The sequence below is a fragment of the Onychomys torridus genome, chromosome 8, assembly GCF_903995425.1.
Source record: "Onychomys torridus chromosome 8, mOncTor1.1, whole genome shotgun sequence".
NCBI lineage: Eukaryota > Metazoa > Chordata > Mammalia > Rodentia > Cricetidae > Onychomys > Onychomys torridus.
The window spans coordinates 90,230,101-90,297,693 of record NC_050450.1 but is presented as its reverse complement, the minus strand read 5'-3'; the positions used below and the strand labels follow the sequence as shown (position 1 = coordinate 90,297,693).

At 51.9% G+C, this 67,593-nt stretch overlaps 4 protein-coding genes across 16 annotated transcripts; 2 read left to right on the top strand and 2 right to left on the bottom strand.

The window, feature by feature from the left end:
* The first annotated feature begins 14,876 nt into the window (after positions 1-14,876).
* Positions 14,877-28,941, top strand: Ubtf (upstream binding transcription factor). Of its 7 annotated transcripts, none has more exons than XM_036195610.1 (21): positions 14,877-15,290; positions 18,157-18,281; positions 19,762-19,937; positions 20,420-20,503; positions 20,581-20,736; positions 22,865-22,929; positions 23,183-23,303; positions 23,647-23,757; positions 24,117-24,250; positions 24,388-24,529; positions 24,731-24,772; positions 24,866-24,979; positions 25,071-25,226; positions 25,591-25,746; positions 25,833-25,943; positions 26,378-26,466; positions 26,565-26,754; positions 27,627-27,674; positions 27,772-27,843; positions 27,934-28,077; positions 28,165-28,941. In XM_036195610.1, the coding sequence occupies exons 2-21, from the start codon at positions 18,224-18,226 to the stop codon at positions 28,288-28,290; spliced, it is 2,295 nt and encodes a 764-aa protein (XP_036051503.1). In that variant the 5' UTR covers positions 14,877-15,290; positions 18,157-18,223; the 3' UTR covers positions 28,291-28,941. The 7 variants fall into 7 exon arrangements, with proteins under 7 accessions (XP_036051503.1, XP_036051502.1, XP_036051506.1 ...); XM_036195609.1 differs by lacking the exon at positions 14,877-15,290 and adding an exon at positions 15,520-15,758; XM_036195608.1 differs by lacking the exon at positions 14,877-15,290 and adding an exon at positions 16,575-17,057.
* Positions 28,942-38,509: 9,568 nt separating this feature from the next.
* Atxn7l3 (ataxin 7 like 3) lies at positions 38,510-45,920 on the top strand. Of its 6 annotated transcripts, none has more exons than XM_036195539.1 (13): positions 38,510-38,895; positions 40,220-40,330; positions 40,628-40,760; positions 40,973-41,144; positions 41,316-41,413; positions 41,582-41,604; positions 41,952-41,997; positions 42,176-42,204; positions 42,446-42,514; positions 42,732-42,775; positions 43,015-43,086; positions 43,167-43,324; positions 43,426-45,920. In XM_036195539.1, the coding sequence occupies exons 2-13, from the start codon at positions 40,280-40,282 to the stop codon at positions 43,572-43,574; spliced, it is 1,044 nt and encodes a 347-aa protein (XP_036051432.1). In that variant the 5' UTR covers positions 38,510-38,895; positions 40,220-40,279; the 3' UTR covers positions 43,575-45,920. The 6 variants fall into 6 exon arrangements, with proteins under 6 accessions (XP_036051432.1, XP_036051430.1, XP_036051431.1 ...); XM_036195537.1 differs by having other exon boundaries at positions 42,119-42,204; XM_036195538.1 differs by having other exon boundaries at positions 41,931-41,997.
* On the bottom strand, positions 45,799-50,219 carry Tmub2 (transmembrane and ubiquitin like domain containing 2). 2 transcript variants are annotated; one of them, XM_036195541.1, is made up of 3 exons: positions 50,064-50,219; positions 47,389-47,952; positions 45,799-47,157 (listed from the first exon to the last, which is right to left on the bottom strand). In XM_036195541.1, exons 1-3 carry the CDS (start codon positions 50,204-50,206, stop codon positions 46,794-46,796), a joined length of 1,071 nt encoding a protein of 356 aa, XP_036051434.1. In that variant the 5' UTR covers positions 50,207-50,219; the 3' UTR covers positions 45,799-46,793. The 2 variants fall into 2 exon arrangements, with proteins under 2 accessions (XP_036051434.1, XP_036051435.1); XM_036195542.1 differs by having other exon boundaries at positions 49,468-50,199.
* A 3,784-nt stretch (positions 50,220-54,003) lies between these two features.
* Asb16 (ankyrin repeat and SOCS box containing 16) lies at positions 54,004-64,257 on the bottom strand. The gene is made up of 5 exons (XM_036196801.1): positions 63,957-64,257; positions 59,228-59,495; positions 55,947-56,433; positions 55,590-55,703; positions 54,004-54,824 (listed from the first exon to the last, which is right to left on the bottom strand). The coding sequence occupies exons 1-5, from the start codon at positions 64,255-64,257 to the stop codon at positions 54,639-54,641; spliced, it is 1,356 nt and encodes a 451-aa protein (XP_036052694.1). The 3' UTR covers positions 54,004-54,638.
* Between the last annotated feature and the right edge of the window lie 3,336 nt (positions 64,258-67,593).

Genomic DNA, 67,593 nt, shown 5'->3' with positions numbered 1-67,593 from the left:
GAGTGCCGGGATTAAAAGCATGTGCTAGAAATTTGAGAACAAACCAGTCTACATAGTGAATTGCAAGCTAGTCAGAGTGACGCAGTGAGACTTTGTCTCAAACAAACACATGTACGTGTACACACACACACACACACACACACACACACACACACACACGAAAAACAAAACAAAACAAAACAACAACAACAAAAACTAGGAGAAAACAGCCCTGGCTTGGTGACTCAGGCCTGCAACCCCAGACTGAGACAGGAAGATGCAAAGCTGAAGACCTGCCTGGGCAAATTGGGGAGATCCTGTCCTAAATTTAAAATAGTAAAAAGAAGGGACTGGAGAGATGGCTCAGTGGCTAAGAGCACAGACTGCTCTTCCAGAGGACCCAGGTTCAATTCCCAGCACCCAGAAGGTGGCTCACAACTGTCCATAACTGCTGTTCCAGGAGACCCAACACCCTTCCACAGGCAAAATAAAACACCACTGCACATAAAAATAAATAAATAATTTAAAAATAGTAAGTGAGAGTTGGGGATATAGCTCAACAGAACACTTGCCTACTGTGCTTTAACAACAATGGCACAGTGTCACACAGGGACTGGAGAGGTGGCTCAGAGGCTAAGAGCACATTTGGGTAAATGTCTGGTTGTTCCCAGAAATGCCCCAAACTAACCACTAACCAACCCCCCCAACTTTCCTACCTTTTATCTGTCGTGTGTGTGTGTGTGTGTGTGTGTGTGTGTGTGTGTGTGAGCGAGCGCGCGCGCGTATGTGTGTGTATGTGAGTGAGAGAGAGAGAGAGAGAGAGAGAGAGAGGGTTAGAGGGTTTCTCTGTGTAGCCTTGGCTGTCCTGGAACTCACTCTGTAGACTAGGGTGGTCTTGAACTCAGAGATCTGCTTGTCTCTGCCTCCTGAGTGCTGGAGTGCTGGGATTAAAGGTGTGTGCCGCCGCCGCCGCCGCCGCCGCCGCCACCGCCGCCACCACCACCACCACCACCAGCAGCAGCAGACTATCACCTTCCTCACCCTCCTTGGTTGAGAAATGGATTTGAGTGCCGCGACCACCTCGACCTTTGGGACACCAGGCTCTTCTTTCACCAGTTTATTCAGGAACCTTGAACAATCTTCTGACCCCGGGGAAACCTGCTCAAAGCCTTAAGTAATCACTGGGTAAGCCAACCCTGATACGATACGTGGGCACTACCAATAAGTCCAGGTACGTGGAAGCAAGCCAGATTCTCAGCCTTAGCCAAATAAGGAGTTGTTTGTCACTGAGAGCGCTCACCGTCGGGAAGGTGAGGGCGGAAGCTGGCACCATCTTTGAGGTGCAGCTGTACGCAGCTCTCTACATTTGAGTTCATTTCTTACTTCTACTTTTGGCCAAGAATGAAATGTTCCTCCCGGCTCAGCTGTCCTGTTCTTCATTGTCTCCACAGTTCTTAGTGTGTGTGTGGGGGGACCCAGTTGGCAAGAACTGGAAACAGAGCCCATGTGACGGCTGCTGTCGCCTGTGGTCATCAGACTCCAGCTTCCTCACTCAGCTGTGGGGACTCACACTAGTTCATCTCCAGGGAGTTCCCCAGCATCCAGCCTCAGAGTGGAGATGAATCATTGCTTCTCCTGGTCCTGAGGTTTCCAGCTTCTTGGCTGAGCAATTACTTAGTATTCTCTGCCTCTCCAGTGTGCAGATGGGACCATTCTAGCCTCATTTAAATAGTTTATCTTGGATACTTGTCACACTAAGAAAACATCTAGCCAGGTGGTGGTGGCACAGGCCTTTAATCCCAGCACTCAGGAGGCAGAGGCAGGCGGGTCTCTGAGTTCCAGGCCAGCCTGGGCTACAGAGTGAGTTCCAGGACAGCCAAAGCTACACAGAGAAACCCTGTCTAGAACAAACAATAACAGATGTCTAACACAGGTGGACATGATCGCGATACATTGTATAAATGTGCAAAACTGTCCAAGACTAAATAAACTATCTTAAAATTTAAAAGTTACTTTGTGTCTAAGTGTTTTACCTGCACTCCGTATCTGCACCCACTCACAAACCCGGTGCCTGTAGAGGCCACAAGAGGGTCTTTGATCCCCTGGAACCAGAATTACAGATGGTTGTGAGGCATCATGTGGGTGCTGGGAATTGAACCTGAGCCCTCTAAAAGAGCAGCCAGTACTGTTACTCCAGCCCCAGGAAACATACTTTTTTAAAAAAGTCTAACATAGAAAATTGGTACAAGAAGTGTACCATTCTGTATCAGTACTGTAACTAAGCCTCACTGTGTGTTCTAGAAGCCACTTGTTGGGTGGGCAGGAAGATGGCTCAGTCGGTAAAATCACTTTCTGGACTTGTCTGAATTTGATTCCCAGAACCCACATAAAAACCTAGATTCCATCCGTCATTCCAGCACTCCTATGGTGAGATGCAAGGCAGAGACAGGAGAATTGCCGTGGAGGCTGGAGAGCCAGCTAGCCTGGAATATTTTGTACATCACAGACACAGGAGAGACCCTGCCCTGCCTCAACAAGGTGAGAGGCAAGAACAGACCCTCCCAGGAGTTGTCCTCTGACCCCCATGGACACACTGGGGCATGCACATGTTTGCATTTACAAGCACATCCACATAGAGAAATATGTAGAGGAAGAGGAGGAGGAGGAAGAAGAAGCTGCAGCTGGAAAAGCAGCTACCATTCTTGGGATGATAGTCATGTCCTACAAAGCCAAGTTTTCGGAAGTCTTTGGAACTGACGTGAGGGAGAATTTTGGAGATTTGGATTAGAGAAGTTCTAGACAGCAATTCTCAACCTGTGGGTCAAGACCCCTTTGGGGGGGTCACATATCAGACATCCTGCATATCAGATATTTACATTGTGATTTATAATTGCAGTTATGAAGTAGCAATGAAAATAATTTTATGGTTGGGGATCACCACAACACGAGGAACTGTATTAAAGGGTCACAGCGTTAGGAAGGTTGAGAACCACTGCTCTAGAATGATATAAGCAGAGCTTAGTGGTCAATTCTGGTGGAGTCCAGAAGACCAGAATGCCAACAGAAAGGCAGACAGCAATGATAGTACTCACATAGTTTCAGATGAGAATGAAGATTCTATTGAGGATTGACTAGGGGATGTTCATGCCACATGGTGGCAAAGAACTTGTCTAAACACACACACACACACACACACACACACACACACACACACACACTTTAATTTTATGTATATAGGTGACTTCCCTGGATGATGAACTTCTTAGCAAACAGATAGAATAAACCCTTTCCTCCCCATGGTGCTTTTGCTCATGGCCTTTTATCTCAACAATAGAAACCCTGACTAACCCAGCCTCCAGAGACTCATATGTTTGAATACTTTGGCCACAGTTGGCAGAACTGTTTGGGAAGGATTAGGAGGTGTGGCCTTGTTGGAGAAGGTGTGGCTTTGAGGCTTCAACAGCTTCCCACCATCCTCAGTGTGCTCTTGTCTCTCACTTTTGATTTGAGATGTGGGCTCTCAGCGGACATGCCTTCACTCTGCTGTCACAGATCCTCATCCTCTAGGAAATACAAGCCCAGCTAAATGCTTTCTTTTAGAAATCACCTTGGTCACAGTGTTTTATCACAGCAACAGAAAAGTCACTGATATAGGGGATTGATGCCTCTGGCCTGCAAAGACCATTGCACCGTGTGTACACACCCAGACACATACACATACTTAAGAAAATGATGGAGAAGTTTTTTAATTTAAAATTTTCTTTTTATTTTATATAACTCCCATTTTCCCTCCCTCCCCTTCTCCCACTCCCCCCAATCCCACTCTCATCCTCTCTTCATGTGGATAAGGCCTCCCTTGGGTAGTCAACACAGGCTGGCATACCAAGTTGGGGCAGGACCAAGACCCATGCAGGCTCCTCAGCCATCAGTCTAGAGTCCAAGAGCTCCCACTAGCTTGGGTCAGCTGTTGCTATGTTTTCCCCATCTTTATCCTAACCCCCTTTGCTCTTATAAGCCCTCCTCCCTCTCTTCAACTGAACTTAGGAGCTTGGCCAAGTGCTTGGCTGTGGGTCTCTGCATCTGCCCCCATCAGTCATTGGACATAGGTTCTAAGATGACAATTAGGGTAGACACCAATCTAAGCACAGGGGAAGGCTAGTTCAAGCACCCTCTCCACCATTGTTGTGAGTCTTAGCTGGGTCATCCTTGTGAGTTCCTGGGGATTTCCCTAGCTCCAGATTTCTCCCTAACCCCGTAATGGTTCACTCTGTCAAGATATCTCTTTCATTGCTCTCTCTCTCCGTCCCTCCCCCAACTCAGCCGTCTTGAACCCTCTTATTCCCACTTCCCATCTCCTCCCCTCTATTTCCCCTTCCCAGTTTACCCAGGAGATCTTGACCCTTTCCCCTTCCTGGGGCGATCCATGGATGTCCCTCTTAGTGTCCTCCTCTTCACCTAGCTTCTCCAGGGTTATGGATTGTAGCCTGGTTATTTTTTGCTTTGCATCTAATATTCATCCTTAGCCATCAGGGAAATGCAAATCAAAATGACTCTGAGATAACATCTTACACCTGTCAGAATGCTAAGATCAAAAACACCTATGACAGCTTATGTTGGAGAGGATGTGGAGAAAGGGGAACACTCCACTGCTGGTGGGAATGCAATCTTGTACAGCCACTCTGGAAATCAGTATGGTGGTATCACAGAAAACTGGGAATCAAGACCCAGCAATATCACTCTTGGGCACATACCCAAAGGATGCTCAATCATACCACAAGGACACTTGCTCAACAATGTTCATAGCAGCACTATTCATAATAGCCAGAACCTGGAAACAACCTAGATGCCTCTCAACCAAAGAATGGACAAAGAAAATGTGGAACGTTTACACAATGGAGTGTTATGAGGTGGTTAAAAAAAATGTCATCATGAAATTTGTAGGAAAATAGATGGAATTAGAAAATATCATCCTGAGTCAGGTAACCCAGACCCTGACTACAAACACAGTATGTACTCACTCATAGATGGAGGGAATTTCAAGGCAGCCCTCTGATTTGGTCTATGGCATGGATATTGTTGGCTGCTTATAGCCAAGTTTACGGTGAGTATCAGGAGCTAAAGCATATAGACAAAGATATGATAATTTGTAGTTTGTCTGGAAAAAGCATAAAGCTGAAGCCAAGAAAGGCATACTTCATTGAAGAAGGGTTTGGGGATATTACAAAGAAGTGGAATAGTGGGGCATGGTGATTCCTGCCTGTAATCCTAGCACTTGGGATGCCTGATAAGAGAATCACCATGGATTTAAGGCCAGCCTGGGTTACACAGCGAGGTCCTGTCCAGGCTGGGTTACAATGCGATGCTCTCTCCATCAAAACAAAAGAGAAAAGGGTAGGTCTGATGTTGGGAGAATGAGGGAGAGGGAGAGACATAGACAGAGATACATAGAGACAGAGATAAAGAGAAACAGACAGAGACTCTAAGGGAATTTGCTAGATACAGCAAGCTCAAGAGTATAATACCTTTAACTAATTTCTTTTTTCCTTTTTTCTTTTGTTGACTTTATTATTTATTTTATGTGTATAGGTGTTTTGTTTTGTTTTGTTTTTGCCTGAATGTGTGTTTATGCACCAGATGTACACAGTGTCCTCAGAGGCCAGAAGAGTGTCAGGGGCCATGACAGAGAAGCAGCAAGCAGCTTTCGAATTCATGAAAAACAGTTCACTGTTCAGCAAAACCATAGTGTGTGTGCCCTGCAGAGGCAGAGCCCCAGGACTAAGTGTCCTGAGGACCTCATGCTGCTATTGAGCATGGCTCTGTTTATCGTCCTCAAGGTCACCATGTCCCTCATAACCTATGAGTTGTCTGAAAACTCTCAGGAGGTTTCCAGCTCCTCCCTGGGCAGTGTTAATGGTACTTACAATAATAGAGATTGACTTTTCCAAGCATTGCTGCTGGAGCAGATTAATGATTCAACCACCATTCTTAGAAAGGATTTAGAGATGTAGATTGTTAGTAAAGTTAGGTTAAGATGTTTTTGTTAAAGGCTTTGATGCCAAAAATTTGTAGGAACAGCCATGCGGTGGTGGTGCACAGCTTTAATCCCAGCACTCCGGAGGCAGAAGCAGGTGGATCTCTGTGAGTTCAAGGCCAGCCTGGGCTACCAAGTGAGTTGCAAAGATACACAAAGAAACCCTGTCTCAACCCCCCCCCCCAAAATTTGGAGGAACAATTTAAAGTTTGGAAAGCACACAGAGCCATTCTGGCTCTTACTAGCTGACAGGCCTTTCCTGGAAAAGATGAGGTGGTAACCAAAGGTGATGATTAATTTCTTGTACCCATTTCTGCCCTTGGCTTCCTGATATGATTTAATAAAAAAAAATGTTGATGAGTGAGTGTACACTGTGAGGAATTAAAGTAGTAATGACTGATTGTTTAGATCTGTGACTCTTTTAAGATCTTTTGTGGGAATGGAAAGAGGGCTCACGGTTAAGAGCAGCGGCTGCTCTTCCAGAGGACCTGGGTTCAATTCCCAGTACCCATATGGCAGCTCACAGCTATCTGTGGCTTTAATTCCAGGGGATCTGACACCTTCACACCAATACACACAAAATAAAGTTAAATAAATTACTTTAAAAAATCTTTTGTAAAGTTACCTTTTGAAATAAAGAATAAAATGATTGGTCCTTGCTTTGTAATCGAACACAGCTGTCTGCCAGTACAAAGGACCTGGCTGAAACAGACAGGGCTTGCTAACTTTGTTGATAAATTATAAAAGAATCATTGCTTTGGGGTGAAGATGTTATGGTGGGAAAATTAATACAAAGAAAAATGTTCAACTACTTGTTGTGATCATAATGTGATTTCTTCCTGTGCAAAGATTTTAATTTGTCTTTGGAAAGTATGGAACTTGTGGTTGTGAGTAATCTTTCCTTTCATAGAAATTTTTGTCTTAGGAGGTATAAAAAGGATAAAAGGGGCTGGAGAGACAGGTCAGAGGTTAAGAGCACTGACTGCTCTTCCAGAGGTCCTGAGTTCAATTCCCAGCAACCACACGGTGGCTCACAACCACTTGTAATGAGATCTGGTGCCTTCTTCTGGCCTGCAGGGAAACATGCAAACACTGTATACATAATAAATAAATAAATCTTTTTAAAAAAGGGCAAAAGAAAAATAAGAAATATATGAGGATTATAACCAGGAAGAAGGAAAGCAGCAGGGTGAGCCAGGACAGAAGGAACACAGCAGGGGCAGAAAGAACAATAAAATGAAGAACTAAGTTTTGTTGTTGTTGTTGTTGTTAGTTTTGTTTTCTGTTTGTTTGTTTGTTTGTTTGTTTGTTTTTTGAGACAGGGTTTCTCTGTGTGCCTGTCCTGGAACTCACTCTGTAGATCAGGCTGGCCTCGAGCTCACAGAGATCCACCTGCCTCTGCCTCTCAAGTACTGGGATTAAAGGTGTGCGCCACCACTGCCCGGTGAATTCAGTTTTTAAAAAACAAATTTATATATTGATTTATTTTACATCCCAGTTGCAGTTTCCCCGCCTTCCTCTCCTCCAAGGTCCCCCCACCTCCCCTTGCCTGTCTTCCTCCCCCCATTCACTCCTCCCCAATTTCTAGTCGGAAAAGGGTGGACTGTCTCCGACTCTTTTACTGGCTTTTGGAACCCTGTCCTCATACTGGGTTGCCTTGCTGAGCCTTAATACAGGGGGAAGTTCTTAGTCTTATTGCAACTTGGTAAGAATTAAGTTTTGACCCCTTAGATCTAGTCTCCTGTGTGCAATTTCGCCAACGCCACACCTCCTCTCCAGGTTCTGATCTGCTGAGAGCTGGTTCTCTCAGCAGCCGAAGAGGGAGTCAGATCCTCTGAAAATGAAATTACAGAAGGTTATTAGCCACCACATGGGTTCTGGGGAGCCATTTCTCCAGCTCCTGCAGTTTCTTTAGAAAGTTAAACATGCCTTTTTTTTTTCTTTTTTGTAATATCAACTGGACTTGGCGATGCATATTGCAATTCCATAGCTTAGGAGACAGAGGCAGGAAGAACAGTAGTTAGAGGTTAGCCTTAGCTAACAAGCTCAGGACTAGCCTGAGATTCATTAGTCTAAAACAAAACAAAACAAAACTGTTAGGGCTGTGGAGGTGGCTCAGCAGTTAACAGTATGTATTGCTCTTCCAGGGGACCTGAGCTCAGTTCCCAGCACCCTCACTGGCAGCTCACAACTATAATAATCTCCAGCTCCAAGGGATTTTACACCCTCTCCTGGAATGCCCTGGGCACTCACACACACACACACACACACACACACACACACACACCCCAGCAGCAGTAGCACCACCACCACCATCGCCTACCCTGGACATATACAGACAATTTTTTTAAAAACTTTCACACTTGTGCACATGACACCCCCCAATATACATACATAATTTTTTAAAACTTCAAAATGTGCATTTATCATATATGATGCTGAATTTTATGTCTCAACTTAATAGACCACGAAGCGTCCACTGATTTGACCAAACATTCTGGTTGTGCCTGTAAGGAGGTATCTGGGTAAGATTAACATAGCTGACCAAGACAAATTGTGCTCCGCAGTGTTGACTCTCATATAATCATCAATTGGGCACCCATAAGTAGAACAAAAACGTGGAAGGAAGGAAGGAAGGAAGGAAGGAAGGAAGGAAGGAAGGAAGGAAGGAAGGAAAGAAAGGAAGGAAGGAAGGAAAGAAGGAAAGAAGGAAGGAAGGAAGGAAGGAAGGAAGGAAAGAAGGAAAGAAGGAAGGAGAGAGATAAAGCAAGTGTGGAAGCTGAAAAGCTAGAGATCCAATGAGAACAGATGTTTCAGTGTGGGTCACAAGGCTGGGAAAGTCCAATATCTGTCCTTCCTTCCCTCCCTCCCTCCCTCCCTCCCTCCTTCCTTCCTTTTCCTAGTACTTGGAATCAAACTTAAGACCTTAGGCTTGCTGAGCCAATGCTCCACCACTGAGCTACACCAGTCCATCATTGTCTCTCCTGATTCTCAGGCCTTTGGATCTGGACTAGAACTACACTATTAGTTCTCTTGGGTCACTATAGACCTTGAGATTTCCTAACTTCCATATCTGTATGATCCAACTATTATCTGTCTAGTCTCTAATCCATCCTCGTCTGTTTTCTATTATTAGCAATGAATACCACAGTTTGGGTAACTTTATGAAGAAAAAAGGGTTATTTGGGGGTTTGGGTTCTTCCTCCTACCCCACCCCCCACCTCACAGTCCTGAAAGTTAAAAATCACCTAAGGCCACGTTGGTGTCGCAGGACCACGCTCCCACCAGGGCCATACTGATCTGAATGGCTTACGCTGCCACCCAGGGCCACAGTGACATCTGGGCCTGAGCTTTGGCCAAGGGCCATGTCTGGGTCCATGGTGGCCCCACCACAGCTGGGATCTGTATTGATATCTATAGCCCATGTCACCACCAAAAGCCATAGGGATGTCCATGCTCTGGGGCTCCATCTAAGGCCATGTTGATGTCTGAGGGCCATGCTACCAGCAGGAGCCATACTCATCTGAGTGGCCTGCATTGCCACCTTAGGCCATGGTGACATTCAGGCCCTAGCTGCAGCTGAGGGGTATGCCTGAGTCTGTTGCCCTACTGAAGCGGCCAGGGGCTGTGATGATGTCTATGACTCACGTTACCATCGGGGGCCGTGGAAGAGCTGACCCCAGTGGTGTGGGCACTGGAGAGCTGGTCCTGCTACCTGATGACCACCTCAGCAGGAGAGCTGCCCCCACTCCTGAGAGAAATGGCATGGCCCTAGTGTTGTGGGCTCAGGAGCGCTGTCCTCACCTGGATGGCTGCCACAACAGGAGAGCTGTCCCTGCACCTGGGAAAGCTGGCCCCATCCCCTCATCATCTGTGTGGGAGAGCTGGCCCTGACCCTTTCCTGAGGGGGTGGTCCTAGTAGAGGCCCAGACTGACCAACTCAGCTACCACCCAGGCCCACATCCACCCCAACATCTGCCCCATCTATGACCTCCTGGAGAACAAGAAGGGACCTCTGGTTCTGTGGAACTATCACTACAGGAGCTCCATGACTGGAGCAACAGTGGAAAGCCCAGAGAAGTTTCACCAAGGGTCCAGGATTGATGGTGTGCCAGAAGCAGAGGCCTCGAACCAGACCAACAACTCATTGCACGGAATGTTTGCAGTAAAGCTGTTTGGACAAAAAGGTAAACTTTGTAACACAGGGCAGCTACCAAGGCCGCTGGGACAAATGAATATGTGGAGGGGCGGGAAGGACGGAGGAATGGAAGTGGTTTTTTTGTTTTGTTTTGTTTTTTAAAAATTATTTTTCTTTTTTAAAATTTTCTTTTGTGGAGGAGGCTACAAGGGTGGAGGGCAGACATGGAGGAACTGAGCAATGAGTAGGGTTGGAGTACATGATGTGAAATTCCCAAAGAACCAATAAAAATTATGTTAATTAGGAAAAATGACAGCCGGGCAGTGGTGGTGTACGCCTTTAATCCCAGCACTCAGGAGACAGAGGCGGGTGGATCTCTGTGAGTTCAAGGCTAGCCTAGTCTACAGAGTGAGTTCCAGGTCAGCAAGACTACACAGTGAAACCCTGTCTTGAAAAACCAACCCCCCTCCAAAAAAAAGTGAATAAGTGGGCCAGCACAATGTCCCAGCTAGAAAAGGAGCCGTTTGTCATGTCAAGCCTGACGGCGGCCTGAATTTGATTCCCAGGTCCCATACGGTGGAAAGAGATTGGTTCTGAACTCCATAGGTGCTCAGTGGCACAGAACGACCCCCACATACAAGTAAGTAAATAAATTAAATAAAAGCTAATAATAATATTAATAATAATAATAATAATAAGGCATCCATATTCAAAGTCACATTATTCACAATTATACTGGAGCCAGCAAGATGGTCAATGGAGGAAGACTCTAGACTCTCAATAACGCAAGCCTAAAGACATGAGTTTGAGCTCCAGAGTCCATGTCAAAGTGAAAGCAGAGACCTGAGTCCACAGTTATCCTCTGACCTCCTACATCATATGCACACAATCATAATAAATAAAATGTAACCTCCACATACAATCTGGATCCAACCTAGATGTGCATTAGCAGTAGAACAGATAAATTGTGGTATATATATTTGTTTGGCTTTGTTTTTCCAGACAAGGTTTCTCCGTGTAGCTCTGCCTGTCCTGGATCTCACTCTGTAGCCCAGGCTGCCCTGGAACTAACGGAGATCTGCCTGCCTCTGTCTCCTGAGTGCTGGGATTAAAGGTATGTGTCACTGTGCCCCACAAATTTTGGTATATTTATGCAATGGAATACTATGCAATCTACCAAGCTATAATCTATGGAAATAGAACTCAGAATGCTGAGAACATTTGGAGGGGAATATTGACTGAGCTCGCTCACTAGATACTGGAAATACTCAATATTTTCATCTGATTGATGGTTACATTATATATATATGTGTGTGTGTATATATATATATATATATATATATATATATATATATATATATATATATAAACATAATATATATGATGTTGTCCTTTTGACTAAGCAGCTGCACCTGAATCTACTTATTTTAACTTTTGTGTGTGTCCCTTGGCCCTGCAGTTAGCAACACCCCACTGTTCAGACTGTGGCCTGGCAGGATTTCTGAGGCTGCCAAATGTAGGGGGTTTTTTTGTTTTGTTTTTTCGAGACAGGGTTTCTCTGTGTAGCTTTGCACCTTTCCTGGAACTCACTTGGTAGCCCAGGCTGGCCTCGAACTCAGAGATCGTGTCTCTGCCTCCCGAGTGCTGGGATTAAAGGCGTGCACCACCACTGCCTGGCTCAAATGTAGGTTTTAACTAAGTCTCTATCATTCTATTTACAAATAAAGACTCAGGAATCAGATGCTGGGGTGAAAACCTGCTAGATCAGAGAAGCCAAGAAGCAACTAGCTAACCTTTCTTTTTGGCTGGAGACACAGCAAGAGAAGTGTCTCTCCATTTGTCCCAAAGGAGAAAATCAACAATAAAACAAACACAAGCCAGGCGGTGGTGGCACACGCCTTTAATCCAGCACTCTGGAGGCAGAGCCAGGCGGATCTCTGTGAGTTCATCTACAGAGTGAGATCCAGGACTGGCTCCAAAACTACACAGAAACCCTGTCTTGAAAAACAAAAAACAAACAAACAAACACAAAAAACACCTTGAATCTCTCAGTCCCTCTCTACTCCTTTCTGTGGGTTTTCTCTGTCCTCTCAATGACTAACTCCTGTCAACTAGTCACTGGCTCTGCCACCCAATCCAAGGTGTGAGCAAATATCCCACAACATAGCTTTTCATGACACTCTAACTCCAGGTTCAAGGGACCCAACACCCTCTTCTGACAGCATACATTCCTACAGACACACACACATACACAAATAAATAATAAATTGTTTTTAAAATTTTTCTTTATATAACAAGTCAACTACTCCATTTTGCTTAAAGTATTCAAGGAACCCTGGGAGTTTCTTAAGAGCCTGTGTTTGGACAAGGGCAGCCCAGAGGACTGCAGCCAAGTCCAGGGCGCTTATCTAGCAATACGCTGTTGCTAGCCTGGGCTGGGGTTATGGAATGTCAAGGTTCTGCTTCAAGGCGAATGCCAGAAAGCAGGAAAGGGGGAGGGAACCAGCAGGGAAAGGGGTGAAGAACAAGGGCCAAGGGCAGATTCTTTCATTCTGTGGCCTCTCGCCCAAACCGTGGACTCCTGACCTCACCAGAAACCCAACAAAGGTAAAGAAGCTAAATGTTTTCCAAGTCCACCCACGATTTTTGCTGCCCAAGGAATCAATATTAATAATAATGATCTTTATGATTCATGTTCATCCTGTTTTATTCCAAAGCACTTTACCAAAAGCCCCTTGGCTCAGCCAAGAAGTTCAGGGCAAGAAGCCAGAATACCTGGGCTCCAGATCTGTCCTTGGAACATTTGGGCTTTATTGGAGTGTGTTTCTCTGGTTTTAATTGTGGTAGTACCGTATATGGAGAAATATATAGTTTTACTTACGTCCTCTCCTTTAACCCTTCAATCCCTGATGAGGAAGCAGGTCCTCATTCTAAGCAGATAGATAAGGAAATTGGGTCTAGTTAGGGCAGGATTTATCCAAACTTACAGTTTTAAAACGGTGGGATGGGGAAGGGTGTGGTGGCCAACGCCTTTAATCCCAGCATTCAGGAGGCAGAGGCATTCGGATCTCTGTGAGCTCAAAGATAGCCTGGTCTACAGAGTTCCAGGGCAGCCAAGGCTATCAACCAAACAACAACAAAAAAACCCCAAAATCAAAAACAAAACAATAGTGGGGTGGGAAAAGGAAGCTCGTAATTCTGGCTGGCCTTGAATTCCCTATGTAAAGCAGGCTGGCCTTAAACTCACAGTGATCCACCTGTCTCAAGTGCTGAGATTAAAGGCACATCAATGCTGACACTTGAGTCCTTTAATTCTACCTTAGTCAAAATAGATAATTATATTCCACGCTCTGAGTTTTTAGTGTGGCAGGAGATGGTTTGATCCCATACAAAGTGCCTAGTGCATATTCCAAAGGCAGATCTAGGCTGATGGGGCTCTAAACGTACAATTTGGGAGGAAGACTTTTTGCCTTCCAAGCAAGGGGCCTTGAAGACTAAACTTCATTATCATGGTACATGCTGTGCCTCTAAACCGGACACATCAGATCTTGGTTCATGCAACGTGGCGGAAGTGGGATGTGGAAGTCCTGGGAAAGGAGTCTCATTTTCCCCAGGAGACAAGAGGAATTACACCAAGCAGCTAAACTGTGAGGAAGGAGAAGGCAGTGTGCCAAGGAATAGTCCAAAGAGACAGTGCGACCCAGCTGGCTGAGATGTGAGCAACAGCAGTGTTATTGTGGCAGCCTAGGAGCCAGGAGCAGTGGCGTTGCCAGGGGAGCGATGGCACAAACCATGCGTGGGCTGGCCTGGTGGAAGCAGGCGTCCTTGACATTGCTTTCTCCCTCCCCACGTCTAATCCTGATAGCCCTTCTGCTGAGCCCACTAGAGCCTACGGCGGCAGCGGGAGACCAGAAACTCGTACACGCCCAGGCCTTTCCTCTTCAGACTTTCCGGATGGTGGGATGCGGGAGGTTCGAACGGCGGTGGCCGGGCTGCAGCTCCAGCCTTAGAACTAGGGTGCCGGGCTCTCCGCCGCCGGCCGGGCTGGGGGCTAGCCTGCCTTCTCAGGGCTGGCCAAGCCTTTTTTGACAAGCTGATTGCGAGGAGGGGATTGGCTGATCCAGGCGTGACGCCGGTAACAACAAAGGTGGAGTTGGAAGAAATTAGATTAAAGGAGAAGAGGAAAAAAAAAAAAATTAAAAGGGAAGCCAGCAGGCGACTGGAGGCAGAGACCAAGGGGAGAGACGCACGAAGCTCCGTAACCGGGTCTGACTCCCCCTCTTCAAGCTCCTTCGCACAAACGCGCCGGGATTTTGCTCTAAACCCCCACCCTGGCGGCGGCCTAGTTACGGAAGCCGGGGTAGAAGGGATGGCCGCTCCGCTGCGTCTTGAAAAATCTTCCCAACTCCCACTGATACCACTACGACCCAGGGGAGAACTTTTCGCTCCAACTCCTCGGATTCTAAGGCCGCTGAAGATGGGGGCGGGGGAGGCATCGAGAACAACGAAAGACTCGCTCTGAAACCCGGAAGGCCCTCGCGGGGCTTCGCGATCGAAAGAGGCGGGGTGCTTCCCCGGTATTTCGATGTGTTGCAAACCTAGGAGCGTCTTTATTTTTTTCATTTTTGTAACACCCACTTCACCCCCACCCCGCTTTAGGTTCAGGGTTGCAAAAGCAGAGCAATAAAAAAAAAAAAAAAAAAAACCTGCGCACACACTCAGACACACACCAGTGGCGACAGGGGAGAGTTGGAAAAACGCAGGAGAGGAGGAGGAGGCAGGAGACAGCGGGGATGGAGCAATGGGAGCGGGAGCAGGCAGGATCCCTCAGATCCCCCCCTCCAGCTTCAAGCTGCCTCGCCCGCCCCGGTAGGGGAGCGAGGAGTCGGGCGAGCAGATGGAGCGGAGCTCGCTCTAGGCAGCTGGCTTGGCCGGAGACTGGAGGAGCCGCCAAGCGACCGGCTGATTGGAAGAGAAACGCAGAGCGATGGAGGCGGGGGTAGGAGGACGATTTCTCTGCGGGGACTGGCGGCGGCGTACACGCCCGGGTCGGGCGCTGCAGAGCTTGGCTAGCTTTCAACCCGCGCTCGGCGGCTCCAGCCCCGCGCACCCCCGCCCCCAGCCCTGCCGGCGGCCCCGCAGGTGAGTGCGAGCCGAGAGCGAAAAAGAACCAAACGTCGAAAAATGTCTGCCTTGAAAGAAAAAAAAAAAAAAAAAAGGAAAAAAATTTTTTTTCTTATTCCTTTTTTTAAAAATTTCGTGCAGCCCCCAGAGCGGTGGGAGGGAAGGGGTGAGGCTGAGCCGCCCGGAGGAGGCGGAGGGGCCAGGCGAGGCCGGGGCGGCCCGGGAGGCGGCGGCGCCAAGGCGGCTCTGACGGGCTAGCGCTCGAAGCGGCGCTGCGCTGCGCCGAGGCGGGCGGGCGGGCGGGCGGAGCGGGGCGGGCGGAGCGCGGCGCGTGGGGCTCGCCATTAGCCGTCGCTCCGCTTCGCCATCTCGGGCTTTGTCTGGAGACTCGCTGGCCCGGCGTCGGCAGCTGCGGAGCTGCGACTCCGCTCTTGCGCCCGCCGGAGTGCCAGGTCCCCCCTGCCCTCACTAGCACCCACACGCTCGGTAAGTGGGCCTCGGTGCGGCGGATTTCGGGGGAAAGGGGTTGCTCCCCGGCGGCGCCAAGCTCCAGGCTCCACGCGCCCAGGGCAGGCCTAGGGAGCCACGCCGGGCTGGATTGAACCGGCTCCCTTCCTCTACCGGGGCCGGCCAGTCCAGGTCGTTTTCTCGGGTGTGAGAAACAAGGTGGATTTGGGGGAGTTTTTTTGTTTGTTTGTTTTTTAGGGAACTAGTAGTATATTTTTAAGTTTCGTGAGTGCCGTTCGGAGATAAGGGGACCGCGAGGTAGGCGCCGAAACCTGGCACCGCGATCGGCGAGCGTGAGCCCAGAGCCGGTGGCCACGCTCCGGGGACCCGGGTGGGCGATCGCCCGCTCCCCGAGACGGGAGAGGGAAGCAGACGAGGGCTGGCCCGGAAGACCGAGCCTAAGCTCGGAGAACCTGGAAGAGAGCTCCAGAGCAGGGCTGCCGGCACCCGCGAGGCTCGCCGGCCACCCCTCTGGGCACCCTCTCCACCGCCGCACCTCGGGCCCTCCCTCCCGCGCCGGCCAAGCCTGCTAGTTCCCCCGCGGGGCTGGCGAGGTCGCTCTCGCCGCCTGCTTGCCTGCCCGCCTCGGCTCGCAGCCCCGCCGCCATCCGGGCGGCTGCGTGTCTCCCTGCCCCGGCCCCCCCCCCTTCCCCGGCGGCAGCAACAGCAGCAGCCGCCGCCGCCGCCACTACCACCACCCCCCTCCCCTCCTTCCTTGCCTCCGCCTCGGCCGCCCGGGTCCCCCCAGCGCCCGCCCCTCCTCCCAGCTGCCCCCCGCGGAGCCCGCCCGGGCAGGCTGTGGGAGGGAGCGGAGCCGGCGAGGCGGGCGGGCTGGCGCTCGCTCCCCGGGGGTCGGTGTGCGCTCTACGGGGAAGGACGCGCTCGCTGCCCCGCTTCTCCCGCCCCCCCTCCCGCTCCTCCTCCTCCCTTCTCCCTCCTCCTCCCCGCTCCGGCGGCGGAGGCTGCTGCGGCGGCGGGGGGTGTGCGAGCTGAGGCCGGGGCCGGCGGGCGGGCGGGCGGCGGGCGGGCTGCCTGCAGGCGGAGGGCGCTGTGCTTTGTGCTTTTCGCCGCGAGGAGCAGCAGGCAGCAGCCACAGCCGCCGCCGCCACAGCAGCAGCAGCAGCCGCCGCCCCAGCGCCGCCGCCGCGCCCGGAGGAGGAGCCGCTGCCGCCGCGGGAGGGAGTTGCGGCTGTGCCCGGCCGAGCGGGGGAGGGCGCCGAGCTCAGAGCCGGGAAGGGAGCCGCCGGAGCGGGGAGCTCAGAGGCCGCGCTGCGCCGGGTAACCGAGGCGGCGGAGGACGTGCGCCGGGGCCGGGGCTAGGGAGCGAGCCGCGGACGCCGGGCGGCGATACCGGGGAGCACTGTAGACGAGCTGACCGGGACACGGGGAAGGGCGCTGGGAGCCAGGGGTGGGAAGGGCAGGAAGCGAGGCCCCAGATGGAGGAGCCCGCGCTTCTCCGGCCGGCAGGCGCAGTTCTCGCCGGCCGCCGGAGGGGGCGGCGGGGCCGGTGAGCGCAGCGCCCCCGCCTCGCGGCCGCCGTCCTCCCGCCCTCTGCTTGGCTCGGCTCCCCGGAGGCCGGGGCGGGGGCGCCGGCAGGGTTGGGCCGCAGGCTCGGGGAGGAGGCGGCCGTTCCCGCCGCGGTCGCGCCTCTGCGCCGGGCATCTTCCGTGCGCGTCGGGGTAGCTGGGCGGTGGCGGCGTCTCTGGCCCCGGGAGGTGGCTCGGGGGCGGGGGACAGGCTAGGCCGCTTCTCTCCGGCTGCTCGCCTGCCCGGACCGGCGGCGACCGCGTTGGGAGGTTGGAAGGGGGGGAGCAGCGGGAATCCGGATCTGGTCCCCGGGGGCGGTGTGGCCGCTACGCTCCCAGGCTGGCGGCGGCTGCGCTGCGTCCGGGTCCCCGCCGGGTTGCGGAGGCGGGGGGAACCGGCCGGGGGGAAGCGGGAGGAGGAGACTGGGGCGCGTGCCCGCTTCCGTGCCCGCGCGCGCCCTTTACCCGCCCTTCCTCCCCCGCCCTCCAGCCTGGGGCCTCCCCGGGGCGGGCGCTCAACCAGGAGGAAGAAAAAAAAATTTTTTTTTTTTTTTTTTTTTGGCCCGGGTGGGGGAAGGAGGCCGGAGGGCGGGCGCTAGCTGCACGCGGGAGCTGGGAGCAGTCTCTCGCGTGGGCAGGGGAGGGCGCATGCGGCGCAGCCGGGCTGCAGGGGCTGGGGGCTGGGGTAGGGAAGAGAGGGGCTCACTCCTACATCCACCGATGAAGTCTGTGATCCTCCTGGTTGGGTCTCGCTGAGAGTGTGGATCTATGCCCCCTCCCTTGTGGGAGGGGGTGGGATAGAAAACCCTCCGTGTCAGCCTACCTGAGTGGGTCTGGTGTCTCTTCGAAAGGGTGAGGTGGCTTTGACTCCGGGTTGCCCGGCCAGCGCGACCGAGGAGGTGGCTGGACAGCTGGAGAATGAACGGAGAAGCAGACTGTCCCACAGACCTGGAAATGGCCGCCCCCAAAGGCCAAGGTAGGGAACCCCAGTTCCTGCCCTCTTTAAACTGGTCTTTTCTCACACACGAACTCACCAGCTCCTATAAGATTCCACTAGTCTGCATTCTGTGAGCTGGGAGAGGGTCTTATTTACAAAGTCAAGCGTCTGTCCATTGAGGGTTTGGCCAAATCCAAACTACTTAGCTTTGACCTTATATGTTATCTTTTACATTCCCCCCTGCTGTGATTGAGGGGCAGCCAGTTCCTAGTTAACCCAAAGTATTATGCCCTCACCTTAGAGGAAGAGAAGGTTTTTGTCAGAGGCAGGTAGGAGGAGGAGAAGGATATTTTAGTTATTTAGGGTCCCGAGCAGGAACTATAGATGGCTAGTTCCTAGCTGCCTCAGTCGGTGTAATGTCTAGAAGTGGAGGGTCTGAGGCAGAGCATCTGGCAATGCTTGTGAGACATTAGGGGAGAGGATTATGGGTCCATGGGACCCTCTGCTGACACCCCGGCCCAGGTTACATCCTTTTGCATCTTGGTCATGGATTCCCCCAGCTCAGCCTCCAGAGCAGGCACTCTTCAGAGAGGCTCTGAGCTGCTGCTAGGCTTCACTTCAGCAGCTGAAAACAGTTGGCCCAAGATGCCCTTTTGCCTTCCTGAGGAGTTGGGTTGTGATGGCAATTTGGAATTCTGGGGTTCTCCAGAGAGTAGTGCCCTGAAACTCTACCTGCCCCATGCCTTTTCTCAGAACTGTTGTATGAGGTTCTGATGTTTGAATTCCATCTTTCTTTTTTTTTTTTTTTTTTCTCGAGACAGGGTTTCTCTGTGTAGCTTTGAGCTTTTCCTGAAGCTCACTCTGTAGCCCAGGCTGGCCTTGAACTCACAGAGATCCGCCTGGCTCTGCCTCCCGAGTGCTGGGATTAAAGGCGTGTGCCACCACCGCCCAGCCGAATTCCATCTTTCTTAATTGCCAGAAAGTCTCCTTTGGTCTTCCGTAAAGTGACTGTGAGGGAGGCAGGTGGTGATAGACTGTATATGTATGTCTTTAATGTTGGGCCGGAGAGATCTTCATAGGGGTACCTTACTACCCACACCCCAACTCGGGCCTTGCATGCTTTTGATACCTACCTAGAGCATGACCACATTTAGATGTTATCTACACCCCTGCTTCCTTCCCTTTTTGGTGAGCCATTTACCTTAAGGCCCCCAAATCACTATAGCTTTACTCCAGCTCATATACTAAAAAGGGGCCCATGGCAGCCTAGCATGTTAGAAATGATAGCTTTCAAGTAAGCCAGGCATGACCTGTCCAGAGTGGCTAAGTATGGTGGTGTCTGGTCCAGAGCCCCTGCCCTAATCGGGTTTGGGGGCTGAGCCAGGTCTGAGGAAGGACGCACTCATTCAGATGAAAAGCAGCCAGGGGCTTTGGGAGGAGGGTTTGAACTCAAAAAGACTGGGGAAGAGATCAAGAGAATGGCGAGAGCCAGGTGTGATGACTTCTCTTACCTCACCAGACCGCTGGTCCCAGGAAGATATGCTGACTTTGCTGGAATGCATGAAGAACAACCTCCCATCCAATGACAGCTCCAAGTTCAAAACCACAGAGTCACATATGGACTGGGAAAAAGTTGCATTTAAGGACTTTTCAGGAGATATGTGCAAGCTCAAATGGGTGGAGATTTCCAATGAGGTAACTGACTGCTGCTTTTTGACATACACACACATATATGTGCCTTTGTCTGGGTGTTTTGTTTTTAAATCTCAGAGAAAATGGGGAAAGTAAAGCAAACCCTGTCATATTCGTAGTAGACAGAAGGTGTTTACATGTTCATTTGTCTGCTCTGATTTATTATGCCTTAGGGGACAGAGTAGCCTGGGCAATAGCCTTGAATACCCAAACCAATCTAAGGAGTTAATGAGGTACAGGCATGGAAGCTACAGTGAAGTCAGTCTGTCCTATGGTGACCACCATTAGGTGTGCCCTAACTGCTTGGACCCTGCAGTAGGAATGAACTGGAGCCTCTGGCTCAGAGGCTGCCTGTGCTATATAGGCTGTTGGTTTGTGTCCTTCAGTGAACTCAGTCTGGTGAGGAATAGCAATAATGTTGAAAAAGAAGGCTACACTATAGAGTGGTGTTTCCCAAATTCCTTTCTCCCTATTTCCTTCTTCAGGTGAGGAAGTTCCGTACGTTGACGGAATTGATCCTTGATGCTCAGGAACATGTTAAAAACCCTTACAAAGGCAAAAAGCTCAAGGTGAGTCACCAGGAGAAGCCTGGGTGTCAGGGTTGAAAGCGTGGATGGTATGCTAACCTCAGTTTTCTTTGTTCCAGAAACACCCGGATTTCCCAAAGAAGCCTCTCACCCCTTATTTCCGCTTCTTCATGGAGAAGCGGGCCAAGTATGCGAAACTCCACCCTGAGATGAGCAACCTGGACCTGACCAAGATCCTATCTAAGAAATACAAGGAGCTTCCAGAGAAGAAGAAGGTGGGGGGAGGGGGGCTCATGTGGGGGAGGGGAGGGCAGAGATAGCTTGCAGGTGAGAGCAGCTGGTTTGGGTAGGTCATTGGAGTTAGGGGTAGGCTTTAGACAAAAGGACTCAACATTTAGGGGGTGTGGACGGGTAATGCAGCAGAGTGTAGTGTGTGGAGGCCATCAGTGGTTATCTGTCCCCTCCTAGGCCCACACAAGGTCAGACAGGCCACATTGGAAGGGAAGACCCAGAAAGCATTCACATTGACCTTGTACCCCACAGCCATCGCTGCTGTGTTTTGAACAGTCATACCCAAGCATCCTCCCTGGCAATCTGTGGAGCACAAGAGACCACAGGGATTAATGGGTTGTCCTGATCTTTGTGAGCAAGGAATTGGGGCACAGGAGTCTTGGCACTCAAGATGCTAGGGCACACTTGACTGTGGAACCTCTCACTCCCTCCAGTGTTCCTCTTCCTGCCGAAGTCACAGACGAGCTTGCTTCCCCACGTACATTTCACACATCTTTCTTCCTCGCCTCAGGCTGTTGCCTACAGAAATGGCCTACTGATTAGATTATCAGGGAGACTTCACTTTAGGGGTAGAAGCTGTCCAAACCTCCTGAACAGAGATGGAAAGACAGCTCAGGTTCCCTGTAAGGCAGAAAGCAAAACTACAGAGGAAGTTCATCACAAAAGAAATGGGATGAGGAGAGAGCTGAACAGAGATGATGGGTGATGAGGAGGCGAGAAGAGATGTCAGTGGGGGCAGCAAGGTGTTAAAAAACGCACATTGACAGGCGAAGGACAGGAATTTGTATGTCTCCAGCCCCCCACCCCACCCCCAAATGGCACCAGCCAACACACTGAGTAGCCATTTTTTCTACATACTCTGGCTGAGTGCTCATCCCGCCTTGTTGCTGAATCCAAAATGGAAAAGATTTGATTGGGTAAAAGCAGCTTGCCCAAGCCAAGAGTAGCAAGGACTGTCAGAGGTACAGTTGACCCCATGGCTGAGGAGTTGGGACAGTGACGTCACACAGCACCAAACTTCCAAGGGATGGCAGGGAGAGGCTAAGAAACAGAATCCGGGAGGTTGAGAGAAAACTTGAGTGGGAAAAGCATTAGCATGGGCATTCCAATTTGGGCCTGTCTACTGCCTGTTGCCAGTTGGCCGTGTAGGGATGTCAGGTAAGTCACTTCACTCCGCTACTCCTGCTTTGGGGTAGAGAGGGTGAGCCAGAACCTTGACATGCCTTTTAGTTCTAAAACCTTGTCTGAGGAGGACTGAGATTGCCCCAAGAAGGTGATGCTGTTTGTGGTTTTCATTGGGAAGCATGGGGAAATGAGCTGCTTCCTTGTACTTGGTGCCTCTTTACAGGGGGGCGGGCGGGGGGGGGGGTCTGGCTGGTTGTGAGCCTCTGGTCCCAGTGCTAATGTGAGCCTCTAGGATAGAGGGAGGAGGAAGGAAGGAAGAAATGTCTATTACATGGGAGTCAGGATGCAAGATGTCAGAGGAAAGGTGGGAAAGGAGGGTTCTGGGGGAGCCTGGGGCTCCAGCTAGAGGAAGGGGTCAGAGGCAGGAGGGGTTGATGACCAGGATTATGAGGAATGCTGGAGACTTGGAGCTGATGGATGGGGAAGAAACTCTCAATTCAGGACATTGGGGTGTGAATTTACGTTGCAAGAATTCATTTTATGTCCTTCAACACGACCCTCTCCTGCTGCCTTCGAAGCAAGCAGAATTTAGCCTCCTTGGTGCTACTAGCCACCTTGGAGGGAATAGACCAACATCAAATGCCAAGGAGGGTGGTAAGAGGGGGGTTCTGTGGTATTGGAGAAAGGGGTGGGTAGTCCTACCCTGGTCCTGCCCACCCAGTGGGTGATACCATGTCCCCTGGCTTCTGGGACATTTTGCCTTCAATGAAGAGAACAGGATGGAGATTGGATGTCTGGAAGACCCCTGTAAATTCCACTGTCTGGTTATCAGTCACCAGGCCTAGTATGAGTTCAACTCACCGCGGACAGAGATACCCTTACATCCCAAACCAGAGCAGGGAGCAAGGAAGTCAGGCGGGTGGCATTTCTAGCTCTGGGTGAAACTGCCCTTGGGTCCTGGATGACCGCATCCCCTCCTCCCCTCAGATGAAGTACATTCAGGACTTCCAGAGGGAGAAACAGGAATTCGAGCGAAACCTGGCCCGGTTCAGGTAAGGCAGAGGAGGGCCATGGGGTGCTGGGTGTGCTAGGATAAGTTGATCCCAGCTGGATACTGGAACTGGCCGTCCATGAACCCTGGAAGTCTTGTGTAGACTGTTAGTGTCAGGGGCAGGGACAGGCTGCCAGCCACTAACTCCCACTGAGCTCCAGCAGGAGGCCAAGACAGAAGGCTTGGGTTGGACAGCTAGCTGGGGTCTGCCTTAGCAGTGCCCCTGCTGACCCTCGCTCTGGTCCCCTGGCTAGGGAGGATCACCCTGACCTTATCCAGAATGCCAAGAAGTCGGACATCCCTGAGAAGCCCAAAACTCCCCAGCAACTGTGGTATACCCATGAGAAGAAGGTGTATCTCAAAGTGCGGCCGGATGTGAGTGTCTGGCCAAAGGGTAGGGGTGGAGGGCACACGGCGGTGGCAAGGGGGGAGCCGCGCCAGGTGGCTGGGTATGGTGCAGGGGAGCAGGAGAGGAGGCCCCTCCCCAGGGGGGGGGGTTGCATGGACAGGGCCTGGGCCAGCTGGCGTGTGAATGAGTGTGTGTGTGAGCCTGTCCCTTGCACCAAGGCGGATCCCTGCCTCTCCACCTTAACCCTCCTGGCCTGCGGTGGACACTCGTGTGACCTCCTGTGGCCCGAGGGGGCGGGGCCTCTGTGCCCCTCACCCCCCTCCCCTGCCCCTGGCTGCCTGTGTGTGTCTGACGGCTTTTGGTTTGCAGGCCACTACGAAGGAGGTGAAGGACTCCCTGGGGAAGCAGTGGTCTCAGCTCTCGGACAAAAAGAGGCTGAAATGGATTCATAAGGCCCTGGAGCAGCGGAAGGAGTACGAGGTTAGGCTTCCGCTGAGCTCCTCCCCATCCGGCTCTTCACGAGCCTCCGCCCTCCTTGACTTGTGCCTCTGCGTTCTGCAGGCGGCAGTCAGTCATTCCCCGACCCTCTACTGAGGGAGGGGCCCTTTGGGGCCCCTCACCTCTGCCCCGACCATCTCACAGCCCCCGCCCCACCGAGAGATCTCAGGCTAGGGCAGAGCAGGGCACCATATCGCAAACGACACAGCAGACACACAGCCACGCACCGCCATCCCCAGCTTTGCTCCCGGCCTCCCTTCCCGAGCGGCTCTCCCCCCTTATGGTGTCCCAGCTAACCCCACACCCCGTTACCCTCCACTCCCTTACCCCTCACTCTGCAGGAGATTATGCGTGACTATATCCAGAAGCACCCCGAGCTAAACATCAGCGAGGAAGGCATCACCAAATCTACCCTCACCAAGGCCGAACGCCAGCTCAAGGACAAGTTTGATGGGCGACCTACCAAGCCACCTCCGTGAGCGCTGCCCCGGGTGGGTGGGCGAGTGGGCAGCCAGGGAGTTAGGCCTTACTGAAGGACTTGAACCCAGGTTGGGCAGCTGGGAAACCTGTAGCCCACTTGCTCACAGGCATGCCTTCTCTTGGATTAAATAGGAACAGCTACTCCTTGTACTGTGCAGAGCTCATGGCCAACATGAAGGACGTGCCCAGCACAGAGCGCATGGTGCTATGCAGCCAGCAATGGAAACTGCTTTCCCAGAAGGAAAAGGATGCCTATCACAAGAAATGCGACCAGGTACCACCCTGATCTCTGGGGCCTGTCTTGGGGTTTGTTTCAGGCATGGGGTTTGCCCCTGCCAGGCTGTTGGTTATTGATTGTCTACCATCTTTAGAGGGAGAGGAGGTTACACCCGGTCCCTAGGGGCCTGCTGAGGGTTACTGCCCCCAGGGTAGTGGAGGCTGTCCCCAACTGACTTGAGTCCCCTTGCTTCCCCAGAAAAAGAAAGATTATGAGGTCGAACTGCTGCGGTTCCTCGAGGTGAGTAGCATGGCGGACGGAGGGTGAGTCCGGCAGGCAGCCTTGAGTCTGATGGACCTGCCTGCCGCAGCCCGTGCCCTTCTTCCTGCTCAGAGCCTGCCGGAGGAGGAGCAGCAGCGGGTCCTGGGGGAGGAAAAGATGCTGAACATCAGTAAGAAGCAGACCACCAGTCCAGCCTCTAAGAAGCCTTCTCAGGAAGGCGGCAAGGTGTGCGCCATGACAGCCACGGAGGGTGGAGCCACCCACCTAGCTAGGCTAGTGGTAACTGTACCCCTGCCCCGCCCCGTCCCTCCTCTAGGGCGGCTCTGAGAAGCCCAAGCGGCCTGTGTCTGCCATGTTCATCTTCTCGGAGGAGAAACGGCGGCAGCTGCAGGAGGAGCGGCCTGAACTCTCAGAAAGTGAGCTGAGCCACCTGCTGGCCCGCATGTGGAACGACTTGTCGGAGAAGAAGAAGGTCAGGCCTTGGAGAGTCTGGCACCAGTCTCCCCTAAGGGCCGCCCGGGCTACTTCCGTGCACGCGGTTACGGCCGGCCGCACTCCCGCCGGGGTGGATCACACGTGTGCCCGCCAGCCGGAAGGCGGGAAGCTGTCAGCTGGGGTTGTCTCCCTTGGAAAGCAGCCCCATGGGTGGGGCGGAGTCTGCGGGACATCCGCGCTGCCCACGGCCTTTGCCGGGCCCCGCCCCCGCCCCGGCCGGCCCCGCCCACTCCTAGGCCGGCCCCGCCCTCCTAGGCCGGAGCCCGCTGCAGCTGCTTGCTGGGCTTAGCACGCCCTCTAGGGGTGGTTCGCATGCTGACTCCAGTTGCCTTGCCTTATAGGCTAAATATAAGGCCCGGGAGGCCGCCCTGAAGGCGCAGTCTGAGAGGAAGCCAGGTGGGGAGCGCGAAGAGCGGGGCAAGCTGCCTGAGTCGCCCAAGAGAGCTGAGGAAATCTGGCAGCAGAGTGTCATCGGAGACTATCTAGCCCGCTTCAAGGTAGCAGGGAGTGGGAAAGGATAGGTTTGCAGCCTCCTACAGCAACAGGACCCCTCCTACAGCTGATGCCCTTCGTGTGTACCTAGAATGACCGGGTGAAAGCCTTAAAAGCCATGGAGATGACCTGGAACAACATGGAGAAAAAGGAGAAGCTGATGTGGATTAAGAAGGCAGCAGAGGACCAAAAACGATATGAGGTGTGTGGGAAGGGGCTGCTGAGTAGCGTGCCTCCGAGTAAATTAATGGGTGCTGGGCTAGAAGTGTGTCCCAGCTTCGGTTGGGACCTTGAGCCAGTCTCTTGATCTTCAGCCTGTCCTAGGCTAGGTGAGAGCCGAGGTACTAGCCTCTTAAGTGGTTCCTAGGGGACATAAGTTCAATCTGGAAAGCATTTTGAATGGTCCTCTTGACGTGGTAATTTGGCACGGAGTTGCTTCAGGGAGAATCTAGTTCTGGATTCCAGACTAGCCACCAACTCTGGGTCTTCCCACTTTAACCTCTGGAGTGTTGGGATGGCAGGTCCCATTCCGGGCAGTTTCTCCCCTTTCTGGCATGTAAAAGAGCCAGCCAAGATTTGATGACGGTGGGCTGGGCCATGTGGGTGTGAATGTGGCCTTTCCATGTCTCTGCACAGAGAGAGTTAAGTGAGATGCGGGCCCCTCCAGCTGCTACAAACTCTTCCAAGAAGATGAAGTTCCAGGGCGAGCCCAAGAAACCTCCCATGTAAGCCTCAGGCTAGCACCCATCCTGGTCTGAAGATGGGACTGGAAGGTGGCTGGCTCGGGACCCCAGCATACCTCTGTCCCCCTCCCGCCCTGCAGGAACGGTTACCAAAAGTTCTCCCAGGAACTGCTGTCCAACGGGGAGCTGAATCACCTGCCGCTGAAAGAGCGAATGGTAGAGATCGGCAGCCGCTGGCAGCGCATCTCCCAGAGCCAGAAGGAGCACTATAAAAAGCTGGCCGAGGAGCAGCAGAAACAGTACAAGGTGCACTTGGACCTCTGGGTCAAGGTGAGAGAGAGGAGGGCCAGGGAGGGAGCCTGCCGGCCTGCCCTCACTCATGGTTCCTTTGGTGACTCAAGTCCTCCAGGGCAGTGGGCACTGGCGCTTTTAAAGCTGAGAAAGCCAAGGTATTAAGTAATTTGCCGAGGTTACATAGTTGGTAGAAAATTCACATTACCTGCATTTTCTTCTTTCCAGCCAGGACCAGTGGACTTGTAAGCGCTGGCCAGGCTGTTAGTCTCTTGTTTCTTCTCCCCTGCCTTGAACAGTCCGATCTGTATAGTGAGAATTGCCTGTCACTGAGACAGTTCAGAGACGCAGAGAGATGGTGGGAATTAAGTGTTCTAGAATTTTTTCACCCTCCCTCATCTCATCAATGGCTCAAAGACTGGGGTCCAGGTGGGATTGGTGCTGGGCCTCATGAGTCATGGGGGAGGCTTTGGAATTTAGAAGGTCCTGAGTGTGGAGCTATGATTTGGGCAGAGCAGTTGGGGGAAATGGATATGAAAACTAGCTGTCAGTTCAGTTTGACTCCAGAGAAAGGTGTAATCAAGATTGTGTTCTGATGTGCCGGGTGGTGGTGGTGCACGCCTTTAATCCCAGCACTCGGGAGGCAGAGCCAGGCGGATCTCTGTGAGTTCGAGGCTACAGAGTGAGTTCCAGGAAAGGCACAAAGCTACACAGAGAAACCCTGTCTTGAAAGAAAAAAAAAAAAAAAGATTGTGTTCTGAGCCCCTAAGAGCTCTCTGCAGGGACCCAGAATTTGGGGAGGCTGAGGGTAAAGACAGGTGATGGTACATGAGTGCTCTGCCCAGTGAACGTCGGCATGCGGAGCCAGCAGTAGTATGGGGTATGCTCTGACTCCCAGCTCTTCTCCCCAGAGCCTATCTCCCCAGGACCGTGCAGCGTACAAAGAATACATCTCCAATGTGAGTGAGAGCAGGGAAGGGAGGGGGGGTGAGGGGGGTCTCTGCAGGAGCTGGAACTTACCGCCCCGCCCCTTCCTGTTCCCATGCTTTCTGGTAGAAACGTAAAAATATGACGAAGCTTCGAGGCCCAAACCCTAAGTCTAGCCGGACCACCCTGCAGTCTAAGTCGGTAAGGAGCCCCTCTGAGATGGGTGGGTGTCTGTGGGGCAGGGTTGGTAAAATGGACCCCTTCGGCCACTGACATCTCCACACTTCCCAGGAGTCGGAGGAGGAGGATGAGGAGGAAGATGAGGATGAGGAGGAGGAGGAAGAAGAGGAAGACGATGAGAATGGGGACTCCTCTGAGGACGGGGGGGACTCTTCTGAGTCTAGCAGCGAAGATGACAGCGAGGATGGGGACGAGGTGGGTGGACGGACAGACATGGTGGAGGGGGGTGTTGTGGACGGCCAGGAGGGCCGCCTGGTGACTGCAGGTTCTTTCCTCTCCCAGAATGAGGATGATGACGACGACGAGGATGATGATGAGGACGACGACGAGGATGAAGACAATGAGTCTGAGGGCAGCAGCTCCAGCTCTTCCTCTTCAGGGGACTCCTCAGACTCTGACTCCAACTGAGGCTCGGCGCCCCCACCCCTGGCCCTGGGCAGGCAGCCAAGGAGAGCCTCTGCAGAGCTCCCCTCCCCCAACTGACCACCTTTGTCTCTCCCTGTGTTCTGTCCCCTGTCCCCTCAGCCTCCCCCACTTTCTTTCTTCCCTTTTTTTTTTTTTTTTTTTTTTGGAAAAAAAAAAAAAATCAGTGGGGGTAGGAGGCTGCGTGAGCCCAGGCTAGGACTCGGCAGTCTTGGAGCCTCGAGCTCCAGGGATTCTCCAGGGACAGCGACCACCGGACTGAGCCGGCAGTGGACCGGCCCACCCCACCTTCTTCTGCACTTGCAGTTCCGGCATGGACAATGGACCGGGGAGACGGGGGTGGGAGTGTGTCCTGAAGAGTTTGGTGAGGCCTCCACACCTGCAACCTGCACCAAGGTGGATGTTCAGGGGAGCCTTTCCTTCCCGGAGGGGCTTGCTGCCTGGACTCCCACACTGAACTGGAGGGAGAGAAGGGTGCTGCCTTCAAGAAAGCAGGCAGTCCATGTCCCTCTCCCCTGCCCCTGCAGGAAGGAGCTGCCTGGACCCGATCATGGGGGAGGGGCAGAGTGTTTTTTATATATGTGTATATATTTTTTTTTTAAGCTCTGAGCTGTCAACGAGACGTTTCCTACCGATCTCGGCTGCCCTCTCTGTTGTCATTTCTGGGGATGGGAGGGTGTGGGGTGGGATGGGTTGAGACTTAAAAATGGTCTTGGTGTGCATAGAATGTGTGAGACTGCGTGCGTGTGTGCATGTGTGTGTGTGTACTTGCTTGCTTGCTTGCTATGGCATGGATGCACCTGTGGATAGGGAAGTGTGTGTACATGCATATGTGTGTTCCGTATGAATGTGTGTGTGTGAATGTGTGCCTGTAAGAGAACCCACCTCAGTGTTTGTGAATCTGGAAAAAGGGTTGGTAAAAGCCTGGGAGATGGTAACCCTGGCAGGAACAGGCCAAGGCTGCTCCTCCCTGCCATCCTCCACTGTGCTGGCTCTCTGGGTCCATGGTGGAGGGCATGGAAACCACCTGATGTTTCCTATACCGCTTTGCCTCTGCCAAGGCCATGCACCCCTGAGCTGCTGCAGGTCTGTGCTGTCCAGCAGGGAAGTGGGAAGGACAGACAATGGTATGAGCCTTAAAGCTTTCCTTCAGTGGGAAAGGTCTCCTGGCTCTTCTGGGGGTGTCCCCTGGGTTTCAGGAAATGTCCTGAGATCTTTTTACCTACATGTCTCTGCCTTGCCCCATGTCCTCTGGCCACCCCCATTCCTTTGATTTCTCAGGTCTGCTCCCCTCTCCTGCCTCCATCCCTGTATGTGGGGGAAGGGGTGCAGAAGGTGCTTTCTGCAATTGGCCCTCTAACCCTAGCTAGCAGGTGCAAGCCTTCTGTGGGTGTAGTCCCTGTGCTCTTCATAAGCCCAGTCACCTTCCCGTGGAGATTCTCACTCTAAGTTGGCCAGAATTTGTTTTGTTCATGCTATTGGGTTTTGTGCTGCCCATCTTTTGCCTCTTGAATGAAAGCCAGGGGTGGGGGGGAGTAGGCTCTCCACAGAAAGTGGGGCTGCAGCCCAGCTGCCTGTCTCCCTTGAAGGCAAAGACATTTGCTTGGACTGTGTTGGGAAGATTCCGGGGGAGTGATACCACCCCTACACACACACACAGACACACACACACACACACACACACACAGTCACTCACTGTCCTTATTCTAAAATTTGGTACCAGGTACCAAACCCCATCTCTTGTTTGAATGCCCTGGACTATTATGCTTGTGTGGAATGTTTTCACTTAAAAACAACTCTGAACACGACATGTGTTTCTCCCATTTCAAGTATTGGAGAATTGTTAGAGACAGGGCTGTGGGGGTGGGGGTTGTTGGTGCTGTCAGAGGCTGCCCAGGGTACTTTTTAGCACTGGGATCCCTCTTCCCCTTTTTCTAGTCTTTAAGGAGTATTTTGTAGGTTTTAACAATCACTGCACTTGAACTTGTACCGCGGGAGTGGCTTAGACGTGACTGGCCCAGCTGAAAGCCCACTGGAGGTTTTGTCTCCCTCTTTTGTACAATAAAGTGAGAAGCCAAGGTTTGACTTCTGTCTGGTCACTGGAATAAATGAGTGGGTGGCAGGGGTTACCCAATAACAGGTTTGACATAAAACCCTTGAAGCAAGCTTGTTTGTCCTTTCTGGAACCATTTTCCTGTTCCCTAAAGATTCTACATGCAACTGCCTTCACCTTGCTCCTAAACTTTCTCAATTCAGCATGTTCATCTGTGTTTGAGACATTGGAGCACAGATGTATTTTTACCCAGAGTGCATTGCTTTAGGAAAGGAAGTAATTGACCACTGGGGTGAAGGGTTCACCCAGGGCCATGCAAGTCCTTGTAGTTGGCATGTGGCTTCCGGAGAGCCAGCTTAGCCACGATTCTTCGCCTAACTCCACCTAGCTTCTGATAGAAAGCTACTAGGACCAGAAGACTTGCTCTTGCATGAAGACCTGCCGTCTCTGAACAAGCTTGGGCTGGATTCCTGAGCAGGTGAATGAGTGAAAGGGATGGATCTATGCAAAAGCTCCCCATTGACGCCACTCCAATTCCTGTCTTCAAACGTCCCCACACAGAGTCCCCATTCTAAAAGGTGGTATCCAACCAGGCATGGTGGCACATGCCTGTCATCTCAGCACTGAAGCTAGAGAAGAGCCATGAGTTCAAAACTAGCCTGTGCTACTTAGTGAGACTGTCTCCCCAAATAGAAGGTGGTATCTGCAGGCACTCCTTGCTGTAGCCTGAGTATCTCCTCCAAATTCCTTTTGAAACCTAACTGCCATTCTAAAGGTAGTAAAAGGATGGGACATTTTTTTGAATTGCATTCATTCATTCATTCATTCATTCATTCATTCATTCATTGAGAGTCCAGAGAACAACTTGCTGGAGTTGGTTCTCCTCCTACCACATGGGGGCTCAGTGATCAAACCCAGGGTTTGATTGGCGGCAGGAACCTTAATCTGTTGAGCCATCTCACCAGCCCCAAGAAGTGAGACATTTCAGAGGATATGGTTACAAGAGCCCAGCCCCCAGAGATGGATAAGGCATTATGGGAGTTGGGAACTTGATCAAAGGGTGAGTTTGGCTACACTTCCCCCTATGCTGTATGTGCTCGCTCACGGTCCTGCCGTGTGGTTTATGATTGACCCAGTCTGCAGTACTCTGAGACAGTAGCATAAAGTCACCCAATATCTGGTCCTTGAACAAATGTGTAGACAGCCATGCCAGCTACCCAGCCTGAAATCAGGGCGGCAGCCTCCATCCTCTCTCCCCATTTGACTTCCATGATTTGTGTGTTTGTTTTTTGAGACAGGGTTTTCTATGTTGTAGCCCTGGCTGCTCTGGAACTCACTCTGTAGACCAGGCTGGCCTTGAGCCCAGAGATCCACCTGCCTCCAGAGTGCTGGGATTAAAGGCGTGCGCCACCACTGCCTACCCTTGACTTCCATGTTTACTCCATCACCTAGACCTGTCTATTTCCCTTCCTAATCCCCTGCCGAACCTCTCCCCCCTCTCTGGGGACACGCCCATCCTTTTAAGGCCACCACCATTGCTTACTCTGCAAAGACCTGGAGCCGGTCTTGCTTAGGCTTCCTCCTCATAATACTCTGCATGCAGCTGGCAAAATTGTGCTACAGCCAAATTTGAGACTGACCGTGGTGATACATGATTGTAATTCCAGCATTCAGGAGGCTGGGCCTGGAGGACTGCCTGAGGTTTGAGGCCAGCTGGGGCTATAATATGAGTTTCTAGCCTGCGCTAGAGGAAGACTCCATCTCAAAAACCCAAATGCGGTGGTGGCACACGCCTTTAATCCCAGCACTCGGGAGGCAGAGGCAGGTGGATCTTTGTGAGTTTGAGGCCAGCCTGGGCTACCAAGTGAGTTCCAGGAAAAGTGCAAAGCTACACAGAGAAACTCTGTCTCAAAAAACCAAACCAAAACAAACCAAAACAAAACCACCCAAATGCACAAATCTAAACTGGAGCCCACCTGTGGTCCTAACTAGGATTTCAAGACTAGCCTGTGAGAGAGAAGGGAAAAAGGGGGAGAAGGAGAGAGAAGAAAAGCTGAGTGTGGTAGCGTGCACCTGAAATCTCAGGATTTGATCAGCTGAGACAGAATTACCAGACATCTGAGGCCATCCTAAGCTACATAGTGAGTGTGAGGCCATCTAGGGCTACATAGAAAGAGCCTGTCTCAAAAAATAAACAAACAAACAAATAAACATGTACCTATAATGCCCAAACCCAAAAAGTTGATGCTGAAGCATTACATGTTCTAGGCCAGCCTGGGGTACACAGCAACAAACCAACAAAAACTGATCACAAGCCGGGCAGAGGTGGTGCATGCCTTTAATCCCAGCATTTGGGAGGCAGAGGCAGGTGGATTTGTGAGTTCGAGGCCAGCCTGGGCTACCAAGTGAGTTCCAGGAAAGGTGCAAAGCTACGCAGAGAAACCCTGACTCGAAAAAAACCCCAAAACTGTGATCACTTTTGTATTCAAAACTTATTGTGAGGGTTTGGGATGCGTAGCTCAGTGGTAGAGTACTTGCCTAGTATACACAGGCTATGGGTTCCATCCCCTGAACACAAAAATATGTTTTTGAAGATTGGCATGGTAGCCTCTCTCTTATAATCCCAATACTTGAAAGGTAGAGACAAGAAGATCAGAAAATGCTGGGTGGTGGCAGCCCAATGCCTTTAATCCTAACACTCTAGGCAGAGGCAGGCGGATCTCTGTGAGTTCAAGGCCAGCTTGGTCCACAGAGTAAGTTCCAGGACAGCCAAGTATACACAGAGAAACCCTATTTTTGTTTGTTTGTTTGTTTGTTTTTGAGACAGGGTTTCTCTGTGTAGCTTTGCGCCTTTCCTGGAACTCAGCCTGGCTGAGAAACCCTATCTCGGAAAAAAAAATCAGGAATTCAAGGTCACCAATGGCTTATAGTTTAAAGCCAGCCTGGACTATATAAGACTCTATCTTGTCAGGCGGTGGTGGCATAGGCCTTTAATCCCAGGACTCGGGAGGCAGAGCAGAGCCAGGCAGATCTCTGTGAGTTTGAGGCCAGCCTGGGCTACAGAGTGAGTTCCAGGAAAGGCGCAAAGCTATACAGAGAAACCCTGTCTTGGAAAAACAAAAGACCCTATCTCAGTAATAATAATAATAATAACAATAACAATAATATCACTCACAATGATCCACCCAAGTGCTCTCTCTTCTACAACTCAAGTATGTGTACCACAGGGTCTTTCTACTTTTTTTTTTTTTTTTTTTTTATCAAGACAGCATTACTCTATATCTCTGCCTGTTCTGGAATTTGCTCTGTAGACCTGGCCTTGAACTCAGAGATCCACCTGCCTCTGCCTAGAGTGCTGGGGTTAAGGGTGTGCCCCACCACACCTGGTGTCTTTGCCTTTCTTGCTCTCTGCCTAGCATTCTCTTCCCTTGACAATCCCCAAGGCTGATTTTCTCATTTTTCCAAGTCTCAGTTCAAATGCCACCTCACAGACAACCAACCTCTCTAGAGGCTCCATCTTGTGTACTTACCTGTTTGTGGTTTTTCTGCTCAAGTTGAAGACACAGTAATCCAGCACCTACATCGTCCTTGCATGCATTTGATGTCTAAAGAAAGAATGTGATGAGAGTCTGAAGGCGGAGTGCAGGCCTTGGGGCAAGGGTGGTTCGAATGCTTTGCTGACCTCTCTGCCCCAACTCTAGCCACCCCAGTCTTCTGTGCCTCAAGCACAGAACACCCTTCCGTTCTTTGTGCCTAGACTATGTTGTATGTGGCGCGTGAGTTCTGTATCAAGTGTAGTTCCTCAGAGTTACCTACTTTTCTGAAAGTCCCATTGGCACCCACCCACGTTTTCAGTTGAGTTCTGGAAACTGAACTGAGAGATGCTCGTGTTCATTAGACAAGAACTTTACCAGCTCAGCTATCTCCCCAGACTCTGCCTAGAGTAATCTGTCACCTCTTTGCCTAGTGAAGTGATTCAGGACTTTGTTTGTTTGTTTGTTTGTTTGTTTATTCATTAGATTTTTCAAGACAGGTTTCTCTGTGTAGCCCTGACTGTCCTGGAACTCACTCTGTAGACCGGACTGGCCTTAAATCCACCTGCCTCTTCTTCCCCAGTGATGGGATTAAAGGGATGCACCATCGCCACCACCCCACTCAGGATGAGAGTGGTGACGTACATCTCTGTGAGTTTAAGGACAGCCTATATAATAAGACCTTATCTTAAACAAAAACAACAAAAGTCTATTTCATGGGGCTGGAGATGGCTTGCTGTTAAGATCACTGACTGTTCTTCCTGAGAACACGAGTTCAAGTTCCAGCACCCACGTGGCAGCTAACAATTGCCTGTAATTCTAGTTCTAGAGGATCTATCGCCCTCTTCTGGGCTCTGCAGGTATTGCACACAGGTGATGCACAGACATTCAAGCAAGCAAACGAAAAGTCTCTCATGGTATTGATGTGAGGGTGTTAGGTCCCTTGGAACTGGAGTCACAGACAGTTGTGAGCTGCCATGTGGGTGCTGGGAATTGAACGGGAGTCCTCTGGAAGAGCAGCCTGTACTCTTAACCACTGAGCTATCTATCTAGCCTCAGGCCTTAGTATTTATTAACTGGTATGGAACTGGGACATGTGCCCAAAGATCACCACCATACAGCAGCCATGGCCATGCGCTGAATGAACTGGATGGTCCATTGTATGGAAGTGTGGTGTGGGGATGGTGGGGATATGAGGAAACATTGCCCCTTGCCTTAAGGCAAGGATTTTTAAAAAAATTTTATTTATTATGTACACAGAAGAGGATGCCAGATCTCATCACACATGGCCATGAACCACCATGTGGGTGCTGGGAATTGAACCCAGGACCTCTGGCAGAAGAGAGGTGCTCCTAACCTCTGAGCCATCTCCCCAGCCCAAGGCAAGGACTTTTAGGACATTATTTTAATAAGAAAAGCCAAACAGCATGACTATGAAAAATCCTGGGGGGGTGAGAAATGGGTGAAGTCTGAGGACATGCTCTGGTCACTCCCAAAGCCTGGCTCGCTTCTTTGCACCAGATCCAAGTCCAGCCATCTTCTGAGAGTCTCTGCTATTTGGTCCCACAGTGATCCCAGTTTATCTGAAACTCTCATGAACTCCAGCAAGTTCTTCGTCTTCAAGGTGTTTTCAGGCTCTCCCTCTCCTTCACTCCAAACAGTTCAACCAACAGTGAACGTTTGATGCTTGCTGTCTCTCAGTCACAGTCCAGAGTACAGTGATGTATAAACACAAGTCTTGCCCGATGATGCCCACAGGCCTCACTGTCTGCATGGTTCAGTCAGCACACACGTGGTCCTGTATGATCTAGCCTGCTCACATCCTGTTGCTGACTGCCCCACATAGCCCTGTGTTCCAGCCAGCTAGCCCTTAGTCTGATCCATATTCTTATTCTTCTTTTCCATTTATTTATTTATTTGTTTGTTTGTTTGTTTGCCATGACCAGGTTGGCCTCCAACTCAGAGATCAGCCTGTCTCTGTCCCTGGTGCTGGGACAAAAGTCATGTACCATTCCACCTGGCCATATTCTTTTTTCGTGTTTTTTTTTTTTGTTTGTTTGTTTGTTTTTTGTTTTTTTTTTTTCAGTGCTGGTGTCCAATCTGATCCATATTCTGACATTACCATTGGACTACCTCATGCCACCATGGCCTTTCCTGGAAATTCCTTTACATCCTTTGATGTCTTCTCCTGCCCACCTCTGACCCTGCCAACCTCTTTCCTTTTTACCACACTACTTTTCAATTATTTTCCTTCATGTCTTCCTACCCTGAGGAGACTGTAACCTTCCTGAGGAAGCACAATTGTCCTATTTCATCTTTGTCTCTCAGCATCTGGATTGTGCTGTTAAGAATAACATTCTTGGGCTGGAGAGATGGCTCAGCGGTTTAGAGCACTGGCTGCTCTTCCAAAGGTCCTGAGTTCAATTCCCAGCAACCACATGGTGGCTCACAACCATCTGTAATGAGATCTGGTGCCCTCTACTGGCCTGCAAGCATATATGCAGGCAGAACACTATATATAAGAAATTAAATCTTTAAAAAAAAGAATAACATTCTTTTTTAAGAGGAAAATGTTGTAAGTTTGTAATGAAGGTGAAGACACTGTAAAGAATCATTTAAAACTAGAGGGAAAAAAAACCCAAAAAGCCCTGGAGAGAAGGCTCAGCCTTCAAAGGCTAGGCTCACAACCGAAAAGACACACGTTTGGTTCTCAACACCCACACCCGTCTCTCCAGTTAGAGAGAGAGAGAGAGAGAGAGATGGAGAGAGAGAGAGAGAGAGGAGAGAGAGAGAGAGAGAGCTAGAGTAACGGCTAATTGGTGTGACAGCATAGTACTGTAATGCCAGCACTCGGGAGGCTGAGGCAGGATGATGGGCTACATAATGAGACCATGTGTCAATGGAGTAAAAAACCAAAGACAACACAAGTTAAGATTTATCAGGCACTTGAGATGACATGAGAGTCTCTCACACACTGACTTCCATGTTAGCTTGTTGTTTCTGAGACAGGGTCTTACTATGTAGCCCTGGAAGTATTTATGTAGCCCAGGCTGGCCTCATCTAATCCTCCTGCCTCTGCCTCCGTAGTGTTGTGATAAAAGGTATGGCAAAATCTATTTGTTAATCTTCACAGTTCGATAGGTACTATCATTATGGAAGAAAACTGAGGCACAAGAAGCCCGTTTGCCTAGTCCAACCAGTTCAGAACTAATATGTTTTTTCTTGGGGAGGGGAGGGTTGTTGGAGACAGGGTTTCTCTGTGTAGCTTTGCGCCTTTCCTGGAACTCACTCTGTAGACCAGGCTGGCCTCGAACTCACAGGGATCCACCTGGCTCTGCCTCTCGAGTGCTGGGATTAAAGAAGGGCGCCACCACCGCCGGGCTAACGTGTGGTTTCAACTGCTTCGAAATATCTACCAACCAACCTCCATAAACGTTTGCTGAAGACTGAAAGAGCCAAAAATGGTCTCAAAGTACGTGATTTTTCAGAGTTTGATCTTATCTGAAGCGATGGGGCTGTCACACAAGTCCCAAGGCAGCAGACACGGCCACTTAGATGTGAGCGCAAATCTAAACACCTCCAGTGGCTGAGAAAAGGACCTTTCCTCCCGAAGGTGAAGCGGCGAGAGCATGCGGGTAAGGGCACTCCCAGCGGAGCAGCACTTAGCGCCAAGCAGGCTGTCTGAGAGGTGGAGGGTCCAGCGTGGGCTCCGGAAGCAGGAAAGGCGAGCAGGTGTGGGATCTAAATTAGGATGAGGGCGGGGAGCGCGCTCCGCTCACAAGGGCGCAGCTCGCGCTCGGCAGCGGACCCTCCGCTTTCCCGGGTCCGGAGGCCTCGGGTGGGTAGTGACCCACCCAGAAACCCGGAGAACGACTTCAGACCAGCCCTTCCTAAGGGTTTTTCGTTGGGCGCCTAACTGCACCCCGCTTCAAGCCCATCCTCCTCACACAAGTGACTGCATGCCTCGGGGTCAAAGTGGGGAGCGGCCGGGGAGCAGAGCGGGGAGCAGAGCGGGGAGCCCCGCGGGAAGGGCGGGGGTGCCTGGGCCGGAAGGCGTCCCAGGCTCGGCTGGGAGCCGGCGCTCTCTTTCGACGCCACCCCGCTGCCTCCGCCCCCGAGCCGGCCGGGACGGCACCAAGTCTCCGCCCCTGGCGCACCGCGCACCTCACCTTGAACGCTGCCCCACCCACCTCTAGCCTATTGGGCCTCCTGGGCCGAGGAGACGCCGCGATTGGCCGGGTTCGTCCACGGAGGCCCCGCCCATGTCCCCGCCCCAGTCCCCGTCCGCCGGTACTTTGGACGGCGGCGTGGCGCCCCTCCTCCCCTCCCGGTCCCCGCCCCCTGGAGCAAATGCTGCCGAGCTGCGGCCGCGGGGCAGATGCACGCGCTCGGGCCCTGCTAGCAAGCGCGAGCAGTCGCTGGGCACGCGAAAGCGAAAGGAGGAAGAGGAAGGGAGGGCGAGGGCGGGGTGCCGAGGAGGGGCGGGAGGAGGAAGAGGAGGAGGTTGGAGCGCGCTCGCGCCTGGCCTCGCGCCCGCGCCGAGGGACGAGGGCGGGGGGGGCGGCGGCGGCGGCGGCGGCGGAGGAGAGGGGCGCGCGCGCGCGCACGCTCGCGTCCTCGCTCGCTCCATCCATCCATCCTCCGGTCGCGGCACGCGCGCGCGCGCTCCGGGCTCGCGCCGCACCCCCCGCCCGGGAGAGGCGGGCTGGAGTGGGGGGCGGGGGGGGGGGCGCGCGGACGGCGCGCGGACTGCGCGCGGGCGGGGTGAGGTGAGGAGGAGGAGGCGGCGACGGGACGAGAAGGGAGGGGAAGGGGCCATGGCCGCCCGGTGAGGCGGCGAGGCGGGGGGGCAGCCCGACCCCCCGGCCCCGGCCCCGGGCCCCGGGGAGAGGCGAGGACGGACCGACGGACATGGGGCTCCGGAGCAGCAGCCGCCGCCGCCGCCGCCGCCGGAGGACGCGGCCCTGAGAGGCCGCCGGGCCCCGGCGCGGCCCCCCGGGCGGGGTGAGTACGGAACGGGGCCGGGGGAGGGGCCTGCGGGGGGGGGGGGGCGGGGCCCGAGGCGGGGCTTGGGCCCCCTCCCCCCAGGTCTGGGTCAGCGCCCCTTCCCCTCCCCCCGGGCCGACGCGGAAACGCCCGGCTTTCCCCGGCTTCCCGGCCGGGCCGGGGCCCCCCGGTCTCCCCCTGGCTGGGTCCTCCTTGGGCGGGGCAGGGCCGGCCGGGGAGGGGGCGCGGGGCCTTTGTTAGGGAGCCAGGCCCCAGCCCCCGGGACAATAGAGACACCCTCCCGGACTCTGTCCCCGGCCGGTCCGGGCTCTGGGCTGGCGGCGACCGAGAGGGGTCGGGACGCGTCCCGCTCTGCCTTACTCTCTGGGGGTCGGTCTGTCCCGGCCCGCCGCCGGCCTTGGGCGGCTCGGCTCTCCTCCCCCCAGTCGGTATGATGCAGCAGCAGTGCCGCAAGGACGGGAGAAGAGCCGCGGCACGGCCTGCTACCCTTCCCAGTGCCCCTGGCTCGTTTGTCAGTCCCCACCCCACTCGAGGCCGGCAGCTCCTTAAACTCGTACCCACCGTTCAGTGGGGCCCCGAACTGTGGGCGCTGTTTCTGAATCCTACGGTGGGGATTTCTGGACTTTGGGGCTCTTGGAGAGACTTCCGGGCTGGTCCTGAGGGAGGGAGGGTGCGATCTAAAAGAACAGGTAAGGGGAGTGAGTACCCACTCCTCCAGTGCTTGCCCCTGCCCGTGATGGCTGGAAATGCCCTTTGCCTGTAGGCTTCTGTGGGCTCTGTTCCTCTCGTGGAGCGGCAGGCTTATTTTAAGAGAAGGCAGTGGGGTGAAGGTTGTAGGGTCTTAGGGCCATTCCTACTTGTGGTAGCAGTACCCCCCCAAGTGGACATCCTGGCTGAAAGCAGAGGTGACTCTGAGAGCCCTTAGGGAAAGGGGGGTTGTCTTGAGGAGTGTGTGCAGTTCTTTGCCACACCCTGTGGGTTTGCTTTGAGGCCTTAGAGTTCCTCCTCCTCCCCCTGCTGCATTGCACCATGGGTATCAAAGAGGGGTTTGAGTTTTGGGTACCTGGGATGAGCTGCTGCCTCCTATAGACCCAGAGTCTGACAGGCACTACAGTTTAGGGCCTGAGCTTAGGCCTGGGAAGGACTAGGCCACCTCTGGTTTTCAGGGCCTGAAAACCATCAGACTTAGTGATCTGGGGCCGTGGGGAGGGAGACTCTCTGATGCCAGGATTAAGCCCTGGGCCCGGAGGTGGGGAGGGGAGGTGGCAGTCTTTGGAGGTGTCTTGGACTCACACCAACACCCCCACCTCCATGTGTGCAGCCGTGTTGCCGCCCGCTGTGCTATGAGCAGTCAGAGCGCCGTCTCCACAAGAGTTTACAAATGAAAATGGAGGAAATGTCTTTGTCTGGCCTGGATAACAGCAAACTAGAGGTGAGGGCTCCCCCACGTGTGCCTCTGGTTCTTTCTCTTGATGTCTCTGCGTCGCTATATCTGGCAACTATGCCAGAGAGGAATTTGGGTAGTCAGCCTCGTTCCTTAGCGGGAATAGCCAGCTGAAAAGACCCAAGGATCTGGGAGGGAGAAAGGAATAAAAAGCAAGGTGGAGAACGTGGCCAAGAAAGCAGCCTGCTTGGTCAGGGCCAGGATATTGGGTTGGTGAGAGTTGTTCAGTCCAGTGGGGGGTGCCAGCCACCCTTGTGACCATGGATGTTCTCTCCTGGGGCCCAGGCCATCGCTCAGGAGATATATGCGGACCTGGTCGAGGATTCTTGTTTGGGATTCTGCTTTGAGGTACACCGGGCTGTCAAGTGTGGCTACTTCTTCCTGGATGATACGGACCCTGATAGCATGAAGGATTTTGGTGAGCTTCAGGGTCGAAGAGTGCTCTAGTTCTGCCGGGGTGGGGGAGTGGGGGCACTTAGAGGGCTCTCTAGTGACTGCCCTAGATGCAAAGCCTGAAGCTCCTGTGAGCTTAGGCAGGGGTGGGTTTAAAGAGAGGCCTGGGAGTGTAGGGGAGAAGAAGAGGTGAGGGTACCCTGCCCGCTCTGATCGCCACGCCTCTCCTGTCCCCAGAGATCGTGGACCAGCCTGGGTTGGACATCTTTGGACAGGTCTTCAACCAGTGGAAGAGCAAGGAGTGCGTTTGCCCCAACTGCAGCCGCAGTATTGCCGCGTCCCGCTTTGCCCCCCACCTGGAGAAGTGCCTGGGAATGGGTCGCAACAGCAGCCGAATCGCCAACCGCCGGTGAGAGCCTCCTCACTGTCCGAACCACTGGTAGACATCTTGTGCAGTCCATACCATGGTGTCGTCCCGTGGGGGCAGGTGGTAGGGTGCAGAGGACACTTGGCCCTCATGTACGTCGCTGTAAAGCAATGTGTGGTAACCTTGACCCTCTGCCTTCTCCGCTCTGCGTAGGATTGCCAATAGCAACAATATGAACAAGTCTGAGAGCGACCAAGAAGACAACGATGACATCAATGACAATGACTGGTCCTATGGCTCAGAGAAGAAGGGTATTTGGGGTTCTGGGAGAACTGGGGCGAAGTGGGAAAGCTTGGTTAGAGCGTACATTTGCTGTAAACTGTCTTGATGGCAGGGGAAAAGTGTAGTTTTTAGCACCATATAAATGCTGAGACCGAGAACCTAAAAGTAACTATGTTCTTTGTTCTCTTGTGCTGCAGCCAAGAAGAGAAAATCAGACAAGGTGAGAGCCGGGGCGAGCGTGGGGAAGTTTGGGTGAAGGACAGATGCCCTCCCTCCCTTTTGGGCAGGGAGTGCTCAGGTCTTTTTACTCAGCTGTGGTGTTGCAGGGGGGTGGGGGTGGGGTATGGGGGGGCTCTTTGGGGTGATTGGTGGGCAGGGAAGCTCCCTCTAGTGGGAGGGAGAGAGGGAGGGAGGGAGGGAGGGAATGTAGGCAGCCAGGCCTTTTCCCGGGGAGGAGGAGTGTGAGTTTGAGGTGGTTTTTTTGTCAAATCTTTTTTCCTTCCCTGGGTTCTCGGCCCCCCCCTTATCGCTGCCCTTCCCCCAAAGCTATGGTATCTCCCATTCCAGAACCCTAATTCCCCTCGAAGATCCAAGTCTTTAAAACACAAAAATGGTAAGTGGGGCTAGACCAACAGGGGCACTGCCAGCTGTGTGATCACAGGACTTGGAGTGGGGGTGGGAGGGAGGGCCTGTGAGCCTTCTGTCACCCCCACTTCCTCTCTGGTTATTTTCAGGGTTCTCTGTCTGTACCTCTGCATCAAACACCCTTCCCCTTCTTTTTTCTTCTTCAGGGGAACTTAGCAACTCCGATCCTTTTAAGGTGAGTAGGAGCTCCCTTTCCGCCTCTCCCCACTGCCCTTTGAGGTGGCTGGGACTTGGACAAGTGAGCTCAGGTTGCTGACAACTAGCAGTGGGTGTTGGTGTTCTGGGTGGGCTCCATCTCCTGTCCATGTGCAGGTAGTTTGGGAGGCAGGGGTGAGAGGGAGCGAGTCTCCATTCCCACCCTTTCCTGTCTGCCCTTCTCTTTACTTCTCTGACCTGTCCCTCTGGCTCTCTCACAGTATAGCAACTCAACTGGGATCAGCTATGAGACCCTGGGGCCAGAAGAGCTGCGGAGCCTGCTCACCACGGTGTGTGTTTGGAGAGAGGGAGGTTTGGCTTGGGCTGGGCAGTGGGTGAGAGTCAGGACCCTGAAAGAGACAGGGGACATGGCAGCAGTAGACTTCCTGTCCCACCTGCTCTGGGGCTGCTTTCCGCTTGGGCAGCTGGTCTGGCGTTGCTGCAGAGGGAGCGTCTAGTATTTCGAGGAGGTCCCGGCCCTCCTTTCAGTTTATGCTCCTCTTGCAGCAATGTGGAGTGATTTCTGAACACACCAAGAAGATGTGCACAAGGTGAGCACAGGCACTGAAATGGGGCTGGCTGATCCCCTGGGCCTGGGTCGGGAGGTCCCCTGGATGTGAGCAATGGGCCCCCATTCTTAACCCTCTCTTCATCTGCTAGGCCTTACGTACTAGGCCGCCATCTGGGGGTTCACCACTGACTCTTTCCCTGTCCCTCCAGCTTCTGCTCCACCTGAGTTCCTGAAGTCCTTCCCTGCCTTGTCAGGGTCTGATCATTCTGTCCCCACCAGGTCCCTGCGCTGCCCCCAGCACACGGATGAACAGAGGCGAACCGTACGGATTTATTTCCTTGGGCCCTCAGCGTAAGTGACCTTTCCAGAAGGGTAGTGGGTCAGGTTGGTGATCTTTTTCCCTCACATGTTTCATTGACTCCCCTTTCCAGCGTCCTTCCAGAGGTCGAGAGCTCCTTGGATAATGACAGCTTTGACATGACTGACAGCCAGGCCCTCATCAGCCGGCTTCAGTGGGACGGCTCTTCTGATCTCTCACCTTCTGATTCAGGCTCCTCCAAGACTAGTGAAAATCAAGGATGGGGTCTAGGTAATACACAATGCCAATTGATCTCAGGGGCTTTGGGCACTGGGGCAGGCACTGCCTCCTTTCAAACCTTCACTCTAATGCCTCTGCCTCCGCCTCTGCAGGTACCAACAGCTCTGAATCACGGAAAACCAAGAAAAAGAAATCCCATCTGAGCTTGGTAGGGACTGCCTCCGGCCTGGGCTCCAACAAGAAGAAAAAGCCAAAGCCACCGGCTCCCCCAACGCCCAGCATCTATGATGACGTCAACTGACTTGGGTGCAAGGGATAGCCTTTGGCTGAGAGAGCCCTCTCTCCCGACCCCCACCCAGGCGGCATAGCCTGGCATACGGACAGCTGCTGGGGGTTTGGGCTTGGGAAGCTTGGTGGGCCAGGCAGGCAGAGGATCCAGTTATGTGCCCCTGGGGGGTGTCAGGGTCCTCTGCAATGGAGCATGACCCCTCGGCGTACAGGACTCAGACCTGGACATATGCCTTGGACATAAGTTTGGTGGGGAGGTGGTTTTCCTATTTATTCTGTGAGTTACTGGATGTCCAGCTAGGCTGGGGGCCTGACCTGGGCACTGTGGCAGGGCACTGCCTGCTCCCCACCCCACGAACTGGACTAAGTCCTGCCGAGGGGCATTGTGGCTACCCAGGCAGCTTTGGTTTGGAAGCTGAGCCCAGAGGGGGCCTCCCCTGGCTGCCCTCAGCAATGTGAATGGGTCCGGTGCTTGGAGCTGAGGGGCAGGGCTGGTGCGTCCTGTCTGTGTGCAGAGTCCTATCAGATGTCCCCAGTCCCCGGGGTCGGCAGGCAGAGTGCTGTCTGCTGAGGTGGGCGTCCAGAACTGCCTCACGGGGCAGCCCTTCCCCTCAGTCCCCAAGGGCCTCCTTGGCAGCAGGAGCTGTCCTTTTGTTGTTGGGTGCCAGGAAAGGGCCTCCAGCCTCTACAGCTTCAAGGAATGGGAAGGGGAGGGTAGGAAGAGGGCTGTATCAGAGTGGCCCCTGCCCTCCCTGCCCCAGGGCTGTGAGGACAGCCCAGGTGAGAGGGGACGGTGCTGCTTTATTTGAAATGTTTCTTACCTCATTCCCTGCCCCAGGAAGGGGCCCAGCCTCACCCTCCTGGGGTGGCCCCCTGTTCTCCCCCCCATCCTGTCCCCCAGCCCTGCCCTGCTGGGGCAGCCTGAGTTCCCAGCTGCTGCTTGTCACCCCTTCACCTTGACCAGCTTTGGTTCCTCTCAGTGCTCCCGCCTCTAAAGCCTGCCCTGTCCCCTCCCTCGCCGCTTTTAAGTTATTTATTCTGTACTTGTGGTTTGGGGCTCTGAGGAAAAACCCTAATCTTGTGCCTCTCTCCCTTTGCTAGGAGTAGGGTGGGATGAGAAGGTAGTCTCTGCCCTCGGTTGTGAGTGGAGGTTGGCTGGGTGCGGTTGCCCCTCTGTGGGACTCTCATGCCAGGGCACCCACCTACCTGGCTTACATCCTGAAGAGATGTACTGTCCCACCTGCCAAGTAGGTGGTATGCCTTGGAACTGAGCTGGAGGACCTGGGCATGGGCTGGAGTACAGCTGACTGACAGGAACAGGGTTGACCCTGAGCCAAGTTTTCTGGCACTTGCTATACAAGTCTGTTCCCAGGAGGAGCCACTCCCACATTGGGTAGCTAGTACCCAGGACTGGTTGGACTGATTTGGGTTAGGGACCCTAGAGGGTTAAGGGAACAACAGAGTTAGGGTTGCAGTACCCTGTCTGGAACCTCAGTCTCCCCCTGGGGTGGTTCTGATTGTGGCTGATGCCTGGTTACAAATTGATTTTTAACCCAAGCATTGTGATTATTTTTTAAAAAGTCAAACCAATTTTGGCAGGAGTTAGAATAAATCCTGGAGCCTGGGCTCTGTCCTTGGCCCTCTACAGCCTTCTCCCTTGAGGGGAAACTAGAGGGGCAGAGAAGGTTCGGCTGCCTCCAAGCACAGGCTTGGGAGCCTGCTGAAGGTCAGGGGACTCCGGCCCAGGCGAAGTAGCTGCAGCTCAGGCCACTCACTCTCCTCTCCCTTCTCTGGTTGGAGGGGGTAGTTTGGGAACTGGTTTGTCCACAAAACACTTCCCTATTGTTCCTTGGCTCACCCTCAGGGCAGAGCCCCCTGCCCAGGCTGGGTAAGAGATGGGCTTGGTCCAGCAGGGACCCTGAGGGAGCAAACCCCTTCCTTCTGGGGAGTATGCCCCCCCCTACCGTGTAGTTGAACGGGGCTAGGAACTCCCCACTCCCTCTAACAGCAGGCTGTGTGGGTTTCAATTCCCATCCCCCACCCCGGCTAGGTGTCGTCCACCCTGTATCCTATCATGTGTCTGAGTGTGTGTGGGGGGGTTCTGTACTAATTTCCATGGCCGGTGGCTTTTCCTTCCATGCATCACTCCCCCCCGCATGCCCAGGGGCCACCCGCCTGGCATTACCGCATGCTGGGGTCATTGGGGGAGGGGGGGTGGGGCTCACGCTGTCCTGTGGTCTTGAGATTTTTATTTTTGCATATGTAATCCATCCTGTACAGGTAGCTAACTTTGTAAACGCTGTGTATTCCCTCTGCCCCCATGGCTGCTGGTGTAAATAAACTGCATCTCCCGTTGGTAGCCCGGCCTACCCACCCTCCTTACCAGGTTGTTGAGGGTAGAGCAGTCACAAAAGAGGCTCCACAGCCACAAAATGCTATTTTATTTGCTCACACTGACCCACCAACCGAGGGCCTAGGGCAGGGCAATCTATACCCAGAGCTCGTCCTTGGAACTGGGCAGGACACTGGATCAGGGCCAGTGTTCTGCAGCCTTAGGCCTAGGCTAGCAGCAGCTGTGGCCTGGCCCCTTGATGCGGGGGCTTGGCCCTCTGCCCCAATCCCCTACCTAACTGAGCTTTATGCCGGCTATTTAGGAGGAAGGAAAAAAAAAAAAAAAAGGCAAAGTGCTTTGAAAGAAAGCAAAATATCCTATTCCTGCTACAAGGGGTAGAGGGGGAGGTGGTGGCAGCTGGGTCTCTATAGGGAAAGCCCGTACAGTCTCCATCCCTGTGAATTTAGTTTCAAAAGATTGCCCTCGTCTAAGGCGTGGAAATGGTACTTCAAGCTCCCTGCAGAGGAATGCTAAGGCCATGCTGAGCTGCCCTGGCAGCAGCCCTGGGGGGGGGGGGGGGGACACAGACATGCAAGACATGGGAAAGACTAGGGCCACAGCCAGGAGGAAGACCCAGGGCCCAAGCTGCTCACTGAGCTTGACATTTTGAACTTTGGGATTCCAAAAGAGGGAAGATGATATCCTTGTTTCTACCTGAGTTGTGCTTGCAGAGATATCTGTGCCCTGTGGACACACACCTGCTTCCTGGGTCCTATGGACAGGGTACCTACCACATCTTTCCCATCCCTCCCTCCCAGGTCCTTGGGCCCAGCTCTGGCCAGGAAAGGGGGGAGGCCATGAAGGAGGAAGACCATGCCATTCATTGTCTCCCAGATGTCCTTATCGTCCATACATCCCAAATACTAGGAAGCTGAAGAAGACTGTGACTCCCACCAAGGAAACAGTGGCAGGTGCTGTGAAGAACTGGCGGTAATTAATACGGAAGTACCAGACCACGCCCAAAAGCACCACAAACACAGGCACCATGAGGCTGCCCACGTTGACACCAAGGCTGGATGGCTCAGTGGCTGAGGGGGTCAAAGACCCTGAGGGGCCAGAAACAGCTGCCCCTGGGGGTGAGCGGTGGCAGTGAATCACACAGTTGTCGGTAATGTTCAGGGAACTCAGTGTGCGTGCTGGGTCCTGCAGCAGCCGACCCTGGTAGATCAGTTTCATCTGGCTCTCTTGTCCAGGGAAGTATTTGCTACAGGATGAAAGGAAAGACTGGATAAGGAAGGATGGTACATAGGCCTGGACCCACAAAGAAGGGGGGCATGGGAGAAACTGATGGGCTGTCAGTGGAAGTCTCCCATTTCCCCTTAGCAGAGGTCAGCCATTAAAACTCCAGCGCTCTCAGATCTGCATCAACTTTTTCCAGGGAAACCAATGCCTGAGGCACAAGTCCTGAGCACCTACTCTCTTCCAGCCTACTCACCTCTTTAGGGTTCCCACAGTGTCCTCTGGCCTGGCTACAGCTAGCTCCTCGGTGTCATTGAGGAACTTGAGCCGAACATTGATGAGGCTGGGGCTGGGAGAGAGGCTTGTGCTTTCATCTAATCCCAGTGGAGCTTCTGCATGGCTGCTTTCCAGGCCTGCCTGTCTTTTAGGTAGGCCTTGGATATCCAGGAGATGTTCAAGGCTGGGCTCCATCTCTCCCCGAGCTCCGGGTTCCCCAGTGGAGTCCCCGCCACTGTCACTGGTCTCCTCAGCCTTCTCATCATTCCCCTCTGATGGATGGGGGAGTTCCGTTGGCTCTGGAGTGCCTTGGCTTACCAGCTGGTCCACATGCCCAAGGTGGAGAACAGATGTGTCTCCCGCTGACCCAATGGTGCCCAGCAGCTGGTTGTTACTGCTGTCTGCTACGTAGGTAGAGAGCCAGGCTAGGACCAAGGCTAGAATCAGCACCACCACACCTGCCACCACCATCACCTCATTACCCACACCCTCAATGAGGGTGACATCAGAGAGCTCCATGGCCTGGCTGCTGACCGGGTCCACACTGCAGGAACAAAAGGGGAGAGCATCAGCACAGCCTGAGGGGTTACATCCAGGTTTCTAGTTTGTTCTGAGTCAGGCTGGAGAAAAACAAACAAACAAAAGATAGGAGTCTGGTGTTTTGTAGGAGAGGCAGCCAACCTCCCCAACTGTAGTAGACCCTCAATCTCAAGCTAAGGACTTATCCTTGGCCTCTATTGTGAAACTTTTAGCTTTCAGATTCTGTTCCCATAAGGAGCACAGGTCACCAGAAAAGCCTCATAAGCTTGTCACCAGCTGCTAGTTGCCTTTTTTTAAAAAATTGTTTTGATATTTGGAGGATAATGGAGAAAGAACATTTGCTTCTTTCTTTCAAGACAGGGTATCTCTGTGTAACCCTGGCTATCCTGGAACTACCACTCTGTAGACCAGGCTAACTTCAAACTCAAGAGATCCACCTGCCCCTGCCTCCCGAGTGCTTTGATTAAATGCATGCGTCACCCCCGGTCACATATGCTTCTTTAAGCCTGTTGTTTCTCTAAGATTTCTAACATGTGACCAAGCACATATGCCCCCTAAGCAGCTTCCACTACAGCTTCAGAGAATGAGCAGGCTCCTTCACAGGCTCTGTGCTGCCAGCCCTGCCAGATTCTCATTTGATTCCATCTCATTCATGGCCACAGACCCATGCGTGCATAGCTGTCAAGAGCCAAAATACATACATACATCTCTCAAGGACAGAGAATCAGATCGCTGCAAATGGACGAGTGCATTGGGACTATCAGCAGACACTTTTGTCTCCTGCGAAACTGTTCTGGCAAGTTCTGGGGAGCCACATGGGGCAGACACCAGAAACACTGCCCTCTTTGGGTCACCATGGGCTTGGCTCACAACTGTAAAACCACTGCCCCAGCATATACTCCAGTCATTCAGAACTTGGGAAATGAAGGCAGTAGGCTCAAGGGTTCAAGATATGCCTCCACTACATTGCAAATTCAAGGTCAGCCCTAGACTACATGAGGCACCTTAAACAAATCAAAAAAATAAAAATAAAATTCGCCCAAGTAGAAATTATTTGGAGAGATTTCCCAACAGCTCCCCACATTCCTTATTGTGCTGTGAAGGTTCTCCCTCTCTGCAGTTTCTTAAAAAAGCATGCAAGATCTTTGCGTACTCCTTGGAGTACCTTTTCTTTTCCTTGGAGGATCTACTTTCACACCTGTCCCTGGGCAAATCCACCTGGTGATTATCATTATCAGACTATTCTCACAGCACCCATAAACCGTCAGGACACTTATAGCCTGTGCATCTCCTCACGGACTTCCGGGAGGACCAAGCGGCGTTCTCTTTGTACGGAGCAAAGACTATTGTGGACATACTGACATTCCCAGAGCTTCACAGCCGTATTTCACAGATTAGCCCTGGAGTCAGGGAAACAAAGATCGCGGTCTAGTCCCTCTTCGAGCTATGTCACTTCCAACAACTTTCAAAGCCGCCTCAACACTGTCATCAATAAAGTGGGGGTTTAAATGGCACCTACCTCATAAGGTTGTTTTGAAGATGACGTGAAATCATCGAAGCAAAATAAGTAAGACTGCTCGACAAACAAATGATAGCAATTATGTTTCACTCCCACAACTAACCCCTGATGGTAAGGTTGATGTCGGGAACCGTGATTGACACAAAAGGAAACTGTGGCAAAGACAGACGGGAACCGAGGACACAAGGAACTGCCGGGGGCAGTTAGGACCCCGCGTCTGCCTGCTCCAAGCCTCAGTGCTCTCCTCGGCCTCTGGACCACCCTGACCGCGCGGTGTGGAGTCGGCCCCGACCCTGCTTTTTCTGAGGCGAAGGCTCTGCGCCTGAGAGATCCTATTCCCGGGGCGGTAGAGTCCATGAGCCCCCGCCCCCCAGCCGAAGGGCTTCCGGGTCACGGTCGCAGTGCCCAAGCCCAGCTCTCCAGACCGGTGACGGTTAGGGTCAGATGACGGGGGGTCACAAACCATTCACGCCCCTCAAACTTCGGGGCGGGGCAGAGGAACGGGGGGCGGGGCTTGAGGACGGACGCTGAGAGTCATGGGAAATTAAAGGGAGTTTGGATTGGTACTGTTCCTGGATGGGGAAGGAGAGCCTCACCTGACAGAGCCAGGATAAATGTTTTGACTTCGCCAGGGCAGTCTCTGCACTCGTCTTTCCGTAGGGGTCGGGGGAGGGGCTGGCAACTCAAGATTCTGTTCAGGGTCCGATCTCTTCCGGCTTTCCTCGGAAGCTGGTAACATCGGGACCGGAAGTCCCGCCTCCTCGCCTTGTACTGATGACGCAAAGCTACGTAAGGCGGGCTGACGTAAACTAATCTTTAAAAGGGCCAGATTGCACAGCGGCAGGAGGGGCGGAGTCATTGTTGGCGGGATTTCGGACTTCTGGCAGTAAGACCACGCCTAATGGGCGTGGTCCCAGGCCGTCCAGAGGTCAGAGGCGGGGCCAGAAGAGGAGGAGCGGCTGGGGGAGGTGCTTGTGGAGGGGGCGTGGTTTCATGCCTAGAAGATTGCCCTGGCAGGCTCTTTTGGTCGACCCACCGCTAGGTTTCCCTCCATCACTCCTTCCGGCTTCCGCTCTGAGCTCTGGAACTAATGGGATTCATTATTGCTCCAGTGCGCACCCAGCTCCAATATTGGGATCCGTAAGGTCTGGTATTTCTACTTCTAAGAAAGTTGTTACTCGAGGAGACCGGCAAGAAGACCGGTTATAGTCTTAAGTACTGTAAGATTCCTGCCTCATATAATGGAGCTTTGATAAATAAAGCGGGAAGGCATTTCAGAGAGACACAGACATAGTAGTACCCTTTTTAAAAATGGTTTGTTTGCTTTTACTTATTTATGTTTTTGTATGTGTATGCCATGTGTGTGGTTGCTTGCAGAGGCCAGAAGAGGGCACTGGATCCCTGGAGCTAGGGTTGCAGGAGGTTGTAAACCGCCATTTTTGGTGCTGGGAAGAGAACTCAGATCTGGAAAGAAGAACAGATGCTCATAACCGTTGAACCATCTCTCCAAGTCTATCACCCTGGATTAGCTTTTCCCTTTTTTATGTTAACACTCTATGTCATAGAGCAGTGCTTATCAACCTGTGTGTCTCGACCCCTTGGGGTTCCAATGATCCTTTAACAGGAATTGAATATCAGATAGCCTGAATGTCAGATTTTGGGTTGTTGGGTTTTTTTTGGTTTTTTTTTTTTTTTTTTTTTTTCCAGACAGAGTTTCTCTGTGTAGTTTTGGTGCCTGTCCTGGATCTCTAGCCTCTGGAGTAGCTAGAATCACATGACTCTGCCAAGCTGCCTGGCAAGGAAACTTAATCTGTCTGTGTGCAGGTATATATGTATGGAAGCCTCCCGAGTCTTTCTCAGTCACTTTCTCCACCTTACTTTCTGAGACAGGGTCTCTCATTGAAGCTAGAGCTACACTACTAGGCTACATTAGCTGCTCAGCAAGCCCCGCTTTAACCTCTCCAGTGCTGGCATTACACAGACATACATGCAGCCGTGCCTGGCTTATTTATTTGTTCATCTATTTATTTTGAGACAGGGTCTCTATGTAATCCTGGCTGTCCTAGAACTTGCTCTGTAGACCAGACTGGCCTAGAACAGAAGGGAGATCCACCTGCCTCTGCCTCCAGAGTGCTGAGATCAGAGGTGTGCACCATCATGCCCTGCTGGTTTTATTATTATTATTATTTAATGAGGGTGCTGAGAATCAAACCAAGGTCTCATAATTCCACTTACCAAATGAACCATCTCTCCAGCCCTTCCGATAACTGCAAATAATTTTCTAATCTTTTTCCTTTTACCTGTTTATGGTATAATACTTATTAAACAAGCCTAGGATTTGAGAGGATGGCTCAGTGGTTGCTGCTCTTCCAAAGAACCTGAGTTTGACTTTGACAGCCACCCATAACTGGCTCCAGGGGATCCTATGTTGTCTTCTGGCCACTGCAGATATCCCTCAACTTGTAGTGTGCACGCGCACACACATACACAAATTTAAAACAAACAAACCTAGGGCCAACAAAATGACTCAGCAAGGCTCCTGCTGAGTGGATAGAGAAAACCAGCTCTTGCAAGTTGTCTTCTGATGAATTCACACACACACACACACACACACTGTAAAACAAAGTTAAAGCCACCCCTAAACTCTGTTCTTTTAATATTTCATGCTCTTTGTAACTGGAAAATCTTTGCCTACCACAAAAGTAATACATATAGTCTACTATATCTTTAAGAAAACAAAAGCAACAAATAGGTATTTTGTGGTTTAAGGCATAGAAGAGATTAGACTGGCTAGGGCCTGCCTGCTATAATGGGGCAGAAACTTCACATCATTCCCTGGAGCAAGGTTCCAACTCATGCCAAGGACTGGGAAGCCTTCCTTTTCTTCTCTTAGAACCAATGGTTCTCAGACTTCCTTATGCTGCAACGTTTTAATAATTTCTCATGTTGTGGTGAGAACAATGAGATCATTTTTGTTGAAGCTGGGTGTGGTGGTAGACACCTTTAATCCCAGCACTAGGGAGGCAGAGACAGACAGATCTCTGAGTTCAAGGCCAGCCTTGTCTACAAATGGAGTAGAGAGATCCTGTCTCAAGCTCCCCCCAAATTATTTTCTTTGATACTTCATAACTGTAATTTTGCTCCTGTTATGAATCATAATGTAAATATCTGTTTTTCAATGGTCTTAGATGACACCTATGAAAAGGTCCTTCGATCTCTAAAGGGGTCTCAACCCATAGGTTGAGAACCACTGTTTTAGCTGTTTGGCTCTGTGGAACTAAAGCAAAACCTCCATCCTGGAACAGGCAGTTCCTACTCTGCTGAACCAGGGCAGAGGCCCCAGGAAGCAGGTCCGGGGCTCCTAATGGGGCTCTGCTGTCTGCTGGGTGATGCCATCTGGTGACTGAGTCCCTGTGTCCCCAGCAAAAAGGTCAAATAAGCCCCTCTATTCTCTCCTGGGATAGTTATCACAAGGCTCCCATGCGTGTATGTGTGGTGTGTGGTGTGTGTGTGTGTGTGTATGTATGTGTGGTGTATGTATGTGTGTATGTGTGGTGTGTGTGTATGTGTGGTGTGTGTGTGTGGTGTATGTGTGTGTGTGTGGTGTGTGTGTATATGTGTATGTGTGTGTGGTGTGTGTGTGGTGTGTGTGTGGTGTGTGTGTGTATGTGGTGTGTGTGTGGTGTGTGTGTATGTGTGGTGTGTGTATGTGTGTGTGTATATGTGTATATGTGTATGTGTGTGTGGTGTGTGTGTGTATGTGTGGTGTGTGTGTATGTGTGGTGTGTGTGTATGTGTGGTATGTGTGTGTATGTGTGGTGTGTGTGTGTGGTGTATGTGTGTGTGTGTGGTGTGTGTGTGTGTGTGTGTGGTGTGTGTGTGTGTGTGGTGTGTGTGTGTGTGTGTGGTGTGTGTGTGTGGTGTGTGTGTGTGTGTGTGTGTGTGTGTGTGGTCTATAGCCTTTTTCATGTCACTAGTAATAACCTGTTCAAGGCAGAAAAGGTAGAAGCCCCAGAAGAACACAGAGAGGAGAATAAACATGGAGTGATGGGAACTTCAGTCACATATCTAACAATATCCATAGATTTGTTCTGTGCACAAATTGTTTATTTGCATTCATAAAACTGGTGTGCCTTGAAAAGCCACCCTCCAAATGTGAGTGGTCACACCTTTTCATCTCTAGGGCCAGCAGAAGTAAGAGAGGATAGCTTTCTAGCTGTCTGGGCCCCAGAAGCCATTTGAGAGTGACTGCCAATTAAGATGCCATTGCTGGGTTGGGGATTTAGCTCAGTGGTAGAGTGCATGCCTAGCAAGCTTAAGGCCCTGGGTTCGATCCTCAGCTCTGGAAAACAAAAAGATACCATGTAACACTTGGGAGTAAGAGAGAGCATATCATAGATGTCTCAGGGGCCGGCGGGGGTGCATGCCTGTGATCCCAGCACCCGGGAGGCAGAGCCAGGCGGATCTCTGAGTTTGAGGACAGCCTGGGCTACAGAGCGAGATCCAGGAAAGGTGCAAAGCTACACAGAGAAACCCTGTCTGGGAAAACCAAAAAACAAACAAACAAACCACAAAAAGATTATTCTAGCATCCATTTGAGACACGGATTTCATTAAGAGCTGGGGTCTGATTCTGTGGCGGGACACTTGCTTAGCATGTACCCCAAGCCCTGGGGTCCAGGCCTAGCACTAGGGAAAAAACAAGAACAGCTCCTTCAGTTCTGTCTAGAGTTGGGCTATAAAGAAGGCAAAGAAGCAGGGGTCCCCCCTCACCCCGCAAAGATCTTGTTAGCTTTGAATTCACAATTCTACTGCCTCAGCCTGCTGAGTGCTGGGGTTAGAGGTATACGCCATCAAGTCCAGCTAAGGGCCTGCCACTGTGAAGGGGGCTGAGTAGACATATGGGGGGCGAGGGAAGAGCTGCACCTGGGATCGGTTGCTTGTGGCTTGGGTAGATGAAGAGGCCATCTATCTACTTATGCGTGAGAGTGGCAGGTGGGTGAAAGGTTTCTTTGGGGACAGGCTGAGAAGGCCTGAAGACCAGCAGGTGGCTTCAGATGTCGTGGAGGGACGAGCTGGTCCTGGAGGGCATGCTAAGTGCAAAGGAAAGGGGTACTGGTCAGCTTTTCCGGGCCTGGGTGCAGGAGCAGGTGGAAGTGGCCTGCCTAGAGCTCACTGGATTTGCCCCTCCACACACAGCAGCAGGTAGTCTTTGAGCAGTGGGGGCAGTGGGAGCTTTGAGGCAGCTTGCCGACAGTTGCTGCCCAACTGAGCGCGAACAGCCAGGCGGGCCAGGTGCCGAAGCCGTCTTGGTTGGTTTTCCATGCTGAGGGCTGAGCTGTAGAACGGTTCATGTTCCTAGACCAGAAGGAAGAGAGGATCAGATGTTCCAGTACCCCTGATTTTGATAACCCAGTGCCATGGTATTGGGGACTGGATGTCACTCCCATCCCAGACATGCTGGTAGACTTCCCCCCAAGTCAAAGCTGACTGATAAAAGGATGGTTGTCTCCACACTCCTGAATGCTTAAGGGAAGTTCCTTGTCTGTGTATCCAGCATATTGGGCGTTAACAGCTTAGATGCAAGATTGTAAAACATCAGAAGCGGGGTTGGGGATTTAGCTCAGTAGTAGAGTGCTTGCCTAGCAAGCCCAAGGCCCTGGGTTCGATCCTCAGCTCCAAAAAAAACAAAAACATCAGAAGCAAACTTCTGCCCTCCCGGGTTCTCCTATTGTGCTGTAAGCCTGTATTTAAGACCTCCGCCCTCCTTCAATAAATGGCATTCGGCATTCAAAAAAGGGGGGGGGGAGGAGGGAAGGAAATTGAAGGCAGTGATGTTCTAAAAAAGGAAGTGGTAATGGTGTCATGGGCTTATGAGGATGCTGGACTAAAGTCTATCAAATTGTGCAAACAGGAAAATTGTATACTATGTGAATTATCTGACAATAAAAATCTTATAAAACAAACAAACAAAAGGATGGTTGTCTGCAAGGGGCTGGGCAGTAAGGGAGATCAAAGATCTTTGTGGGCTGCTGTAAACAGAGGCCTGAAACCATGGGTTTCACTGCCTACCCTCTTCTGCCCAGGGTCTATCTTCCCTCTTTGAAGCTTGAAAGGACATACCTTCCACAGCTCCGGGAGCACTGCCTCCACCCAGGTGTCACAGGATGGAACACATGGGTAGGCATTAAGCAGGACTTCCAGGGCCCGAGGAAAGTTGGCACAGTGTTTCAGCATCTGGGAATCAAAATAGGAATCTAGGAGTTGCATGTTTCCCATGCTTCCCCTTGCCCCATCCAAACATGCCCCAAGCCCCTGGCCCGTTCCCTTGACTCTCTACCTTTGGACACCCTATCCCCTCTGCCAGGATGGGGATAGACCTCTAGTCACTGAGATCTCCTAGACCCTTCCAGTCAGGAAGTTCTGTCCTAGACTCTCCCTTCCAGTTGGCATCTCCTTCCTCAGGCTCTCCCAGTGTACCTCAGGGTGAACAGGCTGGGCCCCGTAGTCCAGCAGCGCTGCAAAGAGGACTTCCGGCTCCCGGTTGGGGGCATCCTGTACGGCTTGCAGCGCGCAGTCCATGGGTGTGTGGCCTGCCCCATTGATGACTCTAGCGCTGGCCCCGTGGCGCAGCAGCAGCTCAGCCAGGCCTCCGCAACCGTTAGCACAGGCGTTGTGTAGTGGTGTGTGGCGCTTGCGACCAGCAGCCCGGGGATCAGCCCCGGCTTCCAAGAGCTGTCGTGCTGCCGCCTCCTGGCCGCTACCTGGCCCCTCTGCTCCAGCGCACGCTGCGTTCAGTGCAGTTTCGCCTTGGCTGGTGCGCAGGTCCACGTCCGCACCATTCTCCAGGTAGAGAGCCACGTGTTGCTCCAGGCCGCGAGCTGCAGCTACATGCAGGGGAGTGACTTCGCTCTCCTGTGATGCCACATTCACAGATGCTCCAGCCTCTAGCAGCAACTTGGCGCACCTACAGACAGGATGCAAGGCTAGGGCAAATCCTGAGAACCCAGAGGCCTGCTATCACCACCCATATCCTTCCCAAACCTCTGCCTGGAGGTCTGGACTGTTGTTCCCATCTGATCACAGAAACTCCATTACAAACACCAGGGCTATAGGGCCAGGAGCCAGAAGCACCTTCAATTTTCAGATGAAAAAGTTAATCCCCAAACAGTTTAGTGCAGCAGCCAAGAGCACACACATAGCATTAATGGATGTGGCAGAATCTGGAGAGTCCATCCTGAACTGAACTGATTTACTTTTTTTTGTGCTGGGCGGGAAACCCAGGCAAGTTAGCAAGCTATTGCTGAGCCGCACCCTGCTCCTGCCAGACTCTCTATGCAGCAGAGAAAGACCTTGAACTCCTGGTCCTTCTGCCTCCTCTTTGCACTTGCTGAGATTATGGGTCTGCACCACAAAGCTCAGTTTCTGTGGTACTGGGGATCAAAGGCAAAGTTCCATGCATGTTTGTAGGCAAGCTCTCTGTCTACTGAACCACAACCCTAGCTCCTGATCTCCTTACATTTTGATAGGGCAAGATTTGGAAAACCCACCCCTAAGTACACTATGACACGTGGAATATTAAAGTGTGTTCCAGAAACAGACGGCTACTCTTCCCAAACAGGCTGTGTTCACTCAATCAAGAAAAGCAGTTGGGGACCCCCCCCCACTCTCCTTTCCCTTAGAGAAAACAAGCAAAACCAAACAGAACATGTTAGAGGGAACCTGCTTCAGAGTCTCTGAATTCCTGGAAAAATTATAGCCCAGCACACCATTATAGCAAATGTGCTGTTACTGCCTGTGGTGACGGAACATGAGCTGAACTAAATTGCCAATGAAAAAAAAGGTAATTTAGTTTTGGTTGTGAGCCTAGCCTTTAAACAGCTGAGCCATCTTTTCAGCCCAACCAATGGTAATTTACAATGGAAAAGGCAATAGCAGCTGCTGGATGTTAGTGAAACCATAACTGGAGAGCCTTCCCCCCAATACAATACAGGTCATGGATACAAGTGTTCAGTGGCCAAGAGCTGAGTAAACAGCACCTTTGACAAACTACTAAGTTTAATTCTGCAGCAAATCCTAATTGTTGACATATTTTGACTTCTAATACCAAATGTAAGAAGCACTTAAAAAAGCTTACTCTGGCCGGGTGGTGGTAGCACATGCCTTTAATCCCAGCAATTAGAAGGCAGAGGCAGGTGGATCTTTGTGAGTTTGAGGCCAGCCTGGTATACAGAGCGAGATCCAGGAAAAGGCACAAAACTACACAGAGGAAACCCTGTCTGGAAAAACAAAAAAACAAAACAAAACAAAAGTGCTGGGATTAAAGGCGTGCGCCACCACCGCCCGGCATGGAAGTATTGTCAGAAGTGGGATTCAAACCCACACCTCTAGGGGAGACTGCGAACTGAACACGGTGCCTTAGACCACTCAGCCATCCTGACATAATTTTGTTTATTGAACAGGGCCTCACTATGTAGCCTGAGCTGGCCAGATACTAGCTATCTAGCTATGTAAACCAGACTGGCAATCCTCCTGCCTCAGCCTCCTGAGTAAGGCTGGCAAATTTAGCTCACTGGGAGGTCTATCACTGACCTACAGCTAGTGGGGACAGACCTCTGGCTGCTGGCTGTCAGTGTCTGGAGTCCTTACCTGCCAGCTGAGTTTGCTGAACTGATCTGTAAAAGCGTAAATACCACCAAGCAGGGAGTCCAGACACTGTTGACTTGTGAAAAGGGAAAGGACACTGGGTGGGATGGCTCATGCTTGTAATCCCTGTGTTTGAAAGAGTACCCAGGCCTGGTGGTGGCAGCAGATCTCTGTGAGTTCAAGGCTAGCCTGGTCTGCATAGCTAGTTCTAGGACAGCTAAGGCTACACAAAGAAACCCTATGTCAAGGGGAAAAAAAAGACTGGGTCAAGAAGATCACTCAAGAGTTTGAGGCCAGTCTGGGCTACACAGTGAGATCCTGCTGCCCATAAGCAAACACCAACAAAGGAAGATGAGGGATGCAACACAGTGAAGAGAGTGCTTGTCTAGCCCCATGTACAAAGCCCGGGTTTTGATTTCTGAGCGTGTGGTGCATGTCTGTGACCCCAGCACTTAGCAGGTAGAGGTAGGAGCATCAGGAGTTTAAGGTCATCATCTTCCAAGCTACATGAGATTCTATTCCAAAACAAAACTAAATAAAAGCAAAAATGAGCGGGTAGCCAGGCATGGTGGCACACACCTGTCTGTAATCTGGGCACTGAGAAGGCAGAGGCACAAGGATCACCAAAACTTCAAGGTCAGTCTGGCATAAATAGCAAGTCCCAGGCCAGCGGAGGATCTAGAGAAAGACTTTGTCAAAACCAAATACAAAACCAATTTTAAAAAATAAGTTGGGGGAGAGAGCTGAGCATAGTGGTGCACACCTGTAATAGCAATACCCAGGAGGCAGAGGTAGGGGGATCATGAGCATGAGGCCAGTCTCAGCAACATAGAGGTTCGGTTTCAAAGTAGAAGGAAAGCCAGACACAGTGGTGTAAGTCCAACTCTAGGAGACCCACCACCCTACTCTGGCCTCTGCAGGCACCTGCACATATGTGCACACCCACATACACAGAAATAAAATAATGAAGCCTCTATCTCTGTGTGAAAACATAAACCCATGAGGTGTTTTATATACAAAAAGCCTTGTCAGGTCATCCTGGTTCCTAGGATGTGAGCTGGAACATAGACACACAAACATCCCCCACAAAACCATCCCAGGCCATGGGCACCTACTGCAAGGACTCAGGAGCCGTGCAGAGATGCAAGGGGGTCGTGCCCTCCTCAGACATCACATTAGCCTTGGCACCAAATGTGAGCAGCAGCCGAACACAGTCAGGTTGGGCTTGGGCACAGGCCTCATGCAAGGCAGCACGACCTCCAATCCTGGCATCCAGCTCAGCCCCCTGCAGGATAAGGTGCCGGGCGCAGTCTATGTAGCCTCTGGCCACAGCGATGGTAAGAGGGGCTGTATGCTTGGTCTTTGGAGTCAGCACCCAGAATCCTGAGGAGAACAGGCAGTGCTGTAGGACTTTGAATGGGACCGCAGGCTAGAAAGACAGTCGGTGCTGTCTTTCCCCAGGTCTAGTTTACTGAGCCCCAACGGCCATGCTGTATCTGTGGCTAGGAAGAGCCTAACAAAACACTACACTCGGGTGGTGGTGGTGCATGCCTTTAATCCCAGCACTCGGGAGGCAGAGCCAGGCGGATCTCTGTGAGTTCGAGGCCAGCCTGGGCTACCAAGTGAGTTCCAGGAAAGGCACAAAGCTACACAGAGAAACTCGGTCTCGAAAAACCAAAAACCAAAACAAACAAAACACTACACTCCCCAGCACTGGAAAACAAAGCAGAAAATCTCACATAGTATGTATCATAGAAATGTTGTTCTATAAAACCATAAAGGAGGAAGACAGCAAATGAGCAGGTCCTGACGGGATCCTTGGGCTCTTTGAGTGGCTAGTGGGTTCAGTGGCTCTCTTGGTTCCCATCTGGCCTTGGGTTTGGAGATGGGAGCTGTGCACAGGTGTGTATGGAGCTGAGTTTGGAAGTGGACTGCCATATGGAAAGAGGGGCTTGTTGATCAATGACTGGTATTGGCTTTGAATGGAACAGTCAAGAACTTGTTTAAAGGATACACTGTGCTGTACTGAAGTGGACACTTGGCATGGTGGGGAAGTGAGGTCGCTGTTTCTCTGAATCTTAGGTGGAAGATTTTGTTTTTGAAGAATAAGACTTAGTCCAGGTTCCATTTGGGAGGGGGGGGATGATGGGTATTTTTCAAGACAAAGCCAGGACAGCTTGGGTGGAGTCACTATGTCACTACAGGTCGGCCGGACTTGGGACCTGTGGTGCCTGCCTGTCCTGGGTCCATAAACTCTCCCCAGGACTGTGGAACCCCAGATCCAAGGGCTGAGGCTGAAGTGAACTCTTGTCAGCTTTCACAAACACCTCAGTTAAGTTTTGGTTAACTTGGACAACCTTGCTAGGTTGGGGTGCATCTTAGAGAATTTCTGTCACATAAAGCTCTTCACCCTACTGCTACTGAAACCAGCAAAGGGGACTGGAGTCTGGCTCGGTGGTAGAGGACTTGCCTCTGACTTCCATCTCTTAATACCCAAATTAATCAATTATCAGTTAACAATCAAAGTGGGGGAAAAAAAGGGGGAAAAGGGGGGCTGGAGAGACGTCTCAGTGGTTAAGAGCACTGGCTGTTCTTCCAGAGGGCTGGAGTTCAATTCCCAGCACCCACATGGCAGCTCACAGCAGTCTATAACTCCAATTCCAGGAGATTCAACGGTCTCTCCTTACTTCCATGAGTATCAGGCACACAGACACACAAATAGGACACAGACCTACATGCAGACAAAACACCCACATACATAAAATAAAAATGTAATTTAAGGGCTGGGCGTTGGTGGCACACGCCTTTAATCCCAGTACTCAGGAGGCAGAGACAAGCAGATCTCTGTGAGTTCAAACACAACCTGTTCTACATATCAAGTTCTAGGTCAACCAGAACTACATAATGAGATTCTGTCTCTAAAATAAATAGAAAAAGGAAGCTAGGTATGATGGCTTGTGCCTGTAATGACAGCAATCAGAGGCTGAGGTAATATGGCTTGCTGCAAATTTGAGGACAGTCTGGGATACACAGTAAACTATGTACCTCAAACCTCTTCTCCACAAAGGGAGTGGCAGACAGAAAACGAAAAGCCACAAGTCTTGCCTAAGATGAGCTTACAATCCATCAAGGGTGTCAGGAGAACCCAAAGAAAACACAGATGAGGCCTCAGAACACAGGGAGGCTCCAATGCAGGGAGCAGAAGACAACGAAACTGGGTTTGCCGGGCAGTTAAAGAAGGCTTGAAGGGGACAGCTGGAGCCCCTTAAAGACTGAGGGCGGTGGGGCCGGAGAAACGGCTCAGGGGTTAAGAGTGCTTCCTGTTCTTCCAGAAGACTGGAGTGGGGTTCCCAGAGAACCCCCAGCATGGACTCACAACCGCCTGTAACCCCACTTCCAGGGGATCCAATGCCCCCTGCTGTCCTCCATGGGCACCAGACATGCACATGGTGTACAGACACACACACAAGCAAACACCCACACAACAAGTTATAAAGGACCATGAGTGCAGTGATGCAGGCTGGGTGCTGACTGGCACTTTGGTAGGGAGCAGGAAAAGGCGGGGAAGCAGATCCCAGAGCACTGTGAGACCAGTGATCTGGAGAGCTTATTTGAAGGTCCTAGAAGGGGAGCAGCTACTTTACACCCTTGACCAAAGATCAGTCCTCCGTTGGGGAAGGTGGTCCTCTCTGACTAGAGAGGTAGAGGAGGAAGAGGACAGCAGCCCAGCCAGCCTGGCAATCAGCAATCAGGAGGTGACAGATGCCACAACCAGACTGCTCCCATATTTGGGTCCTGGTGATCTTTTTTTGTTTGTTTGTTTTTTGAGACAGGGTTTCTCTGTGTAGTTTGGAGCCTTTCCTGGAACTCGATCTGTAGACCAGGCTGGCCTTGAACTCACAGAGATCCGCCTGGCTCTGCCTCCTGAGTGCTGGGATTAAAGGCGTGCACCATCACTGCCCGGCTTGTTTTGCTTTTTTTTTTTTTTCTTCCCCGAAACAGAGTCCTTCTGTGTAGCTCTGGCTGTCCTGGGTGGGACTTTGTAGACCATGCTGGCTTTGAACTCAGAGATCTGCCTGCCTGTTTCTCAGTGCTGAGATTAAAGGTGTGCGCCACCATCTCTCTCTTCCAGCTGATCTTATATGCTCTGCTCTAGTGAGTGGGGGGTGGGGGCAGGGATTAAAGATTTGAGGCCTTTGACTCTAGCTAACACTGAAGAATGTTTACAGCTGAAAAATAAGATACCATCTACATGTTAGAAAGGCCAAGAGTCTCAGCCATAAAAAAAAATTTTTTTAAGGAGAAAGGACCCAGGGGTTGGGGATTTAGCTCAGTGGTAGAGTGCTTGCCTAGCAAGTGCAAGGCCCTGGGTTCGGTCCTCAGCTAAAAAAAAAAAAAAAAAAAGAGGAGAAAGGACCCGAATCTACCATTCTATCTGTAGAGTAGTTATATAAATCCTGGTACATTTATGTACAGCTTCAAGTATTTTGTGGACTTAAAAAAAATCAGCTGATAATATTGCATGTGGCCAGGCATGGTGGTGTATGAGTATAACCCCATCATTCAAGAGCATGAGACAGGAAGATCCAAAGTCTTAGGCCAGTCTGGGCCATAAAGAGGTCCTGTTTCAAAACAAATGTCAGTAACATATTGGACAGGACCTGATGGGACAAGCACACAGTCCCAGTTACTCCAAAGGCTGGGGCAGAAGGATCACAAGTTCAAAATATGCCTGAGCTATGGAGTGAGTTGAAAACCAGCCTGGGTTACTTAGCAAGACTTTCTCAAAATTTAAAAAGCTGTGGGTTGGAGCACAGCGGCAAAGACAATGCTTATTAATAAGCACTCAAAAATAAAGTTCCAGGGCTGGAGAGATGGCTCAGAGGTGAAGAGCACTGGCTGCTCTTCCAGAGGTCCTGAGTTCAATTCCCAGCAACCACATGGTGGCTCACAGCCATCTGTAATGAGATCTGAAGCCTTTTTCTGTATACATAATAAACAAATAAATTTTTTTTTTTTGAGCTGAGGATTGAACCCCGGGCCTTGCACTTGCTAGGCAAGCGCTCTACCACTGAGCTAAATCCCCAGCCCCAAATAAATCTTTAAAAAAATAAATAAATAAAGTGCTGCCGGGCGGTGGTGGCACACACCTGTAATCCCAGCACTCTCGAGGCAGAGCCAGGCGGATCTCTGTGAGTTTGAGGCCAGCCTGGTCTACCAAGTGAGTTCCAGGAAAGGCGCAAAGCTACACAGAGAAACTCTGTCTCAAAAAGCCAAAAAAAAAGTTAAAAAGTAAAAAAATAAAGTGCTTAATGGACTGGTGACATGGTTCAGAAGGAGGTGCTTGGGTCTTCTCCCTACCCCCCAACTTCAATAAGTGTAATATATATATATATATATATATATATATATATATATATATATATATATATATATATAAACATGACTATTCCTATATAATTAATATAGTGCATACAACTGTTTGTCAACCAAAACCAAGTTTCAAGCTGTGTTATGTGTTATATAAGAACATAACTTTTGGAGGCTGGATGTGGTGGTGCATGCCTTTAATCCCAGCATTCAGGAGGCAGAAGTGGGTGGATCTCTATGAGTTTGAGGCTAGCCTGATCTACATAGTGAGACCCTGTCTCACAACCACAAAAACAAAACAAAACCAGAAACCAAAACCCAAATCCACACTTTGCCTCAACTGTTTAGGAAGGAGCTAAAGTGGGTGGTGATGATGGGCAGCCCACTTTAGGGTCTTTAAAGAGAAGCAGAGTCTGGACTCTTCTCTTCCCCACCCCCGCTCTTCTGCCCACCTAGGTGGGCAGAACTCCTTACCCTGTTCTGCTGACCAGGCCAGCTGGTTGCTCACAGTCTCCACAATCATGTTGGCAGCCTCTTCATCTTGGAACAGGATTTGAACCTGCTGTAGGTCCCCAGAGAACAGGGCATTGTGGACAGCTGGGTCTCGGCAGGAGCGGCGAGGCCTCAAAAGTCGTGCCTGGGGACTAGAGAGGTACCTCTGGCTTCGACACCGAAAAGCAGCAGCCCGCCTCCTGTCCTCCCATTCCAGCCATTCTCTCTGTAGGCGGAGAGCACGCAGTGTGGAGGATGTGAAAGGAAAGGTCTCCCCTGCCATGAGGGGTCCAGTGGCCTGGGTAGTGCCACCTAGGCAGAGAACTGTTCCTTGTCTCAGCTAGCACCCTTGCTCTGGGGAGCCACCCTGCCCCCTTCCTGGTAAGCTGGGGAAGCAGCTGAGTCTATAAATAGGCCCCTCATTGCATTGGTAAACAGTTTGCCTAGAGTCATGATCCTAATGCAGAAGGTATTGGGCCAGCCCCTGCCCCTACTGGTACTCTTCCGTTAGTCCTGAGCCAAGGTCAATCCTGGATCCCACTCCTCAGGAGTGAGCCTTCTAGTCCAAGCGGTCAAGCAGGGGATGGATGGATGGGCAGGACAGGGCAGGGGGAGGACCAAGGTCCTACAGCCTCCACAGTGTTAGCTGAGGAAGTGGTCAGGAGCCCAGGATGGCCCAGAGACCTCAGTCAGGGGAGAAACCATTCTTCCTGAATTTGAAATAACAGCCATTGCTGCAAGCATGTACCACACTTAGTAGAATTTCAGTCACTCTCATATCCTCCTCTACTCAGATAACAGATTTGGTCAGCAAATGAGACGGCCAAGCTTAAGTAGTTCAGTTCAGCACCTGACATGGGTAGTCTTATTTTACAGATTTAAGAAACTTAATTCTTTTTTTTTCTTCTTTTTTTTGAGACAGGGTTTCTCTGTGTAGTTTTGGTGCCTTTCCTGGAACTCACTCTGTAACAGACCAGGCTGGCCTTGAACCCACAGAGATTTGCCTGGCTCTGCCACGAGCCCAGGGCCAACCCCCCCCCCCCCCCCACTGGGATTAAAGGCGAGTGCCATCGCTGCCCTGGCAGGAACTTAATTCTTTCTTCTTTTTTTTTTTGGTTTTTCGGGACAGGGTTTGTCTCTTTGTAGCTTTGTGCCTTTCCTCAGGGTTAGACTTAATTCTTAACAAGGGAAAACTACTGGCTCAAGATCGAATAGCTTGTGAGGGCAGGGCAAAGATCCGGTCTTAGACGAGGCACTTGGACTCTAGGGGCTACCACCATGTGGGTTTGATAGTTAGGCAAGCCTCTCCTGTCCCCTCATGCCCAAGCAGGACATGGTCTCTACCTTCAGTGACTAGTTTTTCTTTTCCTCTAAGAGGCCTCACATGCCTACCTGAGGTGTGCCAAGGGGTTGACCTTAGAACTGTACACCCATTCACCCTCTGGAGGAAATGGTTGTACCTCCAGGAGCCTGTTGGGGGCGGAATGAGGCTGTGAAACCACACCAGCTGGTCTGACCGTCTGGTAGAGCAGGGGAGAGTGGAGGGGTGTCTGCCAGCCTGCCCGGCAGCCTCTGCCTCCTGAGCTGCAGGCGGGGTGGTGTCAATGATGCAATGTGGGTTCCTCCTGGCTCCTTGCGCCTGCTACCACCCTGACTTTCCAGCAACCTTCCCCTCCTCCGTGTCTTTCACTTCCTCTTGGCCACAGGCCCACACAGGACCTGTCTCCCACATTCTGTCCCCAGCTTCAGTTCAGTCTGTCTTTCTCGGACCACATGCCCCCTGCTGCAGCCAGAACCAACTGTCCAAAACTTACCTCCCTTAAAAACTTCTGCAGTCTGGCTCGGGCTCTTCCACGCAAGTCCACATTTCCTGGTCTGGCCCCACACCACATGGCATTCTTCTCACCAGGTTCTCCACCCTTCCCCACTATCCAATGGCTTGGAATCTCCTGCTCGTTCATCCAAGGCAACCTGCTGGGTCACATGTCCCTGCAGTAACAGCTATTCAACTTCTTTTATTTATTTGTTTATTCATTCATTCATTCATTCATTCATCCATCAATTTATTTATTTATGGTTTTTTGTTTTTTTTTTTTGAGACAGGGTTTCTCTGTTGCTTTGGAGGTTGTCCTGGAACTCGCTTTGGAGACCAGGCTGGCCTCAAACTCACAGAGATCCATCCACCTGTCTCTGCCTCCCGAGTGCTGGGATTAAAGGTGTGTGCCACCACCGCCTGGTGCTACTCAACTTCTAAAGGGCATTGGATGGGCTTAGCCCAGTCCACATACCATAGACATCACTCTACCATGCTGGATGTGGCTGCAGGGCAGGTCCTGGCATGGTCAGTCTCGACAGTGTTTAGGAGCACCTGGCTCATGGCAGGCTGGCCTCTCCTGAACATTGAATAAAGGTCCCTATTCTCTGCCAGAGCAAACACTCCTCCTTCTCTGCCCAGGTGGGTGGCAGAACCCGGGCCTCTTCCGGTATTGCCCTCACCCTCTGCTCAACCGTGCTTGGCTCCCAGCTTCTTGGTAGCGCTGGAGGGTGGGGATCCCAGAAGGACAGTGAGATCATGGCGGATGAGGGTTTGAAGATCCTCAGAGAAAGGCACCTCTATGAGGCAGCTGTGATTAACCCTACTGGAAGCCATACAGTATTTTAATTGCCCTGCTGACGGCCTGGCTGAGCACCCACAGCTGAGTTCCCAGGGTTGGGAGTCTGGCAAAGCAAGGAGGGGCCAAGAAGGGCCAAAGTGGTGGGTGTCCCTTTGCTCCCTGAGGCGTACAACAGTCAGAGCCTAACCTCTGCCCTGCCCTCTTGCCTCACAAGCCTGAAAGTGCTGAGTATAGCTCTGTCCCCCAGAGATCCCAGTGCGTAGGTTTTAACACTAGCTTCTGAGGCAGAGGAAGGAGGCCTGCCAGTGGATCCACAGGAGGCCAGAAGTTGAACTAGAGGGAACAGTGCCAGGGGATTTGATGTTCAGTCTGCTTCCTGGGACTTTAGTCTGGGGAACAAGGAAGCACCCTAGAAACTAAGATCTAAAACAGTTTGGGTTTAGTTGAGACTGGGCAGGGGGACCAGGGCTGGGAGGTGTCCCAAAGAAAACACAAGATAGTTTGGTTGACACCAACACCTAGATGGCCTGGCCCAGGTCTAAGCTAGAGGCAGAGTAAGCATTAGCAGCAGGCAGAAGAAGAGAATGTGTAAGTGCAAGGCACTGGGAAACAAGTCCTGTGCTGCCCTGGCCTACAGCACAAAGCCTTTTGGACCAAGGCTCCCTGCAGTCAGCAGCTCCCAGCTTCCTACAGTCCCATCCATGACTAGACATATGGGATCAGTCTCTTGGAGCAGTGCATGGAGGGGTTCACTCTCAGCTGCTCAGTGACAACTGGGGGGGTGGGGCCTGCCAGGCCAACAGGTCTCTTCAACCTGCTTCCTCTCCGCCCTTCATTCTGGGGAGGATAATGGGTTGGCAACTTCAACCCTGGGTCCTTTCCTGCCCCAGCCAGGCTCTTGTCCGTCGTGGTCTGAAAGATGGTGCTGAGGAGAGAACCGAAGTTCCCAAGCAACAAAAGAAATAAGGCCACATTGGTTATAGCTCAAAGGATAACAAAAACCG

What these genes read in the sequence shown, in the direction of transcription:
- Ubtf (XM_036195614.1), top strand. Translation starts at nt 18,224, where the DNA reads ATGAACGGAGAAGCAGACTGTCCCACAGACCTGGAAATGGCCGCCCCC. An exon ending in GGCCGCCCCCAAAGGCCAAG is followed by an intron (nt 18,282 to 19,761) that starts GTAGGGAACCCC and finishes TTACCTCACCAG; the next exon opens with ACCGCTGGTCCCAGGAAGAT. An exon ending in AACTGCTGCGGTTCCTCGAG is followed by an intron (nt 24,773 to 24,865) that starts GTGAGTAGCATG and finishes CTTCCTGCTCAG; the next exon opens with AGCCTGCCGGAGGAGGAGCA.
- Atxn7l3 (XM_036195534.1), top strand. Translation starts at nt 40,280, where the DNA reads ATGAAAATGGAGGAAATGTCTTTGTCTGGCCTGGATAACAGCAAACTA. An exon ending in AGAAGAGAAAATCAGACAAG is followed by an intron (nt 41,605 to 41,930) that starts GTGAGAGCCGGG and finishes CTTCCCCCAAAG; the next exon opens with CTATGGTATCTCCCATTCCA. An exon ending in GTCTTTAAAACACAAAAATG is followed by an intron (nt 41,998 to 42,118) that starts GTAAGTGGGGCT and finishes GGTTATTTTCAG; the next exon opens with GGTTCTCTGTCTGTACCTCT.
- Tmub2 (XM_036195541.1), bottom strand. Translation starts at nt 50,206, where the DNA reads ATGTTACCAGCTTCCGAGGAAAGCCGGAAGAGATCGGACCCTGAACAG. An exon ending in ATTTATCCTGGCTCTGTCAG is followed by an intron (nt 47,953 to 50,063) that starts GTGAGGCTCTCC and finishes TTGTTCCTGCAG; the next exon opens with TGTGGACCCGGTCAGCAGCC. An exon ending in ACTGTGGGAACCCTAAAGAG is followed by an intron (nt 47,158 to 47,388) that starts GTGAGTAGGCTG and finishes TTCATCCTGTAG; the next exon opens with CAAATACTTCCCTGGACAAG.
- Asb16 (XM_036196801.1), bottom strand. Translation starts at nt 64,257, where the DNA reads ATGGCAGGGGAGACCTTTCCTTTCACATCCTCCACACTGCGTGCTCTC. An exon ending in GGCCTGGTCAGCAGAACAGG is followed by an intron (nt 59,496 to 63,956) that starts GTAAGGAGTTCT and finishes TGTTCTCCTCAG; the next exon opens with GATTCTGGGTGCTGACTCCA. An exon ending in CCCAGCCTGTTCACCCTGAG is followed by an intron (nt 55,704 to 55,946) that starts GTACACTGGGAG and finishes TTTGATTCCCAG; the next exon opens with ATGCTGAAACACTGTGCCAA.